We start from the raw sequence: 66,552 nt of genomic DNA on the forward strand, positions 1-66,552 counted from the left end.
CCCTCCAATCCCAGCTGAAAGATTTACGGGGTCAGGGCTCCAGCCACGCTGAATGCTGCCCTGCGTCCCTCCAACGTGTATTTACAGCTGGCAACTGTGACCCACCCTTTGCCTGGGAGATGTAGCTGGGGGTCCCCACTGCTGAAGCCCCTGCCCTGGGCGGTGGAGCTGGGCCATGCCCATGTCTGGTACCTGGTGCTGGGTCAGGCAGTGCAGATTGTCAAGGGACAGCTGGCACGGCTGAGATTCCTGTGGGAGGCACAAATCCACCCTGGAGCTGGGCCATGGGACAGTGTCCCAAGGGGGACAGTGGCCCCTCTGCACCTCGACACCCCATGATGCTGCAGGACACTGCAGTGCTGTGGTGGATGGAGACCCCAAAGGCCAGCCCAAGGGACACAGCTGAGAACTGTAGAGTTGTGACATGCCTTGCAGTGCAGCTCAGCATCCAGGCTGCTTGTTGATGCTGGCCCTGCAGCATGGGTAGTTGGGGTGCAGGGAAAGAGGTATCCCCACTGCATCCCACTGCATCCCTCATGCCCCCAGGCTCAGCTGAGTGACGGGAAGGGGTGGCAGCAGGTGGGGAAGGGGCCACGCTGGGGCAGCCAGGGTGACTATTTCAAGGCCTGAGCTCAGCCCAGGCAGCCAGAGGGGCTCCAGCCGCATTCCTGACTGCTGCCCCACTGGGGGGGTCAATGCATAGGGGGTGCCCCACCTGCACCCCCTCCCACTGCCCTGCCTAGGGATATTTTTGGCTGCCTGCAGGAATGGGGCCAGGAGCGCAGAGCCTCAGGGGCAGGTGCTACACTGGAGCTCAGCCGGCCCCCAAATCCCCCTGCAACAAAATCCCCCCCTGCCCTGGGTAGCACCTGCGAAGCTGCCAACGGGGGTCTGGGCTGCCGGGTGCCGCTTTGGACATGCCTCAAATAGTTTCCGTGCTGTATAAGTGCTCGTGGCGCTTTCCCCCCACAAGGAGGGCTGGCAGCCCCATGCTGCCCGCAGTGGGGTCTGAAGCAACCCTCCCCCCCAGAGCCCTGCTCCTTGGGGGCACCCGAAGTTGGGGGTCCCTGCACTCCCCCATGGACACGTGCTCCAAGCAAGCAGGAAAACCACTTTTATTGATGAAAGCGTCTTTCCAAAGAGCCATCCACATTCCCTCCACCCCGGAGCTTCGGGGGGAGGTGGTTTCCTTCCATGTGTAATATGGGATGCTCAAAGTATCAAAATAGTGAGAGAAGCCTCAGCGAGTGCAAAGGGGAGGGAGGGAGGTCCCGGAGCCAGGGAGGGATGGGGAGCTGTGGGCTCCGGGCCTCCAGGCAGGCACTGGGCTCCGGGCATTAGTGGGGGTGATGTGAGCAAGGGGATAAATGAACTCAGAAAGCTGAAGGCTCAATACTACAGAAATTTAAAAGTTATAAAAAATACTGAAGATCTCAGAAAACAACGCAGGCACTTGGGAAGGAGGAGGAAGGCAGAGCTGGCTGGGAGGCAATAAGGTGGGAACAGCAGCTCCTGGGGCGAAGCCACAGCACCAGCCCCAAACAGAGGCACTGAGGAGGGTGTGCGGTGCCTCCCAGGCGGCTGCTGCTGCGGAGTGCAGGGGCGTTCAGCCAGCAGTAAGGCATAAAGGTGAAAAGAGGCTCTGTGCGAGGCACAAGGGAAGGTGCAGAGATGATCCCCAAACAAGGGCAAGGCACAGGCCTCACCCGCTCCCACCTGGAGGAGGGAGAAGAAAGAAGCAAGAGAGAGGATAAGAAGGCACGAGGAAAGTCCTGAAAGGCGTGAAGGGCCAGGCCCCAGGCAGCAGGGAGCCTTGGGCCCCAGGGGCACATTGAGCTGCCCCAGGACAGGCTCCCAGCCCGGTGTGCTGCGTGGAGAGGTGCGATGGGTGGCGAAGCAGCGGCGCAGGTGCAGCACCTGCACGGTGTCTGGGTTAGTCCTGGTGCACCGGTGCGGGCCGAGGCAGCCCAGCGTTATTGGAGGTGGGGTGTCTTAAATAGGAGCTGGAGGCAGCAGTCTGTGCAGTGAGTGGAGGGAGGGCTCTGCCTGGGCGCGGGGCTCAGTTCTGCTCCTCGTCCCGCAGCTCGGTGGGCAGGAACTTGTACTGCTGCTGCCGGATCATGGCCAGCTTCTTGCGTGCCTCCTCCAGCTCCCGCTCCTTGCGCAGCATCTCCTCCTGGGCGGCGATGATCTGCAGAGAGAGTGGCAAGATGCTTTGTCCACCCATGGTATGAACATCTTGCTCTGCATCCTTCCACCACAGCCACAACTACAGCTAAGCACCCCCTGTGGTCACATCACAGTGCTCAGGAGATACGGCCCACAGTATCCTGCAGGCAGGTCCCACGTGCAGCAGGTAAAGCTGGGACCTGTGCCTTGTCATATAGGGTTGCGCCTGTCCCTTGAACAGCATTCTACCCTTCACACACCCTGTGGCCACTGGGTTGGTGCAGGTATTACACTAAAAGCACCAGCAAATGTTCACTGGCTGTGCCCACTGCTACAAACAGTAGGAAGAATATCAAGCCCTGCTGTGTGGAATGGGAGCCACTTCCCAGCCTGCAGTGCTGTGTGATGACAATATGGCCTTGGGGGCAGCCAGAGCCACCCTGTCCTATGGAAGCAGCCCCACTCCTCACCTGTGCAATTCCTCCCACCATCTTCTCCTTCACCACCACCGTCTCATCATGGTCCTGGAAGGCGGCTGCCTTCTGCGCTGCCTTCACCAGATTGTCTGATGCTCTCTTCACAGCATTGCCAGCAGCCTGGAGTGGGGGAAAAAACGGGAGGCATTACACTCAGCCCAGGGTACAACTGCTGCCCTGGGGGGGAACCCCTGTCCCAGATGGGCTGGTGTGCAGAAGAGGCAGCTGGAAGAAGGGGGGCTGCCAGCAGAGCTCCCTGCTCATGGCTCGCTGCCACCGCGACTGCTCATGACCATTTCAGGCGCTGCTGCTCCTGACTGAGCCCATGGGCTCCCTCACTCTGCTCCCACGTGAACAGCAGGGCAGGGACAGTCCCATCCCAGCCTCTGGCCCAAGGTGACACCTCTGAGGTCCCACTGGGATCCCTCCTGCAGCACGTGGGCATTCACTTCTGCCCCGTGGCCACGGAGATGGCACCATCAAAACATGTCCCTAAGCTTTAATGCCAGGGATCTGGTGCATACATTTCAGGCATTCCCAAGTCAGGCCATCAGCCGTGAATACCCCCAGGCTCTGCAACCCCAGCCTGGTGGATGGGAGCCCAGGAATACATGTGCATGCAATTGAAGTCCAAGCTACATGGAGCCAGTGTCCAAATGAACCACCAAGAGCAGTGCCACAGCCCCATCCCATGATCCTAGATGCCTCCCTGCTCTCACCCACCCCTCAAGCACCCAAGGGAATGTTCAGGAACCTGGAGGAGGCAGCTGGGGCTAAAGGGACTCACCTGGAGCCTCTTCATAGCCTCTGAGTCATGGTCAGCCTTCACCTTGCAGGCCACCAGCAGCTGTGCTGTGGAGGCAGCCACCTGCTTGGCTGATGAGATCAGCTTCTCCTCACTGGCATGGCCCTGCACTGCTGCATTGGCAGCTTCGCACAGGTTGTTGGTGGCAGCAGCCACCATGCGTGCCTGCAACAAGAGAGGGTGTCAGAGGGCTGGAAGAGAGGGTCCCAAGGAGGACGTGGTGCATAGGATGGGGTCAATTGGCTTCCATGCCAAACCCCATATGGTGGGAGAGGAAGTCAGCAGTGGGGCTGCCTCTTTTAGAGAGCGGAAGCATAAGGGCAGAGAGCATCTTGCCCAACATTAGATGTCCCCTGCCCCCATGTTTCCTTGATACTCACAGCTGAAATGAGTCCCTGGGACCACTGTCCATCATCCACTGCATTGGCCGGGATGACTCCCACCTGTGAAGCAGGACAGGGTGAATAAGGCACAGGAACAGTCCTTGGAGAAGGAAGAGAACCCACCACAGCTCCAGATTCACCTTCCCTCCCTGTGAAAGCTCTGTATCTTTATGACTTCAACTCTCTTCCCTCCCAGTCTTACCTTTCCTTGGGCCACCAATTCTCGCTGGGCTGCTGAGGCTGCTTTCACCAAGGCGCTTGTGGCTGCAGCAATTGATTTGGCAGCTTCCAGGATCTGCTCCTCAAAGTCCAGGCTCTCATCTGCTTGCTGTAGGCAAAAATGAGCACATTAATCCTATACAGGAAGGCAGAGAAGGTGGCAGGAGGCTGCTGGGGAGGTGAGGTGGGGCTCAGTACCCCACACAACCTTGGGCTTGGCCCTTGGTTTCAGCTGCTCCAGCTTCTTGGCTGCAGCCTCGATGGCAGCTGCTGCACCCAGCAATTCATTCTCAGCGATGACTGTGGGATCTTCTGGGTCAACCCACTCCGTCCCTACAGAAAAGGGAACCAAGAGAAATTAAACCCATGCACAGCTTGATTTCCCAATGACCCTACCCCCTCCCATCAGCTACTGAAGCCCAGGTGCCAGACCAGAGGTGGATGTAGCTGTGGTGCTCACCTTTCATGGCTTCAGCTGCCTGGATGAGTTCAGTGACAGAGCTGGCCACCCGCTTGGAGTACCCAGCCAGCTGCTGCTTCAGCTCATGGGTCGGCTTCTGCAGGATCTGTGAGAGAGCAGCAGTGAGCATGTTATGGAAACTGAAGAAGGGGGTGGTCCCTACCTGGCAGCTCCTTGCCCCCAGAGTTTGCCTGCTTGGTAAAAGTTCTATTTGGGGCTCAGACACCCTCATTTCAGGCTATTGTGAGTGCCATCACAAAGCAATCAGACCGCATAGGTCTATTTGAGGTGTTCCCCTAGAGAAGGAGAGGGGAAAACCCCACCCTGTATGTGTGAACTGGTCATTGTTTGTCATCCTGTCTGCAGCAGTGCTGGTGAGCCTCCTCCTGCACAGGGACAGGATGCTCTTCTTGGCTGTGTCGAGTCCACAGCTTCTGGGACATTACACAGCACCAGATTCTAAGCTTGAGCCCTTCCACCACTCAGTGGCTGTCTCCTTGGATCTTCTCCCCACCCCAAAGCACTCCAAGCTCCTGAACCTATCCCTCCCTTGCTGTCCCCCCTCTCAGAAACTCATCTGCAAACACAAGCAGGGCAGGGGAGGATGTGGAGCAAGGTCTCAGTCCCTGCAGGACATACATCCCCTTTCTAGGAGACACCCTGCAGAGGGTGCCCTGCAGAGGCATGCACACACCACGGCACACTGGAGGCCACACATCAGCTCGAGCAGGAGTGAGTACAGGCATGGACCATGGGGTCCTGCTCCAAACCACACAGGCACAGCGTCACCGCTGGGCTGGGCAGGCGGACATGCCGCCAACAAGGCTCATGCAGAGGTTAGACACTGGCAAGCACACCAAGTGTCACCTTACTCACCGGCTGCACAGGAGGATGGAGAGGAGAGAGAAGAAGGCAAATGAATGCCCTGGCAGAGACACATGGGTAACGGGGTACGTGAAGGAAAGGGTGAAAGATGGAGAAGCGAGAAGGAAGGTTCAGAGGCTTCCTGAAAGCTGCCATTACCACTTCATATTTTAGCCCCATCACATTTTCTGATGGCTGAACACAAAGGCTGCAGGGCTGGAGAGACCACCCATGCCCAGCAGCACCTTACTTCTTCCCGCTCTTAACTGCCTGTCTGCAGTTTTCAGCCTGAATTTCTCTGCTTTTAGTGGCAGAGACCTATTGTTACCAAATACCACATCCCTAAGGAGGTTCAAATTCCTTCCCCTCCCTGGTGAAATATGCTGCTTGCTTACTCTTCTGCTGGGAGCCACGTTTTCCATCCCAAGCTAAATAACTCTCTTTCTTGAACTACAACCACTCCTGTTCACACTCTGCAAGGCGTTGGCTCCCAAAGGGACCAACCCAGCACACATACAGCAAGTCTTGCTGTATCCCGTTTGTATCAGGCGGTATCCTGCCCATAACCTCCCATTCCACACCCCTCTGTATGGGGAGGGACCAGCACTACGCTCTGCCCTGTCAGCACCTCCGCATGCCTTCTGCTCACTGCTTTCCAGGAACCTGCTGCCTCCCCACCAACATGACCCTGCACACACAGACTGGCACACTGCTGAGGCTGGGAGTGATTCTGGACTCATGTGGGGCCATCCCAGGAAAGTCACAGGAGCTCCTGACAGCACACAGCCATGGGCAGTTTACCCTTATGAGCACGTCTGGACAACATGCCATACTGTTAAGTCTGTTGTCTGCTATGATGACATGCTTAAAATTGCTAAATTGTCTCTTTCTACAGGATATAGCCTTCCCAAGATGTACCTCTGGTGAACATTTCACTGGATGTACTGCCTGTGTGATATTCAGGAAATGTCACAAGGCAGCTGGAAGGTTAAACCCAAAACGCAGTGGAATAGCATGCTTCTGCAAGTAGTTTGACCTTGGGCACTACCACAGTATGTCATTAGCCCAATCATCTGTTAACAACAGTTCAGCCAGAGAATTTAATCTAGCATGTCAGTCTTGGCTGTGACGTCTTGAGTGTGGCTACAGCATCTTCCAGAAAGACATTCGATCTAGAGCATGAAAAACTCACTGCTCCTTTTGGAACTCTATCCTGGTGGTTACCTCCTTCAGGCATAACCAACCAGCCTTTGATTTCCCCCATCTGTCTTCAATTTTTAGCCCTTGGCTCCTGCCTGCCTCCTCTTTGTTCTGCCAGTGCTGGCACTTCTCACCCCCAAGGAGCCTGGCTTTCCCTGAGCTCCCCCACCTCACATCTGGTGAATCTGAACATGATTTATCAGTCCTTTTTAACTAACCCAGTGAAACTGTGCTGTGTAACTGACCCACGCTTGCTCTTTCTCCTTTCTCCCAGTCCAAGGCTACCAGTAACTCCAAAGGCATGTGCCCTGCACATCTCTGCAGCAGGCTCAACTTGGTCACTATGTATTCTTGCCAAGAATGCAAACCACTGGAAGCACCTCACTGAATACTTTCTTTCCATGTCTTGGATAACCCAGGTTTTATTTGCTTCAAGTGAGCTGCACTGATCTTGTAAGACAGCTAATTAAAGCAGACAACTGAAGCACCTGAGAGGACTAAGCTGTAGGAAGACTGGATGAAAAGGGCACAGCTGGCCTTTGCAGCCAGCACCTCTGCCACCACAGGCACTGCCTGTCTCACACTCCTCTGTGAGCTTAACAAGCTCTGTTTTCACACTGGCTGAAGTTTCTCCCACCCACCACTTTGAACGGAAGCTGCTTCAGGATTCTGTTCCTGTGTTGTCGAATTTCCAGACTCCATCTGTTTATGGCCAGTTAATCTCCCATCTGTTGTTAGCCAAATACCTTTCTTGAAAGACTGTTTATGGCTCTGATATCTGCTTCTGTAAGTAATTACAGGCAGCACTCCCATCCCTCGTCACCTTTCATTTGTCTGCCTAGCCTAGGTACTGGGACAAAGAATGAGACAGGAATCCAGCACCAGCTTCTCAAGGATCATTTTGACACTGACTGTTCAGCTCAGGTCAAAGCAATTACAGCAGCACTAGCCCAGAGCACTGCAGCAACAAATAACTGTGCAGTCTCAAGGCAGGGACAGGTCTCTCTTTTAGGCAGGACCTGAAAGACAGGCATTGCAACCTGTTGAGCCAGTGGTCACTGCACACCATCTTTTGCCCTGCACTCACCTTGGGCACTTCATGTACAGGATGCAAAAGTAAACTTGCTAAAAGACCTCAGTGAGGGTAACTGCAGAGCTCTTGGACACCCTGGTGTCCAAGGGAAGCCTCATAAAACCATGGGGCTGGGGACACTCACCACCAGCACGTGCTCCAGCAGCTCCAGGTAGCCATCAGCACACTCCTTGCCAAAGCGCAGCGCCCGCTGCCGCACGTCCGCGCTCACCTCCGGGTGGTAAGCAGCCTCCTGCAACCCAGAGATAGCATTTGTATCCAGACACAAGCACTGGGGGCTCTGCCAGAGTCCCCCCACCCCTGTGCCAGCCCCACATCCACTGCCCTCCTGCGCAGCACCTTGCAGGCACGCAGCATGTCGGCAATGGCACGGCGGCTCAGGTTGGCTGTAGCGATGACATCCTCCTGCCGACACGAATTGCCAGCAGCCACAGCTTTGGCTGTGGCCATTGTGATGCCTTTCGTCATTCGGATGAAGTCCTCTGGGGTTGAGACCTGGGCAGGAGGCACCGGGGAGGAGAAGACCTGCGAGGAGAAAGGCAGGAGTGAGGCATGGGGCAGCAGGTGGGCAGGGTGTCAGCTGTGACCCCACAGCAGTGCTCACCGCCAGTTCTTGGCGGATATGCTCTATAGTGGCCTCCAGTGCTCGTGTCCCCTTTGTGGCCTCATCCTCAACGGCCTTCACTGTCTTCAGCAAGGAAGTGACATTGGTGACCATCACCTGTGGAAGGGAGAACAGAGCCAGGTAAAGCCCCGCAAAAGCTTTAGGATGCTGCCAGCACCATCTCTCCCTTGTGGTTTGGTGCAGAACTGCCCCTTCCTCATACTCTACTCATATCACTTCATTTTGATCTCTAACCAATTCACACATGCTGTGCCCCACCTTTCACATGCCTCTCTGCACCCTTGTCCCATTTGCCTCACAGCTGTCCTCCTGTCCCTAGACGTGCACAGGAGTCCCCCTTTTCTTTCTCCAGCCCTCCTGCCCCATCTCCTCTTCTCCACCGCAGACCTTGGCAGAGTTCTTCAGCTGATAGACTGCAGGATCATCCCCAGCTTTGCCAGCAGCTGCTTTGGTGGCACCAATCAGGTCCCCAAGTGCTTTGGCCACATCCTTCACAGCATTGATCAGAACCACCTGCGAAAAGCAAGTCCAGGGTCACACTCAAGCTGGGATGGTGCATCCAACTAATAAGAAATATGGACACTCTTGGATACATAGAATTTAACTCAGCTAGAGTGGCTGACTAGGGTCAAAGCCCAGTCAACCCTCTTCAGGACACATGGAGTCCAGCCCAGACCACACATACTCAGTTCCATTCCCTTCCTGCAAGCTAAGAGCACCCTCCATTCACCCCAGACACTCCATCCTACCTGAGTCTCTGGGTCTTCAGATCCCAGGCTGGCAGCACCCAGCTTCACCACCTCAGCCAGGCGGGTGATGGTGGCCACAGAGGACTGGGCAGCCTGGGCTAGCTTCTCCTGGCTGGCTGTGGCATTCTGCACCAGCACCTTGGTGTCTTCCACCAACGCCTTGGCTGTCTTCAAAATGCCCTCCCTGGTGAGAAGAAGAGTGTCAGAGAGAAGGCAGTGCCACAGAGGTGTGCTTGCACAAGGCACTAAAGAATGACATGCAGGTGCCTGTCCCTTTGCATGTGCACATGCTCCTTGCTCCCTGCCTTCCATATGTATGTGCTGGGTGTGAAAACAGAGCCAGCATGAATTTGTAGGTCTCCCTGGAGCTGGCCCACCGCTTACAAAGATGTGAGATAGCAGGACCCCTTTACCTCCATCTAAGCAAAGTGTCCTACTCCCCAGCCCTCGTACCTGTGGTCAGCAAAGGTTTCTGAGTTCTCCCGATTGAGAGTCCCTGCTGTGGCAAACATGATGGTGGTGTCGAGGTCAGCAATGATGCCAGAGACAGCGCTGGCTGCAGTGATACAGGCTTGAGTCCCACGGTTCCCAGCCTGCAGAGCTGCCAGCACATGGGACACCTGTGGGGTACAAACAGGGTGACTGGAGAGGCAGGAACAGGCAGCCCCTACCGTGTATCTCACTGAACCAAGGAGGGGAATCAGGGATTATACAATACAGCATTCCTTCTTAGCTTCCAATTATTTTTATCTCAAATCTTCCACCTTTAGGACTGCGAGTGCCACTGGACTGTGCTACTCTCTAAACAAGTAAGGCTTGCAGCTCATTCCTTTTGTAAGTCCTAAACCCATATCCCTCACTCTTCCAAGCACTCTTAAGATGGTAATTTTCCTGATGGAAAGAAAGCTTTGAAAGCAAGAATCTGCAGGGAGCCCTGAGCATGCTGATATGTGCCAGACAGTATGAACCAGAGTTAGTTTTGCTTTTGTAATCTTTCTTACAAGCACTGCAGCTCTACTCTTATAAACCAGATTTTTAAGCCCATGTTTCCATCTGCTACTAACCAATGTGCTTTTAAATGGGCAAGGTTTTCCACCATGCCAGCAGAAGGGGCAGAGGAGATCAGTCACCCAGAGTGAGCTGGAAGATTATTAAAGATGTAGCAAATGCTACACACACATCTGAAAGGGCAGGTTTACAGAGCCCTGAGCTGCCATGAGGGTGTGATCAATACTCCTTGGCAGTTCAGCACTTCAGCAGTGAGCACCCAGCTACTGCACACTCCAATCACAGCACAAGTTGATATGGTGGCAGGAGAGGAACCTCTCCTTCACCCCAGTTGTGCTAGAGCAAGCATGGCCAAGAGCAGACAGAGTCCAGGATGACCCCTGGAGAACCCAAATTGGTGGCCACAGGATATGGGGTTCAACCCAGCACTCCTCCCACCACCTAAATCCCCTTTCCTGTTGCATGCTCTGAGACCCTTAGCACTGCTCACCTTCTCGGAGACCTTGCGTGCACTCTCTATCAGCTCCTTCTTGGTGTAGGCATCGCTGGGGCTACATTGCAGAGCTCCAGCCTTGGTCACCAGGGCAGCACAGCCATGGCCCAGCTCCTGTACCCGGCGCTTGATATGGGAGCCAATCTGCAGGCAAATGTGTGCATGAGAGAGCCATAACGGTATTAGCCTCATACCCAACATACTCGATAGGAAATGAAAGTCATCCCATGCATCTACTCCAGGCCAAACATCTTACCTCCTCATTTTCGGCAGTGAGAGCAGCTGGCTTGGCCTGTTGTGCCAGCTGCCCGTAGTCATTGGTAAGCTGGTTGGCCAGTATGCCCAGCTCATCTGGGTTGGTGGTGGATTTGGTGACCTGCCAATGAAATAACGACAGAACTCAGACAGGCCCTGCAGTAGGACAGGCAAGCAGCAGTGGCAGTTGCCCTGCCTAAGTGAGACCACAGCACCACTGTCTGCTTCCTGCCTCAAGTAGGGATAAATAAGAGAATAGTGACGGGCTCCTGTACCCACCATCTCCTGCACGGTCACTGCGATAGCTTTGGCCGTCTTCACCATTGTGGTCTGGTAGTCCACAAAGGTCCCCTCAGGCTCGCCCATTGGTCCCTCATCCAGCTGCAATAAAATACCAGAAGAGTTTGGCTCCAGCACAAGCACAGTGGCCCTTCTTGACAACAGCAAAGCAGGAGATTTGTGCTGCCCACAAGGGCCCTAGATGCTCCTCCCATAGACCATCCCCCAGTGCTCCCTTGGGGAACATCTGAACAACTTCCAGCATCTCTCCCTGCCTCTTTGGTTGCATAAGTGCAGTACTCTGTTTGCCACTCCTTCTCAAGCAGGACTCAGTGCTAGCAACCCAAGGAAGACAAGAAATGACAAAGTGCCACACAGAGTTTGACTGACTCCTCCTCTCCCGCAGCCCTCTCTGTGTTCCCTTCACCTGGTTGATGGCTTGGGTGATGGAGTCCACCATGCCCCCAACAACGCCTGCCGCACTGGCTGCCTCATTGAGCGTGGTGGTCAGGTCGTCCACTGCCTCCTTCATCATCTGCACGGCCTCCTCCAGAGCCTCCTGCGTGTGGGCAGCTTGCTGCAAGGACAAGATAGAGTGAGAGCTGCTCCCCTTCAACACAGACACCACATGCTTGTCCTGAGTTTTGGTGTCAGGCATGCATGTATGATACATGACACATATCCAAAGCTCACGGTGCCACCATGTCCACCTCCCACTCACCTTGGGGTTCCCACCAGCCTCCTTGGCTGTGTACAGCATCTGCAGGGCAGACTCAGCCAGAGTTTTTGTCTGATCCAGGAGGTTCATCTGCTGCTGGTGGTTGGGTGTTTTGGAGGCAGCACCAATAGCTGCCAAAATGAGTGGCTCGAAGTACTGAGCCATCTGAGACACCTAGGGAAAAGCAGAATCAGTGACAGCAGGCCCTGCTAGCCTGAGCCTTTTCTCATGGTGCAAACTCCTTGATAAACACTTGGTGCCTGATCTCCAGCTCCCCACCCCTGCCCTTCCATTACCTTGTGTCCCAGCTGTGAGGCTTCAGCCCGTGCTGCGCTGGCCACAGGCTCTATCAGGTTGTTGATCTCCTGCACAGCCGTGATCATCTGGTTATGCAAAGCCTGTTGAGAAGAGAATAACTTGCATGAAGCTCCAGCACAGCTGATCTCACCAAGCTCTGGTGAGAAAGAGTTAACCTGCTTGAGGAAAGCAGGACACCAAGGTGCTGGTTGCACTGCTAAATCAGATCTGGGTGTAAGGGTGGTCTGACCAGACAACCCTGCTCTGTCCCACTGAACCAGACAGGCAGCAGGGACACACAGCTTGAAGCTAGGCTGTTCTGCCCACCACTTGGCTGGGCGGGTTTAGGATTCCTGCTAAAGATGCAAGAAGGGCTGCAGAAGCCCTTTGTGAAGGCAGAGGGATTCCAGGATAAGATGCTGCCCCCAGGAGCAAGTTCCCCACTTACCTCCTGGGAGATACCTTCTCGGGGGGCCAACTGCTGGCTGATGGCTGCAAGGGAGGCCTGGTCCACCTCCCGCATGCATCTGTTCAGGACATCTATAGCCTCGTCACACTCCCGCTGTCCAGGAGCTTTGTCCCTGAATGACAAGACATATCAGCAATACTGGTTGGTGCAAAGGGGCCCTGGCCACACACACCAGATTGGCTGAGACAGTCCAGTTCACTCTCACCTCATGTTGGTGATCAGTTTCTTGATGGAGTCTGAGACAGTGCGAGAGTGGCCAGCCAGCACCGCCCACTGCGGTGGGTCCTTGGGGTTGACAGCCAGGGAGCGGGCAGTCTGAATGAGGCCAGCTGAGCTCTCCAGCATCGTCTTGGCAGATGTGACAATGGGCTCCATGGCTCTGCGTCCCTGTGCAGAGAGATGGTGGACTCGTGAAACAGATGGACCAGCATGAATAGGCAGAAGCTCCCACCATAGCCAGGCCCACCCCTCCAAGCCCCAATAACACCTCACCTCAGGGCTGATCTGGGCAGGAACGGTGGCAAACTCTGGGTTGGAGGCAAAAGCTGTCAGGTTGTCCACAGCCTCTATGAGAGGAGCTGTGGCTGCGCGGCACCGCTCCCGGTTCTCTTCATTGAAGGCACCATCCAGGGCCTAGTATATAGGAGAGAGCAAAGTTATCTAGCCCTGAGCATACCCTATCTCTGCCCATACTGCCCCAGTAGGAAGCGCACCTTGATGGTCTTCACCAGGTTGGCTGTGCTGTTGGCAACCTCCTTAGCTGACTGGACAAACTGCCGCTTGGCAACAGGGTTGGCGGTGCGGGAGGAGGCCAGGCGGCAGGTGTTGCACAGGGCTGACGTGTGCTTAGCCACAATGGTGGCTGCTGACAGCACCTGTAGAGAAAGGCAGAGTGAGACAGGACCCACAGCATCTCCCCATCCCTCCAATACTCCCTTTTAGACAAGAAAATGCCCATCACAGCAGCCCACTTCATACGCACCTGGGACTGTGTGCAGGCAGGGTCCACCAGGTTTTGGCAGGCCATCTGGATGGCCTGGTTAGCTCTGGCAAACTGAGTGGGGTCTACCAAGCCCTGCTGTCCAGCCTGGCTGTTGGGATCAGAAACTCCCACCAGGTAGGCAGCCTGTGAGCATGAGAGATGCAGTGAGGGACTGTATGGGGGCAGAGGCAGGCAATAGCTCCCTGCCCCAGGAGTGATGTGTGAGGCTGGGACTGAATGTATCTCACCTGGGCTGCTGCCTCCGTGAGCCCGCAGAGAGCTTTGGAGGCGGCACTGATGGACTCTCCAAACTCAGGCAGCTTGCTGTTCTTTGCATTCTGGGAGATGCCAGCCATGGACTCACCCAGCACCTGCAGGATTCATAGCCACTAGCTAGAGACTACCTCCTGTTTGCACTGAGTGCTCCAGATTCAGAGCTCACCAAGATCCACCAGATGAGAAGTGAGGGAGGAAGCTCTTTTCCCGTTGCCACATTTGCCCTCACATCCTTCCCCAAACCTCACCATCCTTCCCCAGCATCCACCCTTCTGCTCTGCTCCTGGCTCACCTTGGAGTTCTCCATGACACTGTCCAGGCAATTGAAGTAGGACATGTCATTGACAGTCTGGGTGGGGTTCTCCAACAGTTCCTTCACGGTCTACAAAGACAGAGATGCCACGTAAAGGGAGGTGCATTCCCTGCATCCCACGCTGTACTTTTCTCCCCCTGACAGACATCTCAGCACCCAGCCAAGCCCAAGCAGAAGAGGTGCTTCTTCAGCAACCGAGATGCTGCTTCTCACCTCCAGCTCCCTCAGAGCATTGTCACACTCCTTCTGGCCTGGCGCCTGCTGGGTGCACATGGTGATCAGCTGGTTAATGCTGTCAGTCACAGCCCTGTCGGGACAGGGGAGGGACACACAAGGACCAGTGTTAGCTTCACCATCCATCACTATTGCAAACACTTTAACTTGGCTTTGGGGGAAAGGTGCAGGAAATGGGAAGAGGCTCTGGTTATGAGACCCTCCTGCCCACCCAAGGTCTATCTCTTTCCATAGACTGCAACAGGAGCCAGGTTAGGATTACATTAGATAAATGGTCACAGAACAGCTCCATAACAATCTGAGTCTCACAGAGGCAAACATTTGGCCTAAACTGAGCCTCCTGCAGCCCAGCATAGCTCTTGGAATTTAACCACCTCCCTCCATGCACTGCAAGCGGTTCTTCCTACCGTGCTGCTGCTGCCAGCTGGCTCTTGAGGTTGGGCGATGTGGGGTCAGCAGAAAGTGCCTTTGCTGCCAGCAGCAGCTTGCTGGAGGACATGGAGATGCTCTTCAGGTTTGATACCACCTGCGCCTGGTCTTCTTTGTTCTGCAAGGAACCAGTAAGAGTCACCAACAGCAGCTTCCCAAGCTCTGTGCCCACCCTCAATCTCTTACTGCCATTTCACCCAGTCCATGGCTCTCCAAATGGGTGTTTGCACTCACTGGAGATAGGCTGGCCATCTCCACTCCTGCCTGCAGGAACTCATTGAAGTCCTGTCCAAATTTGCCAGAGGATTTGGCCAGATCCTGGGGTGTACCACGTGACGCTTGCACCAGCTCGTTGGCAGACTGGTTGAGTCCTGCAGCAGCCCGGTTCAGTTGGCTTTGAGCCTCCTGGAAGGTCTTGTTGCTGGGAGGGAACTGGAGGCAAAGAGAGCGTCAGGAGCTGCAGTGAGGTGGTGGCAGCTGGATGGGCATTCCACACCCAACAGCAGGGTGAGCATCCAGCTTTGCCCACCTCAACACTTCCCGGTTCCCCTTAGCCCCAGGCTGAGCTCACCGAATCTGAGAGCAGCCTCTTGCTGGCCTCTCCCACCATGCGGATGGCAGCATCCACGTCCCGCTGCCCAGGCAGGCAGTTCACGCAGCGATTCAGGGCCTGTGACACCGCCTTGGCCACCTGCAGAAGATGTCAGCAGAGCTTGTTCAGCACCCACCCTGGCGGGCTGCCCTCATCCCATAGACACCCAGGGGCCCAGACCCACCTGCACCAGGCGCTGCTGGCTGTCAGGGTCCCCAGGCTTGGCCACGGCTTTCCGTGCCTCCTCGATGAGGTTGTTGGCCTTATCCATCACATCACTAGCGCACTCCAACATGGCACCCTGCACCTGAGGGTCCGAGCTGTTGGCTGCCACGCCGCGGGCAGCCTGGCTGAGAGAGCGCAGGGCTTGGGCCACCTCCCGGGCTGCAATGCCTGCCATAGAGGAGAGCAATCAGTCAGCGAGGGCCTGGCCCTGTGCCACAGCCTGGCTGGGGGCTGAGGGGTGGTACCTGTGTAGTTCTCATTGCCCTGGGCCACCTCGCCCAGGAGGTGAGCGATGGCAGAGGTGACAGCCTTGGTGCTGTTCCCCAGGTCCTGCGCACACTTCTCCATCTGCAGGCAAACAACATGGAGGGGTTAGGCACCATGACCCATACAAAGGGGTTCAGCTTCACCCAGGCCTGCCTGCCCACCACCCCACATGTCCTCACCGTCTCTCCTGGCAGAGGCTTTAGCTTTCCATCCCTGGCAGCTGCCTTTGCCTCCTTCAGGTCCCTCTCCAGGCTCTGCACCAGGCCCAGTGCTGAGTCAATCTCCAGGGGCCCACAGGCCTCCTGTGCCTGCAGTGGATGGAAGGACCGACAGCGTTATATGGAGCTCATGCTGCAGGGAGGGCCATCCCACCCGCCTGCCTTCTGACGGCCCCTCACCTTCTGTGCAGCCGTGCGGAGCTCAGCCAGGGCTGCAGCCAGGTTCTTGGCACACTGGCTGAGCTGCATGGCTGAGGCCTGGTCAGTGATGGTGGGCACGGTGGCCTTGGCTGCAGCAACCATCTTCCCACCAGGCTGTCAAAAGAGAAAGGCATGAGACACGGCACGGCACACAGTTGTCTTGCTGCCTGCATCCAGTGGCAGATTAGCTGGTACCTGCAGGAAGTTCTGGCTGGCGGCGATGAGAGCCAGCTGGGCACTGGGGCTGTCTGGCTGTGACTGGCTTCCTCGCACACCCTGCACCAGCATGGGGATCTGGTCCGCCACCACCTGTGAGCAGGGAGAGCAGGGTCACTGCAGGGGACATGGAGCGTGTGGGCACGCCGATGGCTGCAGCTGCTCAGGCTGCTTTTCTCCCTGTTTTACCTGTCATCCCGCTGACACCCAGACTGTGCCCCCACACCCCTCACCTTGCAGCTCTGCACCAGCTGCTGCTGTGCAGCAGGGTTCTTGTTGGAGGCAGCAGCATGCTGTGCGGCGGCGATGGTCTGGGTGGCGGAGGCAGCTGCCTGCTTGGCTGCGTGCTGTCAGGAAGAAGGAAATCAGGAGTCAGCCCAGCACAGGAGCTCTGCCACAGACTGAGGTCCCACTCCCCACTAAAATTCTCCCACTCCAACACCATCCTTCTTCCCCCACCACAGCCCAAACCACAGCCTCACCTCCAGCTTGTGCACGAGCTTCTTCTTGATGGCATTCTGAGCCGCAGCGTTGGTGGCCATGCGCAGCCCCTCTGCAGCCTCCCGCAGCCGCTGCTGCTGCTCCTCGCTGTCGGGGTGGGCGGCAGCCCCCTGGACAAAGCAGAAAGCCATCACACCCAGCACGACCCCCAGTTCCCCTATCATCCTGCCAGAGGTCGCTGTGCTCTGCCTCTTGCCCCAGCGGCTCCTCCCGTCTGCCACCAACCTTTGCAGCCTCCACCATCTTGGCTGTGGCATCGGCCAGGATTTTGGCTGCACTCAGCAGCTTGCGTGAATTCTCTAGGTCCGTCTCTCCCTCTGCATCAGCTTTAATGGCATTGACGAGGTCAGAGGTGGCCTGCGCCAGAATACGAGCCTGCCGCACCATTTCCCCTAGGAAGGAAGGAAGGGTGGCTGTCAGCAAGTCCTGAGAATTGCCCTGATTTGCTGCTTCGCTGCACCAGCCCCTCACTTTTGGGGCAAGCTTGAAGCATGAGCCCTCAGCAAAGCATGACTCCAGAGCCTGCTCCAGCTCACTGTGCCCCTCAAGCCCACCATCCCCAGGTGCTACCAGCCACTCTTACCTGCGTCTCCCATGGAGCTGAATATGTTCTCAGTGACATTGAGGATGGTGTCAGTGGCCTGGTCGTAGCGCCCGATGGGCTGCCCGCCAGTGGCGTGCTGCTTGATGTGCTGCAGCAGGTCGTTGAGGGCCTGGGTGACAGCGGTGGCTGCCACCCCCACCTGCTTCAGCAGCTGGTCATCGTTGGTAGCTGCCTTAGAGGCCTCCACACATCCCTCTGCCGACTTGGCTACCAGCTTGCCAGCCTCAATCAGCTGCTCCTGGCACACTGGGGAGCTGATGGTGGGAGCCACCACCTGCAGGGCAGGAAAAAAGCTGGGCAGTGTTGCCACCCCACAGCCCCCTCTCTCCATCCAGCATCCCATGACCCTGATGACTACTGTCCCTGACCCCTAAGAAGGATGATTCCAAAGAGCCAGGGCCAGAGGAAACAGAAACTCCTAGTCCCAGAAGCAACAAGGTGAGGGTTGGTGCTTACCTTGGTGCAGGCCACCAGCTGGGAGGTGGAGAGGGCACACTGCGTAGCAGCTGCAATCACCTGCGTCTGCAGGGCTTGGTCTTCTGTTTTCTGAGCCACATTCTTGGCCTTCAGCACCAGCGCAGCGGCAGCACTGGCCACAGCCTTGGCCAGCTGCATCAGCATGTCCTGGGGGGGACAGACAGGGTCAGAGCTGGAGCCACCACAGAGCCAGGCACAGCCGCCTGCACGGCTCTCGTGAAATATTCAGCAGGGAAACATGAGATCAGGGGGCCTTTCCGCCACCCCTGCCTTGCGCTGAACTCCTGATGTGTGGCTGGCAACACCTCCAGCCCATCCCTACAGCTGGGTGCTGAGGCATCTCCCAGTGCTGGGACACTGCCACGGCCAAAATCATCGCCCGGAGCAGCTCAGCAGCACCACCCATGATGTTGTCACAGGGACAACCCACGTGGCACCTCTGATCATCCCGCAGCCAGAACCTGCAGTGAGGCCCCATGCTGCCAGGAGGCCCTGCGGCACACAGCACGCAGCAGGATCTTCCTGGCAGGACGCCCGGCACACCGCAGCCATCAGGATTCGCTCCCATGCTGCGCTGCTGGATGCCACCAGCAGTGCTTGGGGCAGGGAGCTCAGGCAAGGTGTACGGGGCACAGCTCTTCCCATTGCAGACAGCAATTAAGCTGCTGCCAGGCCCGTTTTCCTTCTGAGGGCATGCTTGCAGAGCATAAACAAGGCAAACACACCACCACCAGGCTCCTGAGTGAGCCCTAAAGCCGCTCCCTGCTACAGCAAAGCCTCTGGCCACCAAGCAACATCAGAGCGTCCCCACACCTACTGCAAGCCAAAGCCTCTCCTGCTGCTGTCCATCACCCTGTCAGACGTGGCAGCAGCCTGGAGAGCACATGCACCAAGCTCAGGAGACCACAGTTCCCAAAAGCACAGCAGCTGCCTGAGGAAGAGTAGCAGCCACACTGTATGAAGAGCCCGGAGAGAGGAAGCAAATACACTCGGGTCTGGTTGTGGTGCAGGCTATACAGCCCGTGATTTCTAAACCTACCCCCTGCCCTGTGCCAGCTGCATATAGGATTGTCTGGTCTTCAGTGTGGGCCCCCGGAATGGAACTGCCCCCCTGACACCTCCTGCTACCTCATCCTGTACATGCTGCCTCTGTCTCACTGCGTCCACTAGCTGTTCTGTTCTTGGTGCTCTCTCCAGGCTTTGCTGAGCCATACTGAGGCCTTGTGGCTGCAGTGAGCAGAAACCTCTCATTTCTGGAGCACATTTTGGTCCACACGAGACCAGCTTCCCTCTTCTGCCTCTGCTGTGCTGAGCAGTTACATGAAACCAGCATGGGAAGAGCTCAGCTCAGCAAAAACAACAACCACAGGGCTTTAGCTGTCCCAGATCCCTGCTCTGGGCAGCCAGGCACTGCAGGCACGAGGTGGCAGCCGGGGCACTGACCCGAGTGCATAGACTTCTGAGAGCTGATCACAAGAAAAGCAGATTTTCTACCAGAGCCCATCTCCAAAGAATTCAGCTGATTGTCCCCAGAGGAGCAGCCCTGACATCCGAGAAGGGCAGACACCACCAAGCCATGCCTACAGCCCCCTTTTACCGTCTTTGGGTCTGAGGAGGGCGGGATCCAAGCACACCGGCTTTCGGGCATCTACATGGGAATCCACAAGATAAGAGGCATTACATGATGGCGGCTCTAAGGGCAGGGATGGGAGTTGGCCTGTCTGCTACCCCAGCACAGTCACTGTGCACGGGTCAAGCTTCAGCACGGACCTCTCCTGGGGCTCCTGTGCAGGGCAGAAGGATTTTCCAAGCGTATGTCCCCACGCACAGCCAGAGCTGCTCACCTGGAACCGAGGGTCAGTGTCACTCTCCCCAATCTGCTGCAGCAGCTCTCCACTTGTCTGGCCCACGAGGCCAGCGGCCTGCAGGAGATTCTGGCGGGGCTGCAAGAAAAGAGGCAAAAACATCAGGTTTTGGGCAAGCCCTGCACCAAGCCGCTCCCATGGCTCCCACTTATCCTGGTTCAGCTCCCCAGTGCCCCCCAGTCCTTCCTGCTCCTTTGTACCTCAGCGCTGGCGGGCTGTGCTGTCTTCAGCAAGTCTGAGACGGCGCTGGCCAAGTTCTTGGCTGCCTGCAAGAGCTGCCGCCCATTGCCTCCTTCATCCTCCATCAGGGCAGCCAGCAGCTTCACACCCTTGGACATCTCAGTCAAGTTAGAAGATATGGTGGTGACAGCGCAGCCCACAGCCGTGTAGTCTGTATCTGCTGGATCCCCTGCACAGGAAAGAGAGGGATGTGGGGATGCTTGGAGAAACACCAGGAGCACCCAACCCTGTGCCTGGAGTAGATGCGCCTGAAGTTAGTGTGATTCATGAGAAGCTCCCTGGCTCCTACATCAGTGCAGGAGGTCTGGCACACTTGTGGCTGCAGCCACAGCTGGAAGTGGACAAATATACTTCTGACTTAGAAGGGGAAGGATGGGGAGCAGTGATGCTGGGGTCTCTACAGAAACCATGGGAGCCCTCTGGGCTTACACGAAGCAGGCTGAATTCAGCACTGGCTAAGCCAGGCTATCTCCCTCCAGAAGGGCAGAAACCTCAACCTTCACAGAATCATAGAATGGGTTGGGTTAGAAATGACCATAAAGCCCATTCACTCCACTCATTTCCATCCCCCTGCTGTGGGCTGGTTGATCCCATCAGCTCAGACTTCCCAGGGCCCCATCCAACCTGGCCTTGAGCACTTCCAGGGATGGGGCACCAGAACTGTTCTGAGCAGCAATGCCAGTGCCTCACCACCCTCCCAGTGAAAAAATTCCCCAACATTCAATCTAAATATCCTCTCTTCTAGTCTAAAGCCATTTCCTCCTCATCATATCACTGTCTGCCCGTGTGAAAAGTTCATTTCCACTCTGTATATATGCTGCCTTTAAGTACTGGAAAGCCAAAGGCTGGATGATGAGAGACCAAAGCCTTCTGCTGTCCTACCTGCAGTAAGGTTGACCACTGAGGCTGTGCCAGCAGTGATAGCATCCACCTGGGAGTGGATCTCATGCTTGGACTCATCCATCTTGTTTTTACGCCAGGCTTTGGAAGCCTGAAATGAGGAAAAGAGAGTCAAGAGGTGAAAGTAGTGGGGAGCTGCAGTGAGATGTGAGAGAGGAGACAAGAAGAAATGAAGGAAGAGCTGCCACCACCCAAAACTCATCAGCAAGTCCAAAAGCTACAAACACAGAAGATGCCTCAAGACAGAGTGTCCCAAATTCATTCTGCAGGCAGCAATCTTCCTGTGAACTGCTGACACTTCTCCTTGCCTCACCCACCCCACCAGCAAACTACTACCCCCAGCAGCCTGGCACCCCTTCCCCAGGCACTCACAGCATCCTGCCCGAGGGGCGGCAAGGTCTCGAAGTCATCCAGCGTGGCCTGGGCTGCGTTCACAGCTTGCATGCTAGAGTTGATGGTACCTGTTAGCGCCTGTTGTGCTGAAGTCTGCAAGGCAACAACACAGTGAAGAGGCTGCTTGGGACAGTGCTTTAGGCAGGTGCTGATTGCAGAGCCCCTGCTCCCCATGGCAAGCTGATGCCAGGCCAGAAGGATGGGTCTGCATGAATCCCCTGGACAACCTGGAATCACCTACCAGAGGAGGCATGTGCCCTCGGTGCATCTGGCCACTGGTGATTTGTAGCTGGGCCTGGGGCATCGTCCCCACCTGGAAGTTCTCTGGGCCCCCAGCCCCTGTGCGCATGATGGCTGGCAGTGCAACCGAGCCCAGCTCTGCTTTGCCCACATGATTAAACTGCTGCTGCAGGACAGTTGACCTGGAAAAAAGAGAAGCAGCAGCAGTGAGTACCTCCTCCCTGGACCAGCACTTTGGCTGCTCCCCACAGTGCTGCCCTGAAAGCTGAAGGATGCCACTTGGCAGCCACCTTGCTCCTGACAGACTTACTTCTTTGGAGACACCGAGTCTTCCAGCATGGTGGACTCCTCATCTCCCTCCAGGCCAAAGTGGTCTTTGCTCTTTTTCTGTTGAGGCAAAGAGAAAAAGCATTGGTCAGTGCACACCTCACAGTCCCTGCTGCTGCCCAGGCTGGAGAACTGCCAAATCCATGGGAAGTCCCCATCTGTCCCCAGCAGCACCATGAGCACAAGAAGCACCTTGTACTTCTCCCAGAAGAAGAGCAAACTGCTTTTCCCTGAACTTGCCTTTTTCAGGATGATGTCAATGTAGCCAGCAATCAGCTGGGCGATCTGCTCCCCCTCTGTTGTCTGTACCGAGTAGTAGCCATCCTGGTAATCTCCAAAATCCTACAAGGGCACAGCACTGGGTTGCACCAGAGCAGGATGCTGGCGCACATCCTGAGCCCCTCTGGTATGTGCTAAGCACTGTGGCCAGTGCTGTGCCAGCCACTTTCTGCCTGTTCTTGGGGTCAGGAGAGGAAGGGAGCAGGGCACAGAGGGCTGAGAGCTGGGGCAGGCTCCTACCAAGGTGAAGCTCTTGGGGGAGGCTGCCCAGCGCTTGATGTTGGTCAGGCTCCACTCCTGGATCACTTCCTTGGTTTTCTCATCCACACGCATCACACACTCCTTAGTGATCCCCAGCAGACGTGGCACCAGCTTGTTCTTCCCCTTCATCTTCTCCTGCAGGACATGACAAAGGGGTTAGGGGGCTCACCCAAGAGCTGTGTGTGCAGCAAGCAACCCTAGGGCCACAACTCCAGATATGGTAATCACCACATGTGTCTTGAAAAGGTCATGGGGGAAAAGCAGGAACTGAGTGGGAGGGCAGTGCAGATAAAAAGCCACAAAGTCCTTAAGTTGGCAGTAGGTTGCACCAGGGGAAGTTCGGGTTGGATATTAAGAAAAGCTGCTTCTCAGAAACAGTGCTAAGGCACTGGCACAGGCTACCCAGGGAGGTGGTGAAGTCACCTCCACTGGGGGTGTCCAAGAACCAAGGAGATGTGGCACTGAAGGATGTTGTTAGTGGGCATGGTGGGGATGGGTTGGTGGCTGGATTAGATGACCTTAATGATCTTCCCCAACCTCAAAGATTCTATGATTTAAAGAAGGGTAGGCAGATAGCAGGAATACAGGGAGAGCTAGAGCAATGCGGACTGACAGGTAAGTGGTGGGTGGAGATGCAAAAGATGAAGAGATGCTGAAAAGGAAGACTCGGCCAGGCAGCAGGAAAGGCGGGGCTGAAGAGCTTTTGCTCTACCTTGACTAGGAAGAAGGAGACCCCATAGGTCTTGAGGGAGCGGGCCAGCTTCACGTAGCGAACTTTGGCCTCGATCTCACTCATGTTCCCGCAGTTCTTGTGGGCCTGTAATCACCAGAGGACATCAGGTCAGCTACTGTGTTGCCTTCACAGCTTCTCCAGGCTCTCCCCCTGCCCTACCAGCATTCCATTTCCCACCCACACTATCCCTCTGAGCCCCTGGAACCTCAGCGCTGTCACATCTGCCCAACTACAGGCAGACAGTCCTCTTCCTCACCTGCCAGGCTGTGATGTGCTGCAACAAAAGCAGCCCAGACCTCTGGAAAGGAACTGTGACAAGCCTGATCTCAGCACAGCCTCGCACTTACCATAAAGATCTTGCGTTCCCCTTTCTGCTTGATGTATTCCTTGGGCAGGAAGTCTTTCAGCCTGCCAAGAGATAGCAAAATCAGCTCCCAAAGCACAGCCCAAAGCCAGCATTTGTGTTCCCCTATGAAGACGCTTAGCACAGAGCCTTGGACAAAACCCCACCGGTGCAGAGTGTTTTTGGGAACAGGAAGGATGTGGGAGAGGTCACCACAACTAATGACAACTCCAGGACCCAAAACCTTGGAGCCACCCTCTGGGATGATGATACCCTGGAGGACAGAACTTGGCACATGTGCAGAGGGACACCCTGGGACACTCACTCCAGAAAGCCCGGCTTGTGCTTCTGCTCGTTGTGCGGCCCGAACTGGATCTGGCACTGGTAGCCAGCAAACTCACACGCTTTGTCAAATGAGACAGGGTGAGAACCGTTAAGGATGTCATCACGTGCCTAAAAGGGGAGAGAAAACACTGGGGTCTGCCTTGTTCCCTTCCACATCTGGTGGGATCTGTGCCGGCATAGAGGAGCTAGCCAGACACCTGAAATGCCCCTGTGGCTGCTCCTGACCAAACACCAGATGGGTTGTCACAGGGCAGCAGTGCTGTACCTGCACGTAGAGCAGGTTGAGCTGTACAGGATCTCGTGAGTCCACGTTCTGGTCAGAGTAGAAGAACTTTCTTCTCAGCAGTAGCGTCTCGTTATCATCGATGCCTTGCTCACGCAGGGTCCGGCCGTGGTCCAGCCAGTTCACTGCAGGTGATGGCAAAGTGTGAGCAGGGATAGACGGCCAGGCAGGGACAGACAGACAGAGACATACAGACAAACAGGTGGCCTTGCTGCCACTCCCACCACCCCCAGCATGGGATGGTTCTGTCCCCAGAGCTTGCCCACACATACACTCGTCATCGGTGTGCAACTTCTGCTTGAGTTTCTCCATCTTCTTCTCATCCCGCAGCAGGGTCTTATCCTTTTTGAGGGTGCCCGTGACCTCCTCCTTCTTCTCCTCCATGATTTCTCGAACCAGTGAGTACTCGTCATAGTTGGTGATGCCTGCAAGAGCACACAACACTGACCCAGTGCTGCTCCCCTGACACCCCATGTTCCTCTCTGCCCCACGATGCCACCCCTCCTCTCACCAATTCGAGCACATATTGTCATCAGCATGTCTGTAACGGTTTTGGAGTCGTCGACCATAACCGTTTTCACAGTTCCATCCAGCATGCGGATCTTCAAGGGCCGCTGCTTCTTCTTATACTCCATAGTATCCTGCAGGTACAACCAGCATAACTCCAGCAGCCATACAGGCCACAGCGCACCACATCCCCCTGGCTCCCAACTCCCCAGTGGGACCACGGGGCACATACAGTGCTGGCTGGATGCTTACCCCATTACGAAGCATGTAGTAGTCCAGTGCCTTCCCAGCCTCCAGCCAGATCCCCTTCTTTGGGTCTTCATCAGAGAGGAACAGCCCAAAATCATTGGCTGGAAAACACAGAGATTCTGTCTGGTTTGGATCGGGCCACTGGGATGTGCACAGGACAGCAGCACCCCTGAACGCTGCTGGAATTGATTGCAGTGGCCACGAGACCAGGGAAAGCCTGAGTGGGCAAAAAGCTGGCAAACAAACTGCAGAGTGGGTGTTTTACATCTGTTTGTCTGCATGAGAACTCATCTAAAGCATGCCCACACAGTGCTAACTGGGAAGTGGCAGTCACAGCTGACAGATGAGCTCAGAGTGGTGGCTGACAGCTCTCTAAAATGCTTGATGCAAAATATAACAACCAAAAGATGATGATAAAGTGCTGAGCATGGCCAGGAAGGGTGCAGGGAACAAGGCAGAGTTTGCAAACACAACAAGAGAACAGCAGAAGTGATGGACCAGGAAGGGCAGCTGCTTGCTGTGAGGGACTGAAGAAGGATTTGATGGAGGTTTAGAAGGTAAATTTGTGGAGAACTCTGATGTTCTGCAATCCTGCCCACTAGGGTGGGTCTGCTGCTGCCCAGGGACAGCCCTGGCACTGCTGCTACGAGAAGTGCTGCCCTGGGAAAAGCCCTCCTGCTCCCTGCCAGCAGCCTCTGGTTGTGTAAGCAGGCAGGGAGGGGGAAATTCCTGAGCTGCCCCATGCCTGCCCAGCTCATGCTGTGCAGGGGATCCTGCTGAACAGAGCAGGGAACCAGTGAGGCTGCCCTTTGTTGGCTTTTGGAAAAGCAAGCTATTTCCAAAGCCAATTCTAAAAGGCTCATTCTAAAGCACTGAGAACCATGCAGCTCACTCAGATCCCTACACAGGAGGAGAGAGGCACTTCCTGGGGTAGGGCAAGAGCGGAGCAGGAGCTCAGCACAATGTGCACGGAGGTGGCATTCAGCCACAAAACCCAGGCAAAATGCAGGGAACTGGGCAACACCTGTCCCAACAGCTCAGGACTCCCCTGTGGGGCAGGAAAGCAGGCTCAGGGGGGTTTGCTGGGAAACACAGGCAGGGTGTGCTCAGATGGAACTGTAACAGCATCCTGGAAGAGGAGCAGGGCAGCTCCAAAAGGGACCTACAAATGTCACTGGGTAAGGGCAATAAAGAGAAACAAAAGAAAATGGTGAGCTCTGAGGCAGGGATGAGGTAAAAGCAGATAAATGGAAGAACTGCCTTGGGGATTCCCAGCATTGCAACCTCAACATAGGAAGCCACGGACTCCTTTGCAGCAGGGCTGAGTTCCAGCTGCTGCCGGCAGAGCAGAGGGCAATGGTCAGAGCTGGGGCTGAGCAGCTCCCTTTAAGGCTCTCTCCTCTCGCTTTATGAGCAGCCTGGCACAGACCCAGGGGCAGGAAATGCAATGGCTGCGGATCCGAGTAAACACCCCGTCCCCCTCTGAAACCGAAAGCCATGGTTGTGCAGAGCGAGAAGGCATTTCCTCTGCTGCGCCAGGAATCTGCTGCTCCCAGATGTCACTGCCTTCACCCCCCCCTCCTCCCGGAGCTGGGGGTGCCTGTGCTTGGGAACCACTGGGACATGGCTCAGCATCCCGAGGTGCTTTGTCACCCGCTTAATTTTGAGTCTGACGGCAGCGGGGAGATATTACAGCTGACAAAGCTCAGCACAACGGCAGCACGTCACGGCACCACTGAGAGCTGCCGGGGAGGGTATATGTTCCCCAAGAAAGGAAAAGTTAACTTATATGGTGCAGGAATACCCGCTGGGAGCACCGCAGTTGTTGGAGCCCACCGAGCCCTGGCCAGCTTTGTGCAGGCACATAGGAGAGGGAACACAGGAGGCAGGGAAAGGGCTCATAGAGATGGACACATATTTCACTTCCAGTGCATTTTTCCTGCCCCCTCTCCAAGTCCCCAAAATTCTTCCCAAGTTTCTGGGAGGAATATTTCTAAGATTCACTGCATGTTGATGGGAAGCCTAGAGCAGATCAAGGGCGGCACTTGTTGAGCTGAAGAAACTGTTGCCAGTTCTCATGTATCACTTATTTTTGAGCAAGTGACCTTACAAGGTGACAGCCTCTGTGCTCAGGTGAAATCTGCTCCTCCTGGAGCTCTTTTGTGACACTCTGTATAGCTGAGCAATTCCTTCATGTCTGGGAGCCTGAACACCTTGCTAGAACCAAGGTTACTAGAAACAGCTCTATCAGAGCAACCCCTCCAGTTGCTACAGAGAGGGACCTGCATCCCTCTGTGCGACGGAAGGACTACCACAGAAAACCTGATTAGCAGGGGGTTCAACCAGATGATACCCAGAGGTCCCTTCCAACCCCTACAATTCTGTCTGTGTACAGACCTCCAAAATGATACACAGAGCTCAGACATCTTGCAGCAAGATAACACCACTGAACTCCAGCTCAGTGCTCCAGCAAACACTCATAAAGCTTCCCAAGCTCACAATCAAACTTCTTCACCCAAAGTATGCAAGATGCCTTGAACCGAGCTCTCCCATCCATCATGTAGCACCCGGCAAACACCCTGTGGGTGCAGAAACCCAAACCTTGGGGGCACAGAGCAGGAAAGGAAGCTGTGAAGAGCTATTAGATATATATTTTAGAGATGCAAACAGCAGTGCAGCAGCAAGCCATAGAGCTCAGCCTGAAATAAAGCTGCAGGAGTGTGCTGAAATTATGGGTGCTTAAGGGCTGCCCACCCCAGGCAAGGGAGAAGAAATTAGGGCAACTCCAGGGCTGCCAGAAGAGGAAAAAAAGGGTGCAGCTGTGGAAGCAGAAACACGCTTGCAGAGGGCAGGGGATGAGCCCCACACTTACGCTGTCCCATCTGTGCCTCGGGCACGCGCTCCCGGATCATGCGGCAGGCGTCGTACACCATGGTGGAGGGCTCAAACTGCATCGTCTTCACCACATTGCCAATGCTGATCTTCAGCGAGAGGGCAACCATGGTGGCGGCCGGATTATCCCCACTCCTGTGTCACCTGCTGAGGACACGACATGTCAGATCCCACCGCCAGGCACTGGGACATGATGCTGGGTGGGCTGTGCTGATGCTCACCCCTCTGCAGGTGCCTGGAGGTGGTGGGGGAGCAGAGCTCAGAGCTCAGATCCCAACCCAGGAGCAAGTGATGGTGGTGGAGAATAGGGGTACAGACAGAAGGAATTCAGATGGAATTCCCAGCCTGGCCTCCTAATGCAGAGCCCTGGGGTTGCTGTGTCCACATCGTGCACCCAGCGTCCCTGAGTGTGTTGTGCTCGTGCAAAGCCGCGACCCACAGCACAGAGGAAATGCATGTCAAGTAGTGTGCTGAGATAAGGCAGCACTGTGCGACGGAAGGGGCTTTAATTAAAACTGTGGCAAAGAAACCACAAGAAGAAAACCTCACGTGGTGCAGGGTCTGACCCCACTATCGGGATCCTGCAGGGAGCCCTGTGGGGACCCCAGGAAGCGCACACTGTGCTGCTCGAGGAGACAGGGGCTGGGGTATCACCGAGCTTGCTGCAGTCTGCTCCAGGGGGCTCTGGAGCTTCCTCCCCACAAGATCCCGGCGGCCACAGGGCTCTGCTCGGGAGGAGCGCGGTGCCGCCTCCACCAGCGCGTGGAGCCGCTCCAGCTGCGCATTCCTGAGCCGTTCGGCAATGCAGCGCAGGAGCCCCGTCGGAGGCCCTCGGCCCCCGCCGACGAGGAATGCAACGCGAGCGGGACGGCCCCGCACGCAGCCGCCCCGCAGCTTCACGGCCAGGAGCCGTAAGAGGCCGTCGGGGATCCGAGGGGACCGACGGGCGGGGCGGCTGCGGCCGGCGGGACTGGGATCGTTCTCTTTCCTAAATCTAAAAATACCCCGGAACGGAGCGCTGAGCCCTTTCCATCCCTCCCCCCGCTTCTGCCTGCAGGGCAGGGTCAGGGAGCGGGGAGGAAGAGGAGAGCAGAGGCAAGCAAAGTGATTGAAACTGTCCCAAAGCAGGACAGCACTGCAAAGAAAACGGGATGCCGCACCCGGCCAGCAGAGCGGCTCGGCCTCACTCGTGAATTGCTGCAAAATCGGCCCAGAGCTGCAGGATGTGCTGGAGGGGAAACTGCAGAGCGACACGGGCAGCTCCAGCTCTGCGGGGCCGGCAGCAGCCACACGTGGCCACCATCCTGCACCCCAAATGGTGCTGTGCCCCCAAATAGCGCTGTGCAAGGCACTTAAGACACGTAAAAACCAGAGGCTCGTTGCTCTTTCCACGTTCTAAGGAAGTGCTTTGAGCACTACCCTCCACCAGTGTGTAAAGCAGAAGTAGTCTATTTAGAGCAGCCCTGTAACAACGTGGCGGTGGGGAAGGTCTGGCTGACTGCTGCCTCACACGGGATGGGATGCACGGGGAAGAGCTGGGTAGATTTCCACACTGGGGGTATGCATGGGGACAGAACACGGGTCCACCGCAGGGGTTGGGTGCATTTGGGCATCAGAGGGCAGCGAGAGCCCTTCTGTGGGCTCTGCGGAGGCACCAGCACGGCAGGAAGCAGATGTGGGGCTCTGTGCTGATGACAGCACCGGCACAAGGGCCACACCGTCATGGTGCCCTGAGGGCACAGACCAGACAAAGTACAAGAAGAGGACTCCCAGCCCCAGGCTGCTCCACTAGGAGGTGAAAAAAAACAACGAAAAGCCAAACGATGTGATGAATGCACACCAATTTTCAGCACTGGCCGCCCTCCAGGGAGAGCAAACAAGTCAGCAGCGCTCGCTGGTAGGCGAGGCAGATAAGCCAGCACAGCAGCAGCGGCTGCGGGCACTTCTGCATTTCTCTTCCCTTCCCCACGACGCCTCCGCCGCCATCCCCGAGGCACAGAGCGATTTTCCACCCCATGACGTCGCCGCTGTATTTATACCTCCCGGCTTCACAGCAGCGCTGCTGCAAGCACGGGTACAGAGAAAGTTTTATGTTAGCAAAAAAAAAAAAAAAAAAAAGAGAAAAGAAAGAAAACAAAGCAGAGCCCGACCAGGTTCTACCGCATGGGCTGTGCCTGCAAGGCAGCCCCACTGCACGCCCGTGGCACACATCCAGCGGCCGCAGAGCTTTCCCGAAGGAACCGAATTCACTGCCCTGAGCTCGGGGAAAGGGTCGGCAGTGTGACCGCACCAAAGGAAGTTCCCACAGCCCTTCCGCTCCTGCGGGGAGCACCCCGCACCTCGGCACAGCACAGCACTTTAAGGACTGTAACTGCTTTGTTCTGCGCTTTCTTGTGTGTGTGTGTGTTGCTGGTTGTTTTTTTTTGGGTTTTTTTTGCTTTTCCTTTTAATCATTTCAGAGAGCTCAGCGCGGTTCGGTCTCACGCTCCGACGCCTTTCCCCTCCTCCACCGAATGGCAGAAGTTAATGTTTTAACCCAGAGGCAACAGCGCCGGTCCCGCAGCACCGCGGATCCCGGGCGGGCAGCTCGGTGACTCAGCCCCACGCAGCTCGGCTGATTCACGCCGCTTCCTCCTCTCCGGCGGCCGCGGCCGGTTCGTGCCCGCCGGGGATGGGCGCCGTGCGGCATCGGGCTGACAGCGGGGACGGCGACTTGGTGCCCGGTGAACGGCTCCGGGACGGCTCCCTGCAGCACGGAGCCGCACCGCACCTTCCCCACCCGCATCCTAAAGCGACGGCGGGAACGGGGGATGCTCCGACCGTCCCACGCCCCGACCCGCCTTGCAATACAGCCCCGCAGCGCAGCGGCACCCACGCCCGCCGGCCCGCGCGGGGTGTCCCCGTCCCGCAGCATCGCTTCCAAATATGGGTCTGGAAGAGATGCAGCCCCGGGGCCGGGCGGGGGCGCGGAGCTCCGGGGCCGGGCGGGGGGTTCAGCCGCAGGGTCGGACCGCCTCGCTCCCCACGCGGGGCCGCGGTCGCGCCGTGGGTGCGGGAAACAGGATGCGGCCGCGCTCCTCCCGCACGGAGCGCCCAGGGGCGGCGGCCAAGCCGGGGTGGGGCGCGCCCGGTCCCGCTGCGCTCCGCCGCACGCGGGGTCTTATCACGCAGCGCTCCCCCCGCGCACCCCAACGTTCCCCGCGTTGGCAGCAGCCCCCACCCCGCGCCTCGTGCCGCCGCGATGCCGCCGCTCCGACCGCTCTCCCCTCCCCCCCGCTCCCCGCCCAGCCGCAGCCCCGCGGTGTCGGTGCGTGGCCGCCCGTCCCGGTGCCGGTGCCGGTGCCGGTTCCGTACCTGAGCGCGGCCGAGCAGCGCGCTGGGGCCCGCCGAGGCTGAGCGGCACAGCGCCGGCACCGCCCCAGCACCGCCCGCCGCAACACGCAGCGCATGCGTCGGGGGGAGCGGAGCGGAGCGGCGCGGAACGGCACGGCCCACGGGCTGCGCTATAATGGGCCGTACTGGGCCGTAAAGGGCTGTAATGGGCCGTACTAGGTTGTAATGGGCTGTACTGGGCTGTAATGGGCCGTACTGGGCTGTAATGGGCCGTACTGGGCTGTACTGGGCCGTAATGGGCTGTACCGGGCTGTAATGGGCCGTACTGGGCTGTAATGGGCCGTACTGGGCTCTAGCTGGGCTGTACTGGGCTGTAGTGGTCTGTAATGGGCTGTAGTGGGCTGTAATGGGCTGTAGTGGGCTGTAATGGGCTGTGCTGGGCTGTAGTGGGCTGTAATGGGCTGTACTGGGCTGTAATGGGCTGTACTGGGCTGTGCTGTGCTGTACTGGGCTGTAATGGGCTGTACTGGGCCGTACTGTGCTGTAATGGGCTGTACTGGGCTGTAATGGGCCATACTGGGCTGTAGTGGGCTGTAATGGGCTGTGCTGGGCTGTGCTGGGCTGTACTGGTCTGTAATGGGCTGTACTGGGCCGTGCTGGGCTGTACTGGGCCGTGCTGGGCTGTACTGGGCTGTGCTGGGCTATACTGGGCTGTACTGGGCCGTACTGGGCTGTAATGGGCTGTACTGGGCCGTAATGGGCTGTACTGGGCTGTAATGGGCCGTACTGGGCTCTAGCTGGGCTGTAATGGGCTGTAATGGGCCATACTGGGCTCTAGCTGGGCTGTAGTGGGCTGTAGTGGGCCGTACTGGGCTGTACTGGGCTGTACTGGGCCGTAATGGGCTGTAATGGGCCGTACTGAGCTGTAATGGGCTTTACTGGGCCGTGCTGGGCTGTACTGGTCTGTACTGGGCCGTACTGGGCTATACTGGGCTGTAATGGGCTGTACTGGGCCATACTGGGCCGCATTGGCCGTACCGGGCCGTACTGGGCTGTAATGGGCCGTACTAGGCTGTACTGGGCCGTATTGGCCGTACTGGGCCGTACCGGGCCGTACTGGGCTGTAATGGGCTGTATTGGGCTGTATTGGCCGTACCGGGCCGTGCCTTGCTCGCTCCCCGCTCCCCCCTCCCTCTCCCCGTTACGCCGCGTGGGGGCGGGACGTGTCGCGGGTGCTGCCGGTCTGCGGTCACGTCATCGCATCGCAGGGCGCGGCGCTGCGGTCGGGCCGTGTGCTGAGCGGGGCGGCACCGCGGCCTGTTCCTGCTCCGGCCTGTCCTTCCTTCCTGCTCCGGCCTGTTCCCTCCGCTGTCCCGGTGCTCCTGCTCCGTCCCGGTGCTGCTCGGAGCGGCCCCCGCCCGCTCGTTGTGTCTCCTCGCCCCGCTCGGGCCCACAGGCCCGGCCCGCCCCCCTCCTCCCGCCGCCGCCCAGGCCTGGCCTCCCCGTTCCCCCTTTGGCTCCGCGGCTCCTTCGTGCTGTGTCTGGGCGCTTCCCGGTTCCGATGGCAGCCCCCGAACCTCCGGCCTCGCTGCCGGATGGGGATCTGCTCGATTTCCTGCTGAACGATGAGGCGCCGGCGGAGAGCCCCGCGGGGGACGGCTCGCTGCTGGGGGACTGGATGATGTCGGAGCTGGAGGTGGGTCGTGGAGCAGCCGCTGCCGGGTGCCGGCAGGAGGGTTGGCTCCTGCTAAGCTGGAAGTTTTTCCCCGCAGCTCCTGGATAAGGAGATGGACAGCTTCATCAGTTACCTCCTGAGCCCCGCTGAGGACGAGCCGTGCCCTCTGCAGGGCTGTTTGCCTACTGACAGTGACAGCAGCACTTCTGAGGATCAGAACCCGTTCCATAGTTCTGGCAGCGATGTTACCAGCAGCCCTCAGAGCTCTGATATCGTACAGTTTGATCACAACTATTCCCTCCATCAAGACTGGCCAGCACTGGAAACTGTGAGGTCTGACATGGCAGAAGGAGATGTTTCCATTGACCTCGGTAAGTGATGTGTGGGATCCTTCTGTTGTAGCTGCAGGCAGTGCTTTGCCTGGTGTGGAGATTTGGCATAAGAACACAAAGTCATGTTGGAGAAAGATGAGCATGATGGCTTCCCACTGCCATAAAACCATGATTTCATGCTGCTCAAATCCGTCTGGTGAGCTTTATGGCAGCTTTATTATGGCCCAGACTTTGATCCTGTCTTTATTTCCTAGAGACGTGGATGTGTTTGGAAGGCACAAATGAGACACTGGAACAGAGCTGCAGCTTTCCTGTTGATGTTGCTGTGGATGCTGGACCTCAGCTTATGCCTGAAGCCCCCGTGCAGGTACTGAGCGTTGCGACTCAGGAAGTGTGTACTGCGGGGCACTGTGCTTTTGCTCACATCTCCTTTTCTCTCTGGGCATGGCCACTCTGGGAATGTTTTAAGGGAGAGAGTGGTGCTGCCTTGGAAGAGCTAATTCCGGTTCTGAAAACTTTCTGCACACTTTCTCTACCTACTAATAGACTCCCTTTACCTTGTGTTCTAAGTAGATGTATTTTTCTTGTTTTTGTTTTTTTCCAGTCCGACTTCCCAGAGCTGGTTCTGACTGAGGAGGAAAGGCAACTTCTGGAGAAGGATGGTGTTTCCTTACCAACCTGTCTGCCACTGACCAAAGTGAGTCCTCACTGCAGCCTGTAACTCCCAGGCAGACTTGGATTCCTCAAACTCTTGAGTGCTGAAAATGCAGAACAGCTTCTTGGTGGTGATGCACCATGCTCTCCTGCTCCTTGCTTTAGGGCCAGGTGATCCCTTGTGCACATCACAGGGTTTGCTTGTCAGGCAGATGAGAAGAGCAGTAAGATTTGGCTGCTCTTAATCTTTCACTTGTGACTGCATGCAGGAGGTTTCAGCCTTTTTCATCCTGCTTGCTTGGTACCTCCTGAGTTGTGTGCTTTCCATCTTCTTTCAGTGTGACCCACTTCTCTGGTACACCGCGTAACTGCCAGTCTTATCAGCAGGCCAGAGTTTGCTGTGTGATTTGTGCAGTTTGTCCAATGGTCTGAGAGGGACAGAGGACAAAAGTACATTGCTTTCTGCTTCTCTAAGCAGGGCTGAGTGCTGCACAGGGTTTGTAAGGGCTGGATTGTGTTCACCCAGGGCTGGCTGCTAATGGGAAATGGTTCTTGCAGGCTGAAGAGCGACTTCTGAAGAAAGTGCGTCGGAAGATCCGGAACAAGCAGTCAGCCCAGGATAGTCGTCGCAGGAAGAAGATCTATGTTGATGGCCTGGAGAGCAGGTATGAGCACACTGCAGCTCTGCTCTGCTACTGCTGAGGTCTTGCCACTGTGGGCAGAAAATAAGCAGACCCCAGTGGAAGATCATGAGCTTGGGGCATAGTCTGCCTGCTCTTTTGCACTTGGAGATGACCCACAGCGTGCTCAGTTTGAGCTGGATGCTGGCCTGCTAGGTCCATCATGTTCCCTGTGTCAGGCTAGATTGTAGAACAGACTGGTATCCCCAATGTTGCTGTGCTGCCAGGAGCAAGCATGCTTACAGGTTAGTATGGCACTTCCCTGAGGGACTGAGCAAAGATTTCATCTCTCTCGTCGCCCTTTTTCCCCATGCCCTGTGTGAAGCGTGGTCTCTGGGCTTTACCCCAGTTGATGTCCAGTAGACTCCACAAGCGCTTTAATCTGCTTCAGCCACCCAGGGGCAGTGGCTGATCCCATGCAAAGGGATACCAGAGAAGTCCCTGCTGTTGTCTAACAAATTAAAACCTCTCTGTTTTTCTCCCTCGCTGTTTCTCTGTCCTGGGCAGGGTGGCAGCTTGCACAGCCCAAAACCATGAGCTGCAGAAGAAGGTGCAGCTCCTGCAGAAGCAGAACATGTGAGTTCTTGTTATTCGACATGTCAGGAGATGTGGTGGGGAAGGTTGTTCCTCTGCAAGGATTGTATTCTGTCACTGGCACAGTTCATGCCTTAGCTGCTGCCTTAACCTACCCTGTTTACTGTCCTGCAGGTCTCTGCTGGAGCAGCTGCGGAAACTGCAGGCCTTGGTGAGACAGTCCACCACCAAAACTACCACAGCGAGTACCTGCATCATGGTGAGTGTCTTCAGCCTCAGCGTTTGTGATTGTGGGGTCTCTGCTGTCCCCATAAGCTTGACAGGCAAGCATTTATTGCAGCTTGTAATGCCTGTTCATGTCTTTTGATGAAGGCTTTACTGTTCTTTGTTTCCAGGTCCTTGTCCTTTCCTTCTGCCTCATTCTCTCACCCAGCCTCTACTCGTTTGGCAGCAGAGGGCCACAGCCGGAGTTCAGAGGTGAGTTCCCCAGGCATGATTCCAGGAAAAATGTCCGCAAGAACAGAGCACTTCCCACAGAGATAGCCTGAACTTGGGGGCACTTCCAAACCTAGAGCTCCTTGCCTGAGATGAGCACTGCTTTGCCTTTCCTTTCTTAGCCTATCTCCAGATTATTTCTCCCACTCACCCAGGTCTAGGGGTGGTACCACCAGAACTGCAGAGTTCCATTGCTGCTTGCAGCACAGGCTGTGCTAATGGCTGGCAGCTGTGCAGTGTTCTTTCCATGCCTCACAGGGAAGAGGCAGCCCCAGTTGAACAGTTTGTACTTACCTTGCAGGTTCTGTAGTGACCTGCAGGACCGTGAGAGGTTGATGCATCCTGGGGTGGGACTGTTGAAGCTGGCTCTGTCTCTTTTGCAGTCCTGTCACGGCAGATTCGTGAGTTCCCAAACAAGGTCTGGCAGGCAGCACCCGCTGTGCAGGAGGAAGCTGTGCTGGAGAGGCTCAGTCCAGAGCCTGAAGACACCTCGCTGTTGGGCAGCCTCAATCAGTCACGGGAGGAGGGGCAGAGTCCACCCAAGCCTGATCCAAGATCTGCATTCAACAGCAACTCATCCTCTGACCCTCCTGTGATAGCGGGCTCTGAACTGGGCCCTCCCCAGCCACAGGAGCAGCATTCCCAGAGAGACACCTTGCACTCAGAGGTGCTGGCACCATGGAAAGATGAGAGGAAGGAGTGGGTGGAGCGCACCACCAGCGTTGTCATCCAGCAGCTCCGCACCGATGAGATGTGACCATCCCCTCCTTGCTGCCTGACAGGGTGAGGCCGGGCACCCTGTTGGGGAGGGCCAGCCAGAACTGTGTTAACAGATAATCTGTAAAAGCGAACGCTTTTATATCGTCTCCTGATTGCTGGCAGCTCAGAGGGTTTAACAGAGGGGAATTATTTTAGAGATGATCTGTCCTTGCACTGCTCTGTGTATCTGTAACAGGAGCCTATCCAAGATGTGGTAGGAAGCTCAGGGAGCTTTGTTCCCTGCAGCCTTGGGCAAGCCTTCAGACTCACTGGGGATGGGCTCTGGTCCAGAGGTTGAAAGCATCTGGGCCTGAGATGTGAGTATATGTAGGCTGCTGCTGATGAATGCCGCTGCCTCGCTTCTTACCTGCCCAGATGGAGGTGAACAGGCTGGTTCCTGCGCTTATTACTGCATCTGGTGGCCACAAAATCGTGTTCTTTGTCCCTTACCTTTAGTCCTATAGTGATTTCTGATTTCTCAGTGTGATCATGATCTTTAGTACCCTGACAGGGAGTGGTCCTGCCCCTGCAGCAGACCCTGCACTTCCCCTGTTCTTGTTCACTGTTGAATCATGGGCAGAGCTTTTGGCATAGCTAGAGGAGATGATGGGGAGTTCTTCCCAAGCTGTGCATGCTGATTTCCTTCACAGAGGCCTGAGCCTCTTCTCTCCCAGAGCTCTGGGAGCTGGTCTTCTGCCCCTCAGAGAGATGAAGCTTTTTGCCAGACTACTAACAGCAGCAGAGAGCTCAGAGAAGCAAAGCCTCTTTTTCTGAAGGTTTTCCTTTCTGCAGCTCAGGTTCAGAGCTGCACTGTGAGCTTGAGCTTTGCTGCACTGACCAGCGAGGCTTTTTGCTGGCTCTGGTCACTCTGTGAGTCTGTGCAGAAGCAATTTGCACTGGGGCCTTATGTCCTTCCTGGAATACAGCTGAGTGGTACCTGTTAAGTGTATCTCCTTGTCCTACTTTAAATCTAAGCGGATGATGTTTCCTTGTTAATGATGGGAAAATAAAACATGCCCTCTGTGCAACTGTGCGCTCCGTGGTCTTTTCAATTTGGGGCTGGGCTGACCAGAGGAGGATGGGGCTCTGCAAGGGGTTGGGAGCATAGTGAAAGTACCCTGAGGAGCCCTGCTCCCAGCCCAGCAGAGGCCAGGGACATGCAAACGCCCTCAAAGTATTTCAGGATGAATATATGTTGCCAGCACACATGCACAATGACAGCATTCACAGCACTGTGCCACAGAGAAATGCTGTTACCACAGCGGAACTGTGCAGCTTCCCTTGTAGGAAGCACGAGTAACTGCTGTCTACCCCCACCTCTGCTTTCATAAGGAGGAACTGCACAACTGCAGGAAGGCTGCAAGGCTGGAGTGGTGCAATAGCCCCACTGATGGGGGGCAAGGGGAGGGCCCTGCCTGCTAGGAAGGTGATGGTTTCTAGATCACGGCTATGTATTGGAGTCAGGGAGATCACTGGATCCACAGGGGCGTGAGTGGCTGTGGAGTTCAGGCTGCTGAGCCCTGCAGAGGGTTTGGGGTACAGAAACTTGGAGAGGTGAACAGGACATGCTTGTGGTATGAAAAGGTCCTTGTGCAGATGAACAAGATGTTGAAAGTGTATGCCAGATTTCTTTGTGGAGCAGGAAAAGTGAAGAAAGGTGTCTGATGCCTGGGCCAGGTCTCTGAGCTGACAATAGCATGCTTCTAACAGGATGAGGCGGCTCATCCTGTTAGCTCTGAGCCCCTCAGTCTGGCCTTGGGAAGGCAGCCATGCTCACCCTGGGAGCCGCTGCACCTCCTTCCCTGCTCAGAGGCGGGGAGGTGTAAGAACCTCTGCTGGATTCGGTTGTGTTATTTCACAAGTCAAAGCTAAGATGTGTAACAGCACTGATGATACCTGCAGTCCCTGGTGCTGGCCCAGCTCTACTCCAAATCCCTTTGAATGACCCAAAAACAAAGTGGGTGGTGCTGCCAGCAGTACTGGGAGCAGACGCCAGAGCTGGTGTTTGGCCAGGAGCATTCGGTTCTGCTTAAACAGCACTGGACCTGGCACTGCTGGCATGGGATGTTGGCCACACCAACCAGCACAACCCTTTTGTGCAGGAAGATACAGAGACTGAGGTGGAGAGTTGGGCATTTCATTGCCAGCAGCTGTACTGGGTAGAACAGCAGGGGGCTTTAGTAGCCCCATTCTTCCCTAGTGCTGCTGTTTTTCCTCCTTGCTTTCTGTGCTTTCACTTCTTCGCCACAACAAGCAGCTCTAAGCCAGCAAGGGGAAGGAAATGCAGCCTGGGCCTCCTGCTGCGGGATGAGGGGCAGCGATGATAAAAATGCCAGGAATGAGCCCTTCAGTCAACAAGGCTCACGTTTTGTTCCTGCAAGCCAGAGCAGCAGGAGTGTGCTACTTCTGCATGCTCCTGTCAGAGCTGTCCCTGACAGCTTTCCTTGCATGCTGTGGGGATCAGAGCCCTCCCTCTGTGCTCTGTGCCCCACACACAGCCCCTGCACTTGGTAGGCAACACGGCCCTGTCTTCTCTTCCCCCTTTATTTCCTAAGCATCCTTCCCAGCCCACTTCCCAAACAGGTGCAGTCTCAAAGCCACTGAGTGCCATCAGCAGCAACTGCAGTGGCACAAGAGGATGTGGTGACACGAGTGTCATTGCTGGCACTGTCAAGACCAATGGTAGAGGGGACAGGTGGGGAGAGAGGAGCTGGGATGCAGTGGGGGGACATGGGAGCCAGAAGAGCAGCCCAAAGGAACATAGAGCCAGAGTACATCTGAGGCAAAGCTTTATTGGGAGGAATGTCACAAGCAGTGTCAGCACTCCAGCTTCGTTGCTGATGTGGGACTCGCGGGGCCATCCTCACTCCTTCACTGTGTGCAGGCGAGTGAAGATGTTGTAGCCAACCCTGTGGGGGAGAGAGGAGCTGTAAGGTGGGAAGTGCATGGCCACTGGGTCATTGCCAGGGACTGTGTGCCTCTGCCCTGGGCTCACCTGGTGGCTTTCCAGTCATCATCAATGTCATCAACACTTGACCGCAGCAGCCACATGGTCTTCAGGACCTCCTTCCCTCTCCTGTCCATGAAGCACTGGCCCGTGAAGACAGTGGTGGACTCTGTGGGAAAGGGGCAGATGAGGGGAGTGGGGTCAAGGGCTCCACGCAGGGCAGGGCAGTGCCAGAGCCGTGGTCCCTCTGCCTTGGAGACAACTCATCTGAGCTCTCCCTGCACTCTGGGGACAGCCCCAGCACCTTCCCTGCACCCGGGGACAGGGAGGGGACAGCAGCCCAGCAGCTCTGAGGGAAGGGATGGGGCTGCTCCGGGGCCACAGGAGGCAGGGAATCACTGGGGGGACAGCAGGGATGGGCTGGAAATCATCAGGGACAGCACAGAGAGGGGGAGGGATCATCAGGGATACCATGGGGAATTGCAGAATAGAACTGAGGTCATCATGGGGAAGGGCAGGAGAACATTGGTGACATTGTGGGGAAGGGCAGGAAAGGAAAGGGGATGTCAAAGGGAAGGGCAGCAGAGGAGCAGGGACATTGCAGGGAGGCTGCAAGAAAAGCACCTGAAAATTTCCAATTGACAGTGAAGCCAAAGGTGGGCTGGGTCCTCTTATTGATTCTGTTTTGTGTCCCATGCAGTGGTGACACTCTGATCTCGTTTGATGTGGCTGTTACAGCTGTCAGGTAGGTGCCACTGAATTCACCCCTGTTGTTCACAGCCCCGATGGTCATGTTGGAGCCCAGGTCGTTGGTCCATTTCCCAGTCAGCGAGCACTAGGGATGAAGCAGAAGGACTCAGAGCCGGGCAGGTGGCAGGGGTGGGCACCGAGGTGCACCCACTCCCAGCCCCATCCCGTTACCTGTTTGGCAGAAAAGCTGGGAGCCAGCAGAGCCAGGCTGAGCAGCAGCAGCAGCGGGGAGGCTGTGTGCACCATCTCTGCAGCAGGTGGACAGCTGGGTGTGCTCCTTGCAGGACTCACTGCTCCTACACGCTCCCCTGCCTTTTTATTGCTCCCAGCACTGACTCTGCCCAGTGTTATGCAATCTGGGTGAGTCCACGTTTGCCGTTCCTGGCTGCAATTGGATTCCCAAAAAAGTGTGCTGAAACTGTCCCTCCTTGCTTAAGGCTCATGTTTGTGCAGGACCCTTCAAGGAAGCTGGCAGCAGGGTGCTCAGCTGGGGAAATCCCCCTTCAGAGGTCACTCTTCTGCTGCCCATTGACCACAGCATGGACATACACATGGTGCCTGACATCATTCATGCCCATCTGAGAATGGCAGCACTCAGGTTCCATCCCATTTCTCCTCACCCAGCTCCTCTGTGCACACCACGCTGGGTCCAGACCGCAGGGCTGCTCAGGCACACAGCATATGTTCCCTACAGCTCAGTCCCATGTGCAGCCAGGCTCAGGGTGCCTGCTGCCAACCCAGTGTCTCACACCTGCCCCAGGACCTCCCAGCCCTGCAGAAGGGAGTTAAAGGCACAAAGCCCAGCCATATCCCACCTGCACCTGGGCTCCTTTAGCTCAGAGGTGGTGTGCAGCCTCACTGTTGTTTTAACAAACTGGCTTTTATTGGAGGAAACAATCCTATTTATGGAAAAACAAACATTCCCTGAATATCTTGGATGTCATATTTTATTGCCAATTAATATCACAATTGTCCTGGGGTTTTATAATCACTCTCCTTGTGTGCTGTCATGCTTCCCCTTCTGTTACATCTGTTGCTGACCAGAGAGGATGATGTGACTTGCTTTGCACTGCATTTTCTCATAAGTTCCTTTGCAACATCCAAGGGGTCTGTTAAAATAAGAGTGTTTTACTTCCGTGTTCATCACACTATGACCTGATGATGACCTGCATGTCAGAAGACACTCCCTATTTCTTGTAAGGAAAGAAGAAAATTGTCTGCCTCACTTTTGAGCTCCAATTACAGAACTGATCCCCACTCATAATGTGAGTGCTGCACTGCACAGCTGCCCCAGTGCCATCTCAGTGCCACCCCCTTATCAGCTTGTTGCCACCACTCTGCAGACCCACCAGCATTGCACTTCCATGAGGGACCACATCCTATGGTTCATTTCCTGATGGATTTCCCAGCCCTTGTGCTCCTGCTGCTCACTCCTCACCCTGTGACAGCAGCTGTGCCTGGCTTGCCCTTCCTGGCTGCTCTTCTGTAGGAAATTCCTGCCCGTGTTTACTTTGCCTTTTTTTTTTCTTTTTTTTTTTTTTTTTCTGGGAATCGGCTGCACATTAAAGTTCCCATTCCTACCAGGCTGCTGAGTTCACTTTGGCTACTCAGGTACAGCTCATGTACACACAGACAGGCTTAATCCATAAGAACAGAACCTACAACGCTGACATTACCATTGACTTTTAGAGTCACAGAACCACAGAACATCCCAAGTTGGAAGAGACCCACAAGCATCACTGAGACCAGTGGTGTACCTTGTAGGTGGATTTGTTGGTGAGTCTCAGATAAGGGTGCCAAGCAAGGCAGGAACCAGGAGGAGCCCTGTGGCTGAGTCAGCCCTGGGAATCATTTCTGCACAAACAGTGGAGAAAATGACTTCTCTTTGGTTACCGAAAGTAACTGAAACCACACAAGCTTACAGACGTGTCCATATGGGCATTTCCAAAGGCTGGCTTTTTAAGATACAATTTTAACTGATGTGCTTGAAAAGTAAGAAGAAAAGAAAACAGTACAAGTGTCCAACGACACAGTAACACTGAATTTCCCAGCCTTTGAATGAAAGTCTGTAGGCAGCTCATTGTATGAGCTTAATGAGCGATGCCAGTAGGTCACAGCAATAAAAGCAGCCTCTAAGAAAGCATGACGGCTTTCACAGCTGTTTTTGTTCTTTGCCTGTTTGGATCAGGATGTGGTTATTGTGGTGATGGCCAGCGAGGGTGAACGGCTCGTTCCTTGGCGAGGAGCAAGCACCCCTGTCCTGGAACCCATTCTCTAGTCCTACAAAGGGGGACAATGGGCACAGGTGGTAGGGATGCAGGCAGCAGTGTGACATGGACACGGTGTCCCCAGGGTGGCCAGCGCTGCGTCACCACACACACAGTCTGGAGCGACAGCTGAAATCGAGCCACGGCACCCACGGATGTGGGTTTGGGACACTGCACTGCACTGTGCTTCCAGTGTGGGTACAGAGCCCTGGGTGGGATGTCCCATTGCAGTGTCCACATAGAAGCAGAAAGGAGTTGACAGGTCAGGGCTGGAGGGCACCTCCCTGAAACCAACTAAATGCAGCCATCATGTGAGCTACGGGCTTAAAGTAACTGCGACAATTAACCAAGGAACCCAGCCCTTACTCCAGGAACTGCTGATTAATCAGCCATATGGCCAGCCCTAGAAACCTCCCAAACAGCCTGGTGTTATTTCATAGTATCATAGTATGGCTTAGGTTGGAGGGGACCTCAAGGCCCACCCAGCCCCAACCCCTGCCCTGGGCTGGATGCCCCCCACCAGCTCAGCAGTCTAGGACCCCATCCAACCTGGTCCTGAGAATCTCCAGGGATGGGGCAACATAGCTGATTTGGAAAGTCTGTGCCATGGCCTCACCACTCTCTTAGTGAACAGTTTTCTCCTGACATCTAACTTAAATCTCTCTCCTTTTAGTTTAAAGCTCTTCCTTCTTGTCCTGTCACTATCAGACTGAGCAAAAAGTCATTTTCCCTTCTGCCTGTAAGTTCCCTTCAGGTACTGGAAGGCTGTAGTGAGGTGTCCTCCAGACTGAACAAGCCCAATTAACTGAGCCTTTCTTTGTGGGAGAGGTGCTTTAGCCCTCTGAGCATCTTTGTGGCCCTCCTCTAGACCAGCCCCAGCAGCTCCTCATCCCCCTGTGCTGGGAGCCCAGACCTTTACATAATACTGCAGGAGAGGCTCAGGAGGGCAGAGTAGAGGCAGACTGGCTCATGTTAAGTCTTCCATGTCAAATCCTTCTCTGCAGGGCTGTTCTCTTCTCCCAGGAGCTCTTCTCCCAGTCTGTGCACACACCTGAGATTGCACTAACCCAAGTGCAACACCTTGCACTTATAGAATCATAGTATCACCAAGGTTAGGAAAGGTCATTCAGTCCAACCATTCACCGATCACCAATAGCTCTCACTAAACCATGCCCCTCAATGCAACATCTAAATGTTCCTTGAACACCCTCAGGGTCAGTGACTCCACCACCTCCCTGGGCAGCCCATTCCAGCCCCTGACCACTCTTTCAGAGAAATAGTATTTCCTAACACCCAGCCTGGATCTTCCCTGGCACAGCTTGAAGCCATTCCCTCTGGTCCTATCACCAGTTACACGAGAGAAGAGGCCAACTCCCAGCTCACTACAACCTCCCTTCAGGTAGTTATAGAGAGCAATAATGTCTCCCCTGACTCTCCTCTTGTCTGGACTGAACAATCCCAGCTCCCTCAGCCGCTCCCCATAAGCCCTGGGCTCCAGACCCCACACAGCTTTGCTGCCCTTCTCTGGACACACTCCAGGGCCTTGATGACTTTCTTGTAGTGAGGGGCCTAAATATGAATAAAGTATTTGGCATTGTTCAACCTCATTTGCTTCACATTAGCCCACTTTTTGTGTGTTGAGGTCCTCTGGATGGCACCCTTTCCTTCTGCCATGACAATTAAACTGCTCAGCTTGGTGTCATCAGGAAACCTGCTGATGGTGAATTCAATCCCAGTGCCTATGTTGTTGATAAAGATGTTAAAGAATAGCAGTCACAAGATGGACCCCTGGGGGCACCTCTTATCACTGGCCTCCACCTGGACATAGAGCCATTGACTACAGCCCTCTGGCTGCCACCATCAGACCAATTCCATATCCATCAAATAATCCATCCTTGAAGTTTATCTCTTTTCAATTTAGAAATAGTGATGTAGTGTGGGAACATGTCAGAAGCTGGGCATGACACAGCAGCCTGCTGAAGAGTCTGTCCCAGTCTCTCTTACAGCCCCTCCTTTAGATCCATACAGGATGCTTTCAGGTCTCCCACGGCCTCCTGCAGAAAAAGGAAGACTGGGAGAATGTGCATCTGCTGTTGAGTGAGGTGTGTGACCTAGTAATGGAGGACCCCAAGAAAGTGCAGTTACTGCACATCTTTACTTCATCCTTTCCTGCTGAGACTTCCCCTTGGGTATCCCAGACCCTGGAGATAAGAGCCTGGGGAAAGGAAGTCTTCCACTTGGTCAAGAGGGATGTGATCAGAGATCATCCAGGCTAATTCAGTGAACATACATCCATGGTTCTGATGTGCCAGGCCACCAAGGGTGCCTTGTTGAGAATACAGTTAACGGTAAGCCATCTAGCTGGCAGTATCACAACAGGGATTTCTTGCTCCACATTCATAAACTGATTCGTCACCTAGAGAGTCAGGGAGTGATAAGAAAAACTCACTCGCCTGTTAATAGTCTTATATGGCCAGCACATAAAGGCAGTGGAGAATGGAGGCTGACTACTGTGGCCTGAATGAGGTCACACTCCCAGTGAGTTCTGATGTTCTGGACACATCAGGAGTCCAGTATGAACTGAAGCCAAAAGCAGACAAACAGTATGGCACCATTGACATTGCTAACGCCTTCTTTACCATTCCTTTGGCCACAAAATGTAGACCGCAGTTTGCTTTCACCTGGAGGGCCATTTTCAAGCACAGGTAAACTAATTACAAGACAGATTAACCACCAAGATTAACCTCCAAAGAGATGATTGCTCCAGTTGCTGTGGGACATGGAAATAGCCATAAGAATGACAGAGGTATCAAATAGAGGGGCCTGCCCCCATCCACAGCGGGGAAAGTGATAACAGAGTGCATTGGACTGTGTGGATTAGGTGGCTTGGCACATCAGAATCGGAAATATAAGGTCCTGGGGACACTGGTGCACAGTGCACCCTAATGCCCTCGAGTCACCACCGGACAGTCGGTTTATATTCATAGGATGGCTGAGGGCTGAAATAAGCCTCATTGGTGAAGACTGGCAAAAGCATCTCATTGTTGACTGGCCCAGGGGATCCATGCATACTTGGTATCCATTACCTCGGAAGGGGGCATTTCAAGGATCCCAAGGGGTACCGATGGGCATTTGGAGAAGCTGCTGTGGACAGAGAACATGTTAAGCATCTGCTTTTAGTAAATCAGTTCCTAACTCCTCAGATCTCAGCCGCTGCTTTTGGTTATTTGGGGACTCCCGTTTCCCTTTCCGGAGGCGTGGATTCGCGAGTCCCTCCGCCCCGCCAGTCACGGAACTGGGCCGAACCAGCCGGTAAAGCGACAGCAGCGCTCTGCAGAGCTGCGGGGCCAAACTCGGGGCCGCCGGAGGTGCCGTCCTGCGGATCCCGGCGAGACCCGGACGGGCGCTGCCGGCGGACGGAAAGCGCTCCGGGTCCGCTCCGTACCCAGCATAGGCAGCTTGACGGAGAGGACAGAGCCCCAGCAGGCGGCAGAAGCGAGCAGTGCTCTGTACGAGGGACAGCCCTGCAGCGGTCTCTTGATGCACGAGCACCGGCTGCTGGAGGCTGGTGGAACGGACCGGCTCGCGGAGCTCCACTGCGATCAGCGCGGAGACGCGGTGGGACAGCCCGCATGTCTGGAATGCTCTCGGGGACGGCTATGTACTTTTTAGGACAGACAGGCCAGCAGTGTGGGGTGGTGGAGCTGCTCTTTATGTGAAGGAACAGCTGGAATGTCCAGAGCTCTGCCAAGGGATGCACGATGAATGAGTGGAAAGTTTATGGGTGAGGACTGAGGGGCAGGCTGTGTTGAATGACGCCTGATCAGGAGGAGGAAGCTGAAGAGGCCTCCCACAGGCAGCTGCAAGTGGCCTCGTGATTGCAGGCAGTGGTTCTCATCAAGGACTTCAACCACTGTGATACTTGCTCAAAAAGCAGCACTGCCAGGCACACACAGCCCAGAAGTTGTTGCAGTGCGTGGATGATAACTTTCTGGCAAAGATCATGGAGGTGCCAATGAGGAGAGGTGTGCTGCTGGACCTTGCTCGCTGAGACTAAGAAATTGGGCAAAGGTGACACAAGACCTTCAGGGGGAGCAAGAAGCTCATGGAAAGGCACTAATGGAACAACAAAGTGGAAAAGGTCTCTGGCCATTTGTAAAGAAAATAGGAATGTTGTCAGGGCATGCAGGGATGCTATAAGGAAAGCTAAGGCCCACTGGAAATCAAAGCAGGTGACCTCCCAGTTTAGGACAACACGAAGGACTATTTAGTATGTCAGTAGATAAAGGAAGACTGGGAGAACGTGCATCTGCTGCTGATTGAGGTGGATGACCAAGTAATGGAGGACACCAAGAAAGTGCAGTTACTGCACATCTTTACTTCATCCTTCCCTGCTAAGACTGCCCCTTGGGTATCCCAGGCCCTGGGAAAAAGAGCCTGGGGAAAGGAAGTCTTCCATTTGGTCAGGAGCGATCTGATCAGAGGTCATCCAGGCTAATTCAGTGAACACACATCCATGGGCACCGATGGGATGCACCCATGAGTGCTGAAGGAGCTGGCAGAACTGGCTGCCAAAGTGCTCTCGATCATCTTTCAGAGGTCATGGGGAACAGGACAGGTGCATGAGGACCGTTTCCTCCAGAAGGCCAATGTCACTCCAGCCTTCCAAGAGGGCAGGAAGGTGAGTCTGGGAAACTACAAGCCACTCAGCCTCAGCTCTGTGCGTGAGAAGGTGCAGTGAACTGATTGGTGCCATCGAGACTGGAGGCTGCTGGGGCTGTCGTGACCATACAGTGGTGTTCACACTCCTGAGGGATATCAGGCAGAGAAAGTGCAAAATCCAGAAGCTTAATTTTAGGAAAGGCAAATTCCAGATCTTCAGGGAGTCTGTCAACAGAACCCCTGGGAATCTGTCAACAAGAACTCAGAAATGGAGTGGAGCCGGCAGGTCTTCAAGGAAGCATTCCTTAGGGCATCTCCAGGTGTAGGAATCAGAAAGGAAGGTGGGAGACCAGTGTTGCCAAAAGAGGATCTGCTGGTCCAACTGTATAGCAGAGGCAGAGGGAGCATTGATGAGTTCTGAAGGGTCCCCTCAGTATATATAATAAATATGTATAATATATGTATAATAAACTATTGCAGACAGAAGAAACATGCTGTGTTCAATGAAGGATCCTTTCAAATTGTGGGAAGGCATTGGAGATGGAAGGCTGCCAAGGAACAGCTACAACATATAGATGGGTTTGGGATCAAAGGGTGGATGTAGCCATGGATGCAATTGCTCAGGTTTTCTGTGAATGTGATTTGTGTGCTGCAATTATGAAAGCCATGTGAATAAAGCTTCTTTTGTATGGTGGATGATGGCTGAAATCTACATATGGGGAGGTTGGGTAGTTGTATTTTATCACCTTTCCAGAAACCTGCCATGGCAGGCACCATGTGCTTACAGCAGTGGGAATAACAAATGGATGGTTGGAAACATATCCTGTGCCCCATGTCACCACCCACATCACAATCCTGGGTCTGGAAAATGAAGGTTTTGGGAACATGGCACCCCAAAAGGAATTGGAACAGACAGTGGGACTCATTCCTGAAAATAGGACCTAAACACCTGAGCCAGAAAGCTTGGCATCCACACATCCCATATCGTGGACGGCCTGTGGGAAAATGGAACAATCTAATGGACTGTTAGGGGCTATATGGAGAGCAATGGGTGCTGGGGCACTCAAACATTGGATACACACTTAGCAAAACCCACTTGCTTAGTCAACAGTCGTGGATCCATCTGCCAGCCAAGCTGGGGAACATCCTGTGTGTGCCTCAAGGGGACTTGATATTGGGTGAAAACAGTCAGTACTTGGAACTAATTAGTGATGCTAATTGCTATATGATATTGGCTTGGCATCATTACTAGGGTTGATATTTGCCTTATCAATGGTTTCAGAGCAATTTTAGTCTTCCGGTGCTTCATCCCTGTAAGTGGTTTTTCTCAAATGTGCGGGCAGCCAAAAAGCAAAGGTGTGAATAAGGCCTGACTGTGAACGGAGGGATCTTTCCTTCTGGTAGGAGAGATCTCTTATGAGTCTGGTAAGGAAGCACGCTCATTTTTTTAGTTCAAACCCCTCAGTGCAATACCAAAACTGCTGTGGGCTTCAAAATGCCCCAGTCTCTTCAGTGCTGTCTCTTCCTGCATAGAAACATGGAATCACATAATGGTTTGGGTTGGAAGAGACCCTTGTGATCACAGAATCACAGAATCACAGAATCACAGAATTACCCGGGTTGGAAGGGACCTCAAGGATCATGTAGTTCCAACCCCCCTGCCTAGCAGGGCCACCAAACATACACATTTACTAGATCAGGTTGCCCAGGGCCCCGTCCAACCTGGTCTTGAACACCTCCAAGGACGGGGCATCCACAACCTCACTGGGCAGCCTGTTCCAGGACCTAACCACCCTTCTAGTAAAGAACTTACCCCTAACATCCAACCTAAATCTTCCCTCCTTCAACTTAAAACCATTTCCCCTAGTCCTGCTATTATCAGCCCTTTCGAAGAGTTTACTCCCTTCCTGGGAGTAAGTTCCTTTCAGGTACTGAAAGGCTGCAATGAGGTCACCCCGCAACCTTCTCTTCTCCAGGCTGAACAAACCCAACTCCCTCAGCCTGTCCTCATAGGGGAGGTGCTCCAGCCCCCTGATCATCTTCCTGTGCCTCCTCTGGACCCTTTCCAAAATCTCCATGTCTTTTTTGTACTGAGGGCTCCACACCTGGACACAGTACTCCAGATGGGGCCTCACAAGAGCAGAGTAGAGAGGGACGATCACCTCCCTATCCCTGCTGACTACCCCTCTCCTGATGGAGCCCAGGATCCCATTTGCTTTCTGGGCTGCCAGAGCGCACTGCTGGCTCATGTTAAGTTTCTCATCTATCAGGACCCCTAGGTCTTTTTCAGCCGAGCTGCTCTCAAGGACAACTCCTCCCAGCCTGTACAGGTGCCTGGGGTTCTTCCGGCCCAAGTGCAAAACCTTGCACTTTGCCGTGTTGAACCTCATTAGGTTCACCCGAGCCCAGCTTTCCAGCCTGTCAAGGTCCCTCCGAATGGCATCCGTTCCCTCCACCGTATCGACTGCACCACTCAGCTTGGTGTCATCAGCAAACTTGCTGAGGGTGCACTCCATTCCCTCATCGATGTCATTAATAAAGATGTTAAAGAGCACTGGTCCCAAGACAGACCCTTCAGGGACGCCGCTCGTTACCGGCCTCCACCTGGACATAGAGCCATTGACCACCACCCTCTGTCTGTAGCCTTTCAACCAATTGCTTATCCATCTAGTTGTCCACCCATCAAATCCACCTCCCTCCAATTTGGAGATGAGGATGTGATGGGGGACCATGTCAAAGGCCTTGCTCAGGTCCAGGTAAATGACATCGGTCGCCTTCCCTTCATCCACCAATGCCGTCACTCCATCATAGAAGGCCACAAGATTAGTTAAGCATGACCTTCCCCTGGTGAAGTCGTGCTGGCTGTCTCGGATCACATGCTTGTTCTTTATGTGATCAAGCATGTTGTCCAGGAGGATCTGTTCCATAATCTTCCCAGGCACGGAGGTGAGACTCGCCGGCCTGTAGTTCCCCGGGTCCTCCCTGCTCCCCTTCTTGTAAATGGGAGTGACGTGACCCTTCCTCCAATCATCCGGGACCTCGCCTGACAGCCACAACTTCTCAGATATGATGGAGAGCGGCTCAGCAACCACCTCAGCCAGCTCCTTCAGGACCCTGGGATGCACGCCATCTGGCCCCATAGACTTATACTCATTCAGTCTAAGGAGGCACTCTCGGACTTGCTCTACCCTTACAGTGGGGAGGGATTTACCTCCTTGGTCCCCACATGGAGGGATGGGGGTGCAAGACTTAGGGACGTGAAAAAGACTAGAATCCTAGCCACCAGTGAAGACCGAGGTGAAGAACTCATTCAGCACCTCAGCTTTCTCTTCATCTGTTGAAGCCATTTCTCCTTTTGAATTTACCAGAGTAGGTAATGATCACCCCATTCTAGCTCCATGTTATAGGCAAGGACACCTCCCACTAGATCAGGTTGCTCAAAGCCCCATCCAGCCAAGACTGTAATGCCTTTAGGGAGCAGACATCCAAATCCACAACCATTCTGGGCAAGCTGTTCCAGTGTCTCACCACCCTCACAGTAAAGAATTTATTCCTTATATTTAGTCTAAATCTATCCGCTGCCAGTTTAAAATCATTTCCCCTTGTCCTGTCACTATATGCCTTTATAGAAAAAAAATTCCACAGCCTTCCCATAGCTCCTTCAGGTTCTGGAAGGCTGATGTCTGGGAGGTCTCCCCGGAGCCTTCTCTTTTATTGGCTAAACAGTCACAACTCTCTCAGCCTGTCCTCACAGTGGAGGTGCTCCAGCCCCTGATCATCTTCATCGTCCTCTTCTGAACTCACTCTAACATCTCCATGTCCTCCCAGTGTTGGGGTACCCTGAACTGGACGCAGTACTCCAGGTTGGGTCTCACAAGAGCAGAGCAGAGGAGCAGAACCTCCTCCCCCAACCAGCTGGTTACAGTTCTCTTTATGGAACCCAGGATGTAACTGGCCTTCTGGGCAGCACACGCACATTGCTTGCTCACGTTGAATCTTTCATCAACCAGCATGCCCAAACCCTTCTCCCCAAGGTTGATCTCAAGTATTCTCTGCCCAACCCATATCTGTTCTTGTGACTGTCCCAACCCAGATGCCAGACCTTGCACTTGACCTTGTTGAACTTCATGAGAATGTCATAGCCCCATATCTAAAGCCTGTCCAGTTCCATTTGGATAGCATCCCCTCCCTCTAGTAAGTCAAATACACTACTCAGCTGGTAGGTGTGGCCAGCACCCAGTGCATACCATGCCAAGTCCAGTGTTTTTTATTGAGAGCTCCATGCTCCTGGCCCAATATCAGCTCTGGTGTCGGCTCCCAGCACTGCTGGCAGCACAGCTCACTTTGATTTTGGGTCACTCAAAGGGATCTGGGGTATAGTTTAGCCAGCACCAGTGACATGTGGCAGAGGAGCAGGAGGAGTGTGCTATTTCTGCATGCTCCTGTCAGAGCTGTCCCTGACAGCTTTCCTTGCATGCTGTGGGGATCAGAGCCCTCCCTCCATGCTCTGTGCCCTGCACGCAGCCCCTGCACTTGGTAGGCAAGACGGCCCTGTCTTCTCTTCCCCCTTTATTTCCTAAGCATCCTTCCCAGCCCACTTCCCAAACAGGTGCACTCTCAAAGCCACTGAGTGCCATCAGCAGCAACTGCAGTGGCACAAGAGGATGTGGTGACACGAGTGTCATTGCTGGCACTGTCATGCCATGGGGTATCAGAAATGGTAGAGGGAACAGGTGGGGAGAGAGGAGCTGGGATGCAGTGAGGGGACATGGGAGCCAGAAGAGCAGCCCAAAGGAACATAGAGCCAGAGTACATCTGAGGCAAAGCTTTATTGGGAGGAATGTCACAAGCAGTGTCAGCACTCCAGCTTCGTTGCTGATGTGGGACTCGCGGGGCCATCCTCACTCCTTCACTGTGTGCGAGTGAAGATGTTGTATCCAACCCTGTGGGAGAGAGAGGAGCTGTAAGGTGGGAAGTGCATGGCCACTGGGTCATTGCCAGGGACCGTGTGCCTCTGCCCTGGGCTCACCTGGTGGCTTTCCAGTCATCACCAGTGTGATCAGCATTCGACCGCAGCAGCCACATGGTCTTCAGGACCTCCTTCCCTCTCCCGTCCAGGAAGCACTGGCCCGTGAAGACAGTGGTGAACTCTGTGGGAAAGGACAGATGAGGGGAGTGGGGTCAAGGGCTCCACGCAGGGCAGGGCAGTGCCAGAGCCGTGGTCCCTCTGCCTTGGAGACAACTCATCTGAGCTCTCCCTGCACTCTGGGGACAGCACCAGCACCTTCCCTGCACCCGGGGACAGGGAGGTGACAGCAGCCCAACAGCTCAGGGGGAAGGGATGGGGCAGCACTGGGGACACAGGAGGCAGGGAATCACTGGGGGGACAGCAGGGATGGGCTGGAAATCATCAGGGACAGCACAAAGATGGGGAAAGACCGTCAGGGATACCATAGGGAATTGCAGGATGGAACTGAGGTTATCATGGGGAAGGGCAGGAGAACATTGGTGATATTGTGGGGAAGAGCAGGAAAGGAAAGGGGATGTAAAAAGGAAGATCAGCACAGGAGCAGGGACATTGCAGGGAGGCTGCAAGAAAATCACCTGTAAAGTTCGTGCGGACTGTGAAGCCAAAGGTGGGCTGATAGTCTGTGTTGCTTTGGATCCCGAGCAGACGTGACTCCATGATGTTTTGTGGTACGTCATCTACAGGTGTTACATAGGTGCCACTGAATTCACCGCTGTCGCTCACAGCCCCGATGTTCATGTTGGAGCCCAGGTCGTTGGTCCATTTCCCAGTCAGCAAGCACTGGGGATGAAGCAGAAGGACTCAGAGCCAGGCAAGTGGCAGGGGTGGGCACCGATGTGCACCCACTCCCAGCCCCATCCCTGTTACCTGTCTGACAGAGAGGCCAGGAGCCAGCAGAGTCAGGCTGAGCAGCAGCAGCAGCGGGGAGGCTGTGTGCACCATCTCTGCAGCAGGTGGACAGCTGGGTGTGCTCCTTGCAGGACTCACTGCTCCTGCACGCTCCCTCGCCTTTTTATTGCTCCTGGTGCAGGCTTTTCTTCCCAGGCATTATGCAATCTGGGTGGGTCCACACTCACATTTTCCAGTTGTGGGCACAATCCCAAAATTACGCTGAAAAATCATTTAGGAAGCTTTTCTTCCTTGTGCCCTGGGCACAAGAGCTCTCCATCTGCAGCTGTAGGAAGTCAGAAAGGAAGGTGAGAGACTGGCATGGCTGAACCAGGACCTGCTGGTCACACTGGACAGCAGGAAGAAAGGGCACAGGCAGAGGGATCAGGGACAGGACTCCTGGCAGGAGTGTATGGATGCAGATAGGCTGTGCAGGGATGGGGTCGGGAAGGCCAAGGTCCTATTGGAACTTTGGTGTATCACCAGAGGAGGAGGTGATGTATGCTGATGGTGACCACTGTATAATAAAGTACTGGAGACTGAGAAGAAATATGTCATGCACACTGAGGGGTCCTGTCGTATTGTGGGGAGGCACTGAAGATGGGGAGCTACATGATGAGTTGCAGAAACTACTGAAGAGAAAGTGAAATGAGCCAAAGGGCAGAAGTGGATGCAATCCATCTGGCTTTAGACATTGCTGAACATGAGAAGTGGCCAGAGCTCTACCTCCACACTGACTCCCAGATGGTGGCCAGCACTCTTTTGGAGTGCCTACAGTAAAGCAAGCAAAACAGCAGCCTTCACAGAGGCAAACCCATCTGGCTGCTGCAATGTGGAAAGATATTGCTGCCCAACGAGAGAACAAGGTTGTTTTCCAATTGGACCACTGAAGAATATCAAACTAAACAGCAGGTGGATTGGACCTCTAGAATTCAAAGGCTTCAGGTAGGTCTGGACTAGCAAAGTATGGCTTCCAGCTCAGTGGGCCCACGACACTTCAGGCCACCAGGGAATAGCTACAACATACAGATGGGCTTGGGATGAGGGGGTGGACACTATTGCTCAGGTTTTCTGTGAATGTGACTCATGTGGGGCAGTTAATGGCAGACAGTGGATAACGCCTCTTTGGTAAGGAGGACAGTCGCTGAAATCTATGGGAGGTCTGGCAGGTGGATTTTATCAACTTTCCAGAAACCTGCCTTGTAAGGCACCATGTGCTTACAGTGGAGGAAGCAATAATGGCATGGCTGGTAATGTATCCTGTGCTCCATGTCACTGCCCAAAGCACCATCCTGGATCTTGAAAAGCAAGTCTTGTGGCAATGTGGCACCCAAAAAAGAACTGAATCACATAATGGGACTCATTTCCAAAACAACGTCATAAATACCTGTGCCAGAAAGCATGGCATCCACACATCCCATGTCATGGACAGCCTCAGGGAAAATGGAACAATTTGATGGACTTCTAAAGGCTATCTGGAGAGCAATGGGTGCTGGGGCACTCAAATATTAGGATACACACTTAGCAAAACCCACTTGCTTAGTCAATGCCTGTGAATCCATCTGCCAGCCAAGCTGGTCCTGCCCAGTCCAACATCCTGGGCACTGCAGAAGAAGATAAAGTCCCTGCAGTGCACCTGACAAACATGCTGGGCAGGACAGCCTGGGTTATTCCAGCCTCAGACCAAGGCCAGCCCATCGCTGAGGATGCTTTTGCTCAAGGAACTGAGAGCACGTGGTGGGTAATGTGGAAGGGAGGGAACATCCTGTGTGTGCCTCAATGGGACTTGATATTGGGTGAGAATAGTCAGTACTTGGAACTAATTAGTGATACTAATTGCTATATGATATTGGCTTGGCATCATTACCAGGGTTGATATTTGCCTTATCAATGGTTTCGGAGCAATTTTAGTCTTCCGGTGCTTCATCCCTGAAAGTGGCTTTTCTCAAACCAAAAAGGGATCATGGACAGGACTCTTGGTAGGAGTGTATGGATGCGGATTTTTGCGGGCAGCCGAAAAGCAAAGGTGTGAATAAGGCCTGAATGTGAACGGAGGGATCTTTCCTTCTGGTAGGAGAGATCTTATATGAGTCTGGTAAGGAAGCACGCTCATTTTTTAATTCAAACCCCTCAGTGAAATGCCAAAAGTGCTGTGGGCTTCAAAATGCCCCAGTCTCTTCAATGCTGTCTCTTCCTGCATAGAATCACGGAATCACATAATGGTTTGGGTTGGAAGGGACACTTAAGACCACCACATTCTAGCTGCCTGTTATAGGCAACGACACCTCCCCCTAGACCAGGATGTTCAAAGCCCCATCCAGCCGAGACTTGAATGTCTTTATAGAGGAGACATCCACAGCCACTATGGGCAACCTGTTCCAGTGTCTCACCACCCTCACAGTAAAGAATTTATTCCTTATATTTAGTCTAAATCTATCCTCTGCCAGTTAAAAATCATTTCCCCTTGTCCTGTCACTAAATGCCTTTATAGAAAATCCTTCCACAGACTTCCCATAGGCTCCTTCAGGTTCTGGAAGGCTGATGTCTGGGAGGTCTCCCTGGAGCCTTCTCTTTTCTTGGCTAAACAGTCACAACTCTCTCAGCCTGTCCTCACAGTGGAGGTGCACCAGCCCTTGATCATCTTCATCATCCTCTTCTGAACTCACTCTAACATCTCCATGTCCTCCCAGTGTTGGGGTACCCTGAACTGGACACAGTACTCCAGGTTGGGTCTCACAAGAGCAGAGCAGAGGAGCAGAACCTGCTCCCCCAACCAGCTGGTTACAGTTCTCTTTATGGAACCCAGGATATAACTGGCATTCTGGGCAGCACACGCACATTGCTTGCTCACGTTGAATCTTTCATCAACCAGCATGCCCAAACCCTTCTCCCCAAGGTTGATCTCAAGTATTCTCTGCCCAACCCATATCTGTTCTTGTGACTGTCCCAACCCAGATGCCAGACCTTGCACTTGACCTTGTTGAACTTCATGAGAATGTCATAGCCCCATATCTCAAGCCTGTCCAGCTCCATTTGGATAGCATCCCCTCCCTCTAGTAAGTCAAATGCACTACTCATCTGGTAGGTGTGGCCAGCACCCAGTGCATACCATGCCAAGTCCAGTGTTTTTTATTGAGAGCTCCATGCTCCAGACCCAATATCAGCTCTGCTGTCGGCTCCAAGCACTGCTGGCAGCACAGCTCACTTTGATTTTGGGTCACTCAAAGGGATCAGGGGTATAGTTTAGCCAGCACCAGTGACATGTGGCAGAGGAGCAGGAGGAGTGTGCTATTTCTGCATGCTCCTGTCAGAGCTGTCCCTGACAGCTTTCCTTGCATGCTTGGGGATCAGAGCCCTCCCTCTGTGCTCTGTGCCCTGCACACAGCCCCTGCACTTGGTAGGCAAGACGGCCCTGTCTTCTCTTCCCCCTTTATTTCCTAAGCATCCTTCCCAGCCCACTTCCCAAACATGTGCAGTCTCAAAGCCACTGAGTGCCATCAGCAGCAACTGCAGTGGCACAAGAGGATGTGGTGACACGAGTGTCATTGCTGGCACTGTCATGCCATGGGGTATCAGAAATGGTAGAGGGAACAGGTGGGGAGAGAGGAGCTGGGATGCAGTGAGGGGACATGGGAGCCAGAAGAGCAGCCCAAAGGAACATAGAGCCTGAATACATCTGAGGCAAAGCTTTATTGGGAGGAATGTCACAAGCAGTGTCAGCACTCCAGCTTCGTTGCTGATTTGGGACTCGCGGGGCCATCCTCACTCCTTCACTGTGTGCGAGTGAAGATGTTGTAGCCAACCCTGTGGGAGAGAGGAGATGTAAGGTGGGAAGTGCGTGGCCACTGGGTCATTGCCAGGGACTGTGTGCCTCTGCCCTGGGCTCACCTGGTGGCTTTCCAGTCATCATCAATGTCATCAACACTTGACCGCAGCAGCCACATGGTCTTCAGGACCTCCTTCCCATCCCTGTCCTGGAAGCACTGGCCCGTGAAGACAGTGGTGGACTCTGTGGGAAAGGGGCCCCCCAGCAGCTATTTGAGAAGGGAGGAGGAGTGGAAACAGGTACCTGCTCGGCGTAGGGGTCATCCCACATCCCGATCATCCCTGGCTCCCCAGGTGCCTCTGTGTAACAGGTTTGAGGCCCTGGAACTTGTAGGGGGGACTAGTTAGAGAGTGGAGACAGGTTCACCCATGAGGTTGCCTCAGGCGAAGCTGTCACCCCCAAGGCTCAAGACTGCTTCTATCCATAAGGACAGAAGGGTGATTGTCGTAGGTGACTGCCTTCTGCAAAGAACAGAAGGCCCTATATGCCAGCCCGACCCTACCCGCAGAGATGTGTGCTGCCTTCCTGGGGCACGGGTCAGGGACATTTCAAAGATAATTCCTAGGTTGATTCAGCCTTCAGATTACTACCCACTTTTAATAATTCAGGCTGGCAGTGAGGAAGTTGACAAGGAAAGCCTGAGGTCTATCAAGAAAGACTTCTGGGGAATGGGGCGAATACTTGAAGGAGCCGGGGTGCAGGTGATCTTTTCTTCTATGCCTGTGGTGTCAGGGAAAGGTACAGGGAGGATCTGAAAAACCCAACTCTTAAATAGATGGCTTAAGAGCTGGTGCAGACACAATAATTTTGGCTTTTTTGACCATGGGACAATGTACACTGCACCTGGCATGATGGCTGCTGAAGCAAGCAGCCTGTCCCTGAGGGGTAAGAGGGTATTAGCTGAAGAATTAGCGGGACTCACTGACAGGTCTTTAAACTAGGAATGAAGGGGGAAGGGGGCAAAATAAGGGCTACTGGGGTTGAACGGTTCATTCGAGGGATTGTACCAAACTCCGTGGGCAATGACAGCAGAGTGCAAAGGGAGGGAGTAGGGCAGGGGGATGCTGGGGATGCTGCTGTTCTAGTGGATCCTGGATCCCTTATAAAGGTGGCGAGACGGACAGCCCGGCTGAAGTGCCTTTATACTAATGCACGCAGCCTGAGTAACAAGCAGGAGGAACTGGTAACTGTGATGCACTCTGAAAGTTATGACATTGTTGCTATCACAGAAACATGGTGGGATGACTCCCACAATTGGGATACTGCCATCGATGGCTATAGACTCTATAGGAGAGATAGGCGAGGTAGGAAGGGTGGGGGAGTTGCTCTCTATGTCAGAGATTGGATAAACTGTGAGGAGCTCCCCATGAGAAACAGTCAGGAACAGGTTGAGAGCCTGTGGATTAGGATTAGAGATGGGACTAATAAAGGTCAGCTGGTATTAGGGGCATACTACAGGCCACCTGATCAAGGGGAGGCTGTTGATGAGGCTTTCTTGCTCCAGATGTGTGAGGCATCTGGTTCACATGCTCTTGTCCTGGTGGGGGACTTCAACCATCCGGACATCTGTTGGGAAAACCACACGGCGAGCTGCAAGAGCTCCAGAAGGCTCTTGGAATCCATTGATGATAGCTTTCTGGTTCAGGTCTTGGACAGACCTACCAGAGGTGAAGCGCTGCTGGACCTGCTGCTCACCAATGCTGAGAAGATCATCAAAGGTGTCAAGGTTGGAGGCTGCCTGGGCTCCAGCGATCATGCCCTGGTTGAGTTTGTGATCTCAAGCGATGTGGGCCTGGCAAAGAGCAGGATCAGGATGCTGAACTTTAGTAGAGCTGACTTCAAGCTACTCAATGGAATGCTGGCCAAGATCCCCTGGTGCGCTGCCCTCAAAGATAAGGACGTTGAGGAGAGCTGGCTGCTCTTCAAGGATGTCCTCCTGAAAGCACAAGAGGTCTCCATTCCTCTGAATAAGAAAGTGAGCAGGTGAGATAGAAAACCGGCATGGCTCAGCAAGGACTGCTGAGAGAACTGAGGGTGAAGAAAGGGGTGTACAAGCTCTGGAAACAAGGCTGTGTCACCTGGGAAGAATACAGGGATGCCGTCCGGACTTGCAGACGTGGGATCAGGAAAGCCAAGGCACAGGCAGAACTGAACTTGGCAAGGGACGTGAAAAACAATAAGAAAACCTTCTACAGGTACATTGGCCAGAAGAGACAAGCCAAAACGGGCGTACCTACTCTGGTAAATTTAAAAGGAGAAATGGCTTCAACAGATGAAGAGAAAGCTGAGGTGCTGAATGAGTTCTTCACCTCAGTCTTTACTGGTGGCCAGGATTCTAGTCTTGTTCGTGACCCTAAGCCCTGCACCCCCATACCTCTATGTGGGGACCAAGGAGGTAAATCCCTCCCCACTGTAAGGGTTGAGCAAGTCCAAGAGTGCCTCCTTAGACTGAATGAGTACAAGTCTATGGGGCCAGATGGCGTGCATCCCAGGGTCCTGAAGGAGCTGGCTGAGGTGGTTGCCGAGCCGCTCTCCATCATATCTGAGAAGTCATGGCTGTGAGGTGAGGTCCCGGACGATTGGAGGAAGGGTCACGTCACTCCCATTTACAAGAAGGGGAGCAGGGAGGATCCGGGGAACTACAGGCCGGTGAGTCTCACCTCTGTGCCTGGGAAGATTATGGAACAGATCCTCCTGGACAACATGCTTGATCACATAAAGAATGAGCACGTGATCCGAGACAGCCAGCACGGCTTCACCAGGGGAAGGTCATGCTTAACTAATCTTGTGGCCTTCTATGATGGAGTGATGGCATTGGTGGACGAAGGGAAGGCGACCGATGTCATTTACCTGGACCTGAGCAAGGCCTTTGACATGGTCCCCCACGACATCCTCATCTCCAAATTGGAGGGAAGTGGATTTGATGGGTGGACAACTCGATGGATAAGCAATTGGTTGAAAGGCCGCAGACAGAGGGTGGTGGTCAATGGCTCTATGTCCAGGTGGAGGCCAGTAACGAGCGGTGTCCCTCAAGGGTCTGTCTTGGGACCGGTCCTCTTTAACATCTTTATTAATGACATCAATGAGGGAATGGAGTGCACCCTCAGCAAGTCTGCTGATGACACCAAGCTGAGTGGTGCAGTCGATACAGTGGAGGGAACAGATGCCATTCAGAGGGACCTTGACAGGCTGGAAAGCTGGGCACGGGTGAACCTAATGAGGTTCAACACAGCAAAGTGCAAGGTTTTGCACTTGGGCCGGAAGAACCCCAGGCACCTGTACAGGCTGGGAGGAGTGGTCCTTCAGAGCAGCTCAGCAGAGAAGGTCCTAATGGATGAAAGACTCAACATGAGCCAGCAGTGCGCTCTGGCAGCCCGGAAAGCAAATGGGATCCTGGGCTCCATCAGGAGAGGGGTGGTCAGCAGGGATAGGGAGGTGATCGTCCCTCTCTACTCTGCTCTTGTGAGGCCCCATCTGTTGTACTGTGTCCAGGTGTAGAGCCCTCAGTACAAAAAAGACATGGAGATTTTGGAAAGGGTCCAGAGGAGGGCCACAAAGATGATCAGGGGGCTGGAGCACCTCCCCTATGAGGACAGGCTGAGGGAGTTGGGTTTGTTCAGCCTAGAGAAGAGAAGGTTGCGGGGTGACCTCATTGCAGCCTTTCAATACCTGAAGGGAACTTACTCCCAGGAGGGGAGTAAACTCTTCAAAAGGGCTGATAATAGCAGGACAAGAGGAAAAGGTTTTAAGTTAAAAGAGGGAAGATTTAGGTTGGATGTTAGGGGAAAGTTCTTTACTAGAAGGGTGGTTAGGTCCTGGAACAGGCTGCCCAGGGAGGTTGTGGATGCCCCGTCCTTGGAGGTGTTCAAGACCAGGTTGGACAGGGCCCTGGGCAACCTAATCTAGTAAAGGTGTATGTTTGGTGGCCCTGCCAGGCAGGGGGGCTGGAACTACATGATCCTTGAGGTCCCTTCCAAACCGGGTCATTCTGTGATTCTGTGATTCTGTGAGGGAAGTGGGGTCAAGGGCTCCATGCAGGGCAGGGCAGTGTCAGAGCTGTGGTCCCTCTGCCCTGGGGACAACTCATCTGAGCTCTCCCTGCAATCTGGGGACAGCCCCAGCACCTTCACTGCACCCAGGGACAGGGAGGGGGCAGCAGCCCAGCAGCTCTGAGGGAAGGGATGGGGCTGCTCCGGGGCCACAGGAGGCAGGGAATCACTGGGGGGACAGCAGGGATGGGCTGGAAATCATCAGGGACACCACAGAGAGGGGGAGGGATCATCAGGGATACCATGGGGAATTGCAGGATAGCACTGGGGTCATCATGGGGAAGGGCAGGAGAACATTGGTGACATTGTGGGGAAGAGCAGGAAAGCAAAGGGGATGTCAAAAGGAAGATCAGCAGAGGAGCAGGGACATTGCAGGGAGGCTGCAAGAAAAGCACCTGTAAAGTTTGTGCGGACTGTGAAGCCAAAGGTGGGCTGATAGTCTGTGATGCTTTGGATCCCGAGCAGAAGTGACTCCATGATGTTTTGTGGTACGTCATCTACAGGTGATACATAGGTGCCACTGAATTCACCGCTGCTGCTCACAGCCCCGATGGTCATGTTGGAGCCCAGGTCGTTGGTCCATTTCCCAGTCAGCAAGCACTGGGGATGAAGCAGAAGGACTCAGAGCTGGGCAGGTGTCAAGGGTGGGCACCGATGTGCACCCACTCCCAGCCCCATCCCGTTACCTGTCTGACAGAGAGGCCGGGAGCCAGCAGAGCCAGGCTGAGCAGCAGCAGCAGCGGGGAGGCTGTGTGCACCATCTCTGCAGCAGGTGGACAGCTGGGTGTGCTCCTTGCAGGACTCACTGCTCCTGCAAGTCCCTGCACTGCACATGAGAGCTCACATCTGCCCCCAGCCCCCCTGCACTGCAGAAGGCAGTGAAGGGTGCAAAGTGCAGCCACATCCCACCTGCATCTGGACTCCTTTTGCTCAGGGCTGGTGTGCAGGTACATTGTAGCTTTAACAAATGGGCTTTTGTTGGAGGAAACAATATTGCTTAAATAAAATAAAATAAAATAAAATAAAATAAAATAAAATAAAATAAAATAAAATAAAATAAAATAAAATAAAATAAAATAAAATAAAATAAAATAAAATAAAATAAAATAAAATAAAATAAAATAAAATAAAATAAAATAAAAAAATCCCTGGATATCTTTGGTGTTGTATTTTAAAGCCAGTGAATATCACTGGGGTTGTACATTCCCTACCACTGGGAATTTTCATACTTCCTTTCCATAACATTTGACCAGGCAGACTGATGTAACTTGGTTTACATTGCAATTTCTCATATGTTCAAATCATTTCTCTAAAACAAGTGTGTTTTATTTCAGTACTCTTCACCCGATGGCCTCATGGTGACCCATGTACCAAAAACTGCTCCCTCTCTTGTAAGGGAGAAAAGGGAACCAGCAGCAGTGGTCAGTCTGTCTTCAGACTCACTTCTGAGCCCCAGTTGCAAAACTGATCCCAACTTATAGGGGTCTAAGCTGCTACATAGACTGGGACATTTGAAGGCCACATCAGTACCACAGCAGGGCAGCTTTCAACTCATAAAAATGAGCATGCTTCCTTACCAGACTCATATAAGATCTCTCCTACCAGAAGGAAAGATCCCTCCGTTCACAGTCAGGCCTTATTCACACCTTTGCTTTTTGGCTGCTCGCATGTTTGAGAAAAGCCACTTTCAGGGATGAAGCACCGGAAGAGTAAAATTGCTCTGAAACCATTGATAAGGCAAATATCAACCCTAGTAATGATGCCAAGCCAATATCATATAGCAATTAGTATCACTAATTAGTTCCAAGTACTGACTGTTCTCACCCAACATCAAGTCCCCTTGAGGCACACACAGGATGTCCCCATCCTTCCACATTACCCACCATGTGCACTTGGCTGGTAGATGGATCCACAAGTGTTTACTAAGCAAGAGGTTTTTGCTAAGTGTGTATCCTAATGTTTCAGTGCCACAGCACCCATTGATCTCCAGGTAGCCTTTAGCAGTCCATCCAGGACGTTGTGCTCCTCGACAGCTTATTCACAGCATAAGGAAGGGATGGCACCCAAAGTGATGTGCAGAGTAAATCTTTGTAACCCACATATGGTTATAAAACAGGTGTGTTTATTGTGGCACTGTGATGCGCTGGGGATTTTTCCATGAGTGCTTCAAAGATTACATAATTCAGATTCCCTTATATTCCCACAGATAATACAAAATCATTAATTATGGGTAAGACAATTAATATATAGAGACTTACTTCAGGTAGTGATTCCTGAGGCCTCCAGTCTTCTATTCCATGGTCTCTTCTACTGTCCAGTGTCCTTTTGGCATCACGGCAGTACAAGCAACAGTTGTTTACTTCATCCAGGTGTCTTCCTCACTTGTCCTATAGAGGAATTTTCTTCACTGACAAATGCTCATTAAAATAATGCCAATTGTAAGTAATTATTAGGTACCAAAACTGTAACATCTGCTATCTCAGCACTTGGCCATTATTTCTGGACGTCTGCTTCACCCTGGATAGAGATATGTTTGGAAGGAGGATTGAGGGCAGTATCTTGATGCCTTCCTGCTGCATCCCAGCTTACCCACAGACTGAGACAATCCAGCCTTGTGTGGAGGCCCTGGCTTCATTGATGTTTGTTAAGCCTGCTGTTCTTTTACTGCGGCTCTCTTATCAAAACAGAGCAGCCTTACAACATGCTATCTAGTCCGTAATACTAAACCCGTACTTTTTGCAACATTAGAAACTATTGCAGTATTCCAAGTGAGAATTTAAGACATATTTCAACAACTATATTTAAAACATATGCAGCTGAAATACATGGGATTTCTACTTTGTCGCATCAGTTATTTCTAAGGACAAGTTACCAAATACATTGTGCTCTACTTCTTCAGATCTGGCAGTCTCAAATATGTTCACAGGAAGAACTCATCGAGAGCAGCCCTGCAAGGAAGGTTGTGGAGATGAAAAGATGTGTAGATGAAAGACTCGACGCGGTGCAGCAGTGAGAGCTTGTAGCCTGGAAGGCCAGCAGTATCCTGGGCTGAATCAACACAGGGGCGGCATGAAGGACAGGGAGGGGACTGTCCGCTCTGCTCTGCCGCGGGGCTCTGCCGAGCTGCGGGGCCAAATTCGGGGCCGCCGGAGGTTCCGTGACGGAAAGCGCTCCGGGTCCGCTCCGTACCCAGCATAGGCAGCTTGACGGGGAGGGCAGAGCCCCAGCTGGCGGCAGAAGCGAGCAGTGCTCTGTACGAGGGACAGCCCTGCAGCGGTCTCTTGATGCACGAGCACCGGCTGCTGGAGGCTGGTGGAACGGACCGGCTCGCGGAGCTCCACTGCGATCAGCGCGGAGACGCGGTGGGACAGCCCGCATGTCTGGAATGCTCTCGGGGACGGCTATGTACTTTTTAGGACAGACAGGCCAGCAGTGTGGGGTGGTGGAGTTGCTCTTTATGTGAAGGAACAGCTGGAATGTCCAGAGCTCTGCCAAGGGATGCACGATGAATGAGTGGAAAGTTTATGGGTGAGGACTGAGGGGCAGGCTGTGTTGAGTGACGCCTGATCAGGAGGAGGAAGCTGAAGAGGCCTCCCACAGGCAGCTGCAAGTGGCCTCGTGATTGCAGGCAGTGCTTCTCATCAAGGACTTCAACCACTGTGATACTTGCTCAAAAAGCAGCACTGCCAGGCACACACAGCCCAGAAGTTGTTGCAGTGCGTGGATGATAACTTTCTGGCAAAGATCATGGAGGTGCCCATGAGGAGAGGTGTGCTGCTGGACCTTGCTCTCTGAGACTAAGAAATTGGGCAAAAGAGGCATAAGACCTCCAGGGGGAGCAAGAAGCTCATGGAAAGGCAGTAATGGAACAACAAAGTGGAAAAGGTCTCTGGCCATTTGTAAAGAAAACAGGAATGTTGTCAGGGCATGCAGGGATGCTATAAGGAAAGCTAATGCGCACTGGAAATCAAAGCAGGTGACCTTCCAGTCTAGGACAACACGAAGGACTATTTAGTATGTCAGTAGATAAAGGAAGACTGGGAGAACGTGCATCTGCTGCTGAATGAGGTGGATGACCAAGTAATGGAGGACACCAAGAAAGTGCAGTTACTGCACATCTTTACTTCATCCTTCCCTGCTAAGACTGCCCCTTGGGTATCCCAGGCCCTGGGAAAAAGAGCCTGGGGAAAGGAAGTCTTCCATTTGGTCAAGAGCGATCTGATCAGAGGTCATCCAGGCTAATTCAGTGAACACAGATCCATGGGCACCGATGGGATGCACCCATGAGTGCTGAAGGAGCTGGCAGAACTGGCTGCCAAAGTGCTCTCGATCATCTTTCAGAGGTCATGGGGAACAGGACAGGTGCATGAGGTCCGTTTCCTCCAGAAGGCCAATGTCACTCCAGACTTCCTAAAGGGCAGGAAGGCAAGTCTTGGAAACTGGAAGCCAGTCAGCCTCAGCTCTGTGCCTGAGAAGGTGCAGAGAACTGATTGGTGCCATCGAGATTGGAGGCTGCTGGGGCTGTCGTGGCCATGCAGTGGTGTTCACACTCCTGAGGGATATCAGGCAGAGAAAGTGCAAAATCCAGAAGCTTAATTCTAGGAAAGGCAAATTCCAGATCTTCAGGGAGTCTGTCAACAGAACCCCTGGGAATCTGTCAACAAGAACTCAGAAATGGAGTGGAGCCGGCAGGTCTTCAAGGAAGCATTCCTTAGGGCATCTCCAGGTGTAGGAATCAGAAAGGAAGGTGGGAGACCAGTGTTGCCAAATGAGGATCTGCTGGTCCAACTGTATAGCAGTGGCAGAGGGAGCATTGATGAGTTCTGAAGGATCCCCTCAGTATATATAATAAATATGTATAATATATGTATAATAAACTATTGCAGACAAATGGATGGTTGGAAACATATCCTGTGCCCCATGTCACCACCCACATTACAATCCTGGGTCTGGAAAATGAAGGTTTTGGGAACATGGCACCCCAAAAGGAATTGGAACAGACAGTGGGACTCATTCCTGAAAATAGGACCTAAACACCTGAGCCAGAAAGCATGGCATCCACACATCCCATATCGTGGACAGCCTCTGGGAAAATGGAACAATGTAATGGACTGATAGGGGCTATATGGAGAGCAATGGGTGCTGGAACACTCAAACATTGGATACACACTTAGCAAAACCCACTTGCTTAGTCAATGCTGTGGATCCATCTGCCAGCCAAGCTGGTCCTGCCCAGTCCAACATCCTGGGCACTGCAGAAGAAGATAAAGTCCCTGCAGTGCACCCTACAAACATGCTGGGCGGGACAGGCTGGGTTATTCCAGCCTCAGACCAAGGCCAGCCCATCGCTGAGGATGCTTTTGCTCAAGGAACTGAGTGCATGTGGTGGGTAATGTGGAAGGGAGGGAACATCCTGTGTGTGCCTCAAGGGGCCTTGATGTTGGGTGAGAACAGTCAGTACTTGGAACTAATTAGTGATACTAATTGCTATATGATACTGGCTTGGCATCATTACTAGGGTTGATATTTGCCTTATCAATGGTCTCAGAGCAATTTTAGTCTTCCGGTGCTTCATCCCTGAAAGTGGTTTTTCTCAAATGTGCGGGCAGCCAAAAAGCAAAGGTGTGATACAAGGCATGACTGTGAACGGAGGGATCTTTCCATCTGGTAGGAGAGATCTTATATGAGTCTGGTAAGGAAACACGCTCATTGTTTTAG

General features: G+C 54.1%; 5 protein-coding genes across 10 annotated transcripts; 1 reads left to right on the plus strand and 4 right to left on the minus strand.

Annotated features, from left to right (window-relative positions):
• Positions 1-1,098: 1,098 nt before the first annotated feature.
• On the minus strand, positions 1,099-31,366 carry TLN1 (talin 1). Of its 5 annotated transcripts, none has more exons than XM_085527881.1 (58): positions 31,309-31,366; positions 27,935-28,098; positions 25,066-25,163; positions 24,818-24,947; positions 24,579-24,731; positions 24,289-24,431; positions 24,004-24,131; positions 23,683-23,743; positions 23,315-23,419; positions 22,582-22,737; positions 22,303-22,404; positions 22,046-22,122; positions 21,737-21,917; positions 21,475-21,588; positions 21,085-21,193; positions 20,163-20,371; positions 19,942-20,040; positions 19,695-19,745; positions 18,077-18,244; positions 17,600-17,894; positions 17,242-17,408; positions 16,998-17,126; positions 16,749-16,862; positions 16,495-16,608; positions 16,279-16,413; positions 16,060-16,188; positions 15,859-15,961; positions 15,573-15,781; positions 15,368-15,487; positions 15,031-15,228; positions 14,775-14,914; positions 14,347-14,440; positions 14,113-14,202; positions 13,793-13,915; positions 13,545-13,688; positions 13,276-13,437; positions 13,055-13,195; positions 12,768-12,949; positions 12,542-12,674; positions 12,093-12,194; positions 11,800-11,970; positions 11,506-11,655; positions 11,079-11,180; positions 10,801-10,920; positions 10,542-10,688; positions 9,497-9,663; positions 9,044-9,227; positions 8,682-8,807; positions 8,274-8,390; positions 8,009-8,194; positions 7,794-7,901; positions 4,513-4,618; positions 4,261-4,385; positions 4,036-4,161; positions 3,831-3,893; positions 3,433-3,615; positions 2,640-2,765; positions 1,099-2,191 (listed from the first exon to the last, which is right to left on the minus strand). In XM_085527881.1, exons 2-58 carry the CDS (start codon positions 28,062-28,064, stop codon positions 2,060-2,062), a joined length of 7,677 nt encoding a protein of 2,558 aa, XP_085384007.1. In that variant the 5' UTR covers positions 28,065-28,098; positions 31,309-31,366; the 3' UTR covers positions 1,099-2,059.
• Positions 31,367-32,543: 1,177 nt separating this feature from the next.
• CREB3 (cAMP responsive element binding protein 3) lies at positions 32,544-37,444 on the plus strand. Of its 2 annotated transcripts, XM_015848345.3 has the most exons (9): positions 32,544-32,983; positions 33,060-33,333; positions 33,549-33,661; positions 33,899-33,991; positions 34,507-34,613; positions 35,136-35,204; positions 35,337-35,421; positions 35,558-35,639; positions 36,041-37,444. In XM_015848345.3, the coding sequence occupies exons 1-9, from the start codon at positions 32,849-32,851 to the stop codon at positions 36,412-36,414; spliced, it is 1,332 nt and encodes a 443-aa protein (XP_015703831.1). In that variant the 5' UTR covers positions 32,544-32,848; the 3' UTR covers positions 36,415-37,444. The 2 variants fall into 2 exon arrangements, with proteins under 2 accessions (XP_015703831.1, XP_085384651.1); XM_085528525.1 differs by lacking the exon at positions 35,136-35,204.
• Positions 37,445-39,188: 1,744 nt separating this feature from the next.
• Positions 39,189-40,493, minus strand: LOC107305842 (avidin). Its single transcript, XM_015848456.2, has 4 exons — positions 40,285-40,493; positions 39,988-40,198; positions 39,412-39,532; positions 39,189-39,325 (listed from the first exon to the last, which is right to left on the minus strand). The coding sequence occupies exons 1-4, from the start codon at positions 40,357-40,359 to the stop codon at positions 39,280-39,282; spliced, it is 453 nt and encodes a 150-aa protein (XP_015703942.2). The 5' UTR covers positions 40,360-40,493; the 3' UTR covers positions 39,189-39,279.
• An 11,359-nt stretch (positions 40,494-51,852) lies between these two features.
• Positions 51,853-53,310, minus strand: LOC146754154 (avidin-like). Its single transcript, XM_085530418.1, has 4 exons — positions 52,939-53,310; positions 52,647-52,851; positions 52,072-52,192; positions 51,853-51,985 (listed from the first exon to the last, which is right to left on the minus strand). Exons 1-4 carry the CDS (start codon positions 53,011-53,013, stop codon positions 51,952-51,954), a joined length of 435 nt encoding a protein of 144 aa, XP_085386544.1. The 5' UTR covers positions 53,014-53,310; the 3' UTR covers positions 51,853-51,951.
• A 3,321-nt stretch (positions 53,311-56,631) lies between these two features.
• Positions 56,632-61,666, minus strand: LOC107305803 (avidin-related protein 4/5-like). Its single transcript, XM_085528530.1, has 4 exons — positions 61,521-61,666; positions 61,230-61,434; positions 56,848-56,968; positions 56,632-56,763 (listed from the first exon to the last, which is right to left on the minus strand). Exons 1-4 carry the CDS (start codon positions 61,593-61,595, stop codon positions 56,730-56,732), a joined length of 435 nt encoding a protein of 144 aa, XP_085384656.1. The 5' UTR covers positions 61,596-61,666; the 3' UTR covers positions 56,632-56,729.
• Between the last annotated feature and the right edge of the window lie 4,886 nt (positions 61,667-66,552).

Source organism: Coturnix japonica, chromosome Z (genome assembly GCF_054131305.1).
Source record: "Coturnix japonica strain WE chromosome Z, WE-NBRP24, whole genome shotgun sequence".
In the NCBI taxonomy this organism is placed as follows: domain Eukaryota; kingdom Metazoa; phylum Chordata; class Aves; order Galliformes; family Phasianidae; genus Coturnix; species Coturnix japonica.

Coding starts and splice junctions, on each gene's coding strand:
- TLN1 (XM_085527881.1), bottom strand. CDS start 28,064: ATGGTTGCCCTCTCGCTGAAGATCAGCATTGGCAATGTGGTGAAGACG. Junction 19,746..19,941: donor ACACTGACCCTCGGTTCCAG/GTGAGCAGCTCT, acceptor ATTCCCATGTAG/ATGCCCGAAAGCCGGTGTGC. Junction 17,409..17,599: donor CAGCTCCATGGGAGACGCAG/GTAAGAGTGGCT, acceptor CTTCCTTCCTAG/GGGAAATGGTGCGGCAGGCT.
- LOC146754154 (XM_085530418.1), bottom strand. CDS start 53,013: ATGGTGCACACAGCCTCCCCGCTGCTGCTGCTGCTCAGCCTGACTCTG. Junction 52,852..52,938: donor CTGGCCTCTCTGTCAGACAG/GTAACAGGGATG, acceptor CTTCATCCCCAG/TGCTTGCTGACTGGGAAATG. Junction 51,986..52,071: donor GATGACTGGAAAGCCACCAG/GTGAGCCCAGGG, acceptor TCTCTCCCACAG/GGTTGGATACAACATCTTCA.
- LOC107305803 (XM_085528530.1), bottom strand. CDS start 61,595: ATGGTGCACACAGCCTCCCCGCTGCTGCTGCTGCTCAGCCTGGCTCTG. Junction 61,435..61,520: donor CCGGCCTCTCTGTCAGACAG/GTAACGGGATGG, acceptor CTTCATCCCCAG/TGCTTGCTGACTGGGAAATG. Junction 56,764..56,847: donor GATGACTGGAAAGCCACCAG/GTGAGCCCAGGG, acceptor TCTCTCCCACAG/GGTTGGCTACAACATCTTCA.
- CREB3 (XM_015848345.3), top strand. CDS start 32,849: ATGGCAGCCCCCGAACCTCCGGCCTCGCTGCCGGATGGGGATCTGCTC. Junction 32,984..33,059: donor GGATGATGTCGGAGCTGGAG/GTGGGTCGTGGA, acceptor TTTTCCCCGCAG/CTCCTGGATAAGGAGATGGA. Junction 35,205..35,336: donor CTCCTGCAGAAGCAGAACAT/GTGAGTTCTTGT, acceptor ACTGTCCTGCAG/GTCTCTGCTGGAGCAGCTGC.
- LOC107305842 (XM_015848456.2), bottom strand. CDS start 40,359: ATGGTGCACACAGCCTCCCCGCTGCTGCTGCTGCTCAGCCTGGCTCTG. Junction 40,199..40,284: donor CCAGCTTTTCTGCCAAACAG/GTAACGGGATGG, acceptor CTTCATCCCTAG/TGCTCGCTGACTGGGAAATG. Junction 39,326..39,411: donor GATGACTGGAAAGCCACCAG/GTGAGCCCAGGG, acceptor TCTCCCCCACAG/GGTTGGCTACAACATCTTCA.